The 72,089-nt window shown below is 45.3% G+C and overlaps 1 protein-coding gene across 5 annotated transcripts; it reads right to left on the bottom strand.

Annotated features, from left to right (window-relative positions):
- Positions 1-17,241: 17,241 nt before the first annotated feature.
- On the bottom strand, positions 17,242-52,951 carry Abcc5 (ATP binding cassette subfamily C member 5). Of its 5 annotated transcripts, XM_036203827.1 has the most exons (11): positions 52,810-52,942; positions 50,367-50,547; positions 30,163-30,320; positions 29,836-29,991; positions 29,079-29,226; positions 24,449-24,682; positions 24,131-24,304; positions 23,056-23,203; positions 21,375-21,523; positions 20,561-20,668; positions 17,242-17,349 (listed from the first exon to the last, which is right to left on the bottom strand). In XM_036203827.1, the coding sequence occupies exons 2-11, from the start codon at positions 50,493-50,495 to the stop codon at positions 17,332-17,334; spliced, it is 1,422 nt and encodes a 473-aa protein (XP_036059720.1). In that variant the 5' UTR covers positions 50,496-50,547; positions 52,810-52,942; the 3' UTR covers positions 17,242-17,331. The 5 variants fall into 5 exon arrangements, 4 of the variants coding, with proteins under 4 accessions (XP_036059720.1, XP_036059722.1, XP_036059721.1 ...); XM_036203829.1 differs by lacking the exons at positions 17,242-17,349; positions 20,561-20,668; positions 21,375-21,523; ... (1 more) ...; positions 24,131-24,304; positions 24,449-24,682 and adding exons at positions 24,689-25,672; positions 26,896-26,970 and having other exon boundaries at positions 52,810-52,951; XR_004946324.1 differs by lacking the exons at positions 17,242-17,349; positions 20,561-20,668; positions 21,375-21,523; ... (1 more) ...; positions 24,131-24,304; positions 24,449-24,682 and adding an exon at positions 24,689-26,970 and having other exon boundaries at positions 27,770-29,226; positions 52,810-52,935.
- Between the last annotated feature and the right edge of the window lie 19,138 nt (positions 52,952-72,089).

Genomic DNA, 72,089 nt, shown 5'->3' on the forward strand with positions numbered 1-72,089 from the left:
GGCCAGGACAACACAGAATTGCTGATATTTATGCAAATACATTCAAACACCCAGTCTTCACTTGGTATGTGTCAACCAGAGATGGTGTGGCTGCCCATTTGACAACATGAGGATATTTCAGATCGTCAAAATACGGGGGAGAGATACTACTGGCACAGAGTGGACCAAGACCTGACTGCAGAGCAACTACCCCAACCCCCACCACAGGTCACCAGTCCTAAGTGTGAACAGTCTCAAGACTGACAGCCTCTGCTTTAGTTTACTGCATGCTATACACAGGCCAGATAGTATTTGTTATGTGTTCTAGGATGGAGCTGCACAAGCTTCCCACTAAATTTCAAATCCTGGCTGAGTATGGTGGCACAGGCCTTAGTGCCAGGAGGAAGAGATGGCTGAGGCCAGCCTGGTCTACGAATGGAAAACCAGGTCAGGGGTATACCGTGAGACTGTCTCATATAAATTAACAATTAATTCAAATCCTTTCACTACATGCAGAAGTACACAGAATTTACAGGTTTTCTGAAGCAAAAAGGGAAACTGGGCCCCAGATTGAACTTGAGAACTCAGACAGCAGCAGTGTCGAGCAGATCTCTGCAATGACTGCCTTCACGGACTGACGGAGGCCAAGTGCGAGCTGTGCTTGTCACCTACTGAGCTACCACGATGCTTTCTACCAGACTAACCTGACCCAAACTCTACGACCGGATGCATGCAGAACCAGCATGTTTCAAGGACCCCTGAGTCGGACGGCCAACTGGAGTGCTGGTACATTGCTCAGAAGGCTCTTTGCTGAGGAGATGAAAACAGCTAACCCTAGGAACTGCTAATTGTCTCAGAGATATCTGGCCCAAGCCCACCTCTGTACCAAGCGTAGGATAACGGCCTAGGAGAGGATGTGCCGTACCTGTAACTGGTGTGTTACAAACAGAACCGTCTTAGACTTGAGGTGCTTCCGGATGGCACTGTTGAAGATGTGGTTGCCCACGTGGGCATCCAAGGCACTGAGAGGATCGTCCAGGATGTAGATGCTCCTGTCACTATACAAGGCTCGAGCAAGGCTGATTCTCTGGCGCTGTCCACCACTCAGGTTGGCTCCTCGCTCTCCAATCTATGAACCCAAAAGCGAAGGGAAGCCTCTATCTTGAATCCAGAACAGTGCTTAGCAGCCATTCCAGTCACCTTTCCTCTTCTCTACCCAAACTGACTCTTGAACTCCCGGCATATATAAAGTGCCAGTGTGATCCTCTAGGGACTGGGGGAGTCTCAGCCCACAACCATCTAAGTATCAATCAGACCTACATGTGGCTTTGACACTGCCCAGGTCACTCTATTCCATGGAAAGAGTTTTCTAAAACAAGAAGTTGACCATTCTTCATCCCTGCCTAAAACTCTTCAAGAACCCTGAAAGAATCTACATAGTCGCATACAACCCCCCAGACCCTGAGATTTAAAACAACATGTGCATCATGAACCTACATGACAGCATTTGTTTTTCTGTGCTGTGCCTGCTTGACTGTGGCACCATCTCTTCTGGGAAACTCCTTCAACTTCTTCTTACTCATACCCACAGAAGGGAGCTCGTTTTATTTTGTGCCAATTTACTTGGGTCTCTTGCCCCTTAACTATGAGCTTCTTCTGTATACAACTACTGTCCTATTCCTTTAGTCCCAACACCAGGCAACTGCTGAACATGTCACTGGCACACTCCTGACGGATAGGAACGCCATACTGAGAAAAGATACCAAGCCAAAGAGCTAAACACAGATAAGAATTATGGGTTATTTTTAAGAGTAAGAGTTAGCTAATAATAAGCCTGGGGTATTGGCCAATCATTTATAATTAATATAAGCCTCTGTGTGGTAACTGGGGAAGCAGCTGCCGGATCTTTGGGAGTTGCTGGCAGGACAGAAACATCTATCTACATATGGGACCCAAACATTTGACAAAAAATTACACATAAAACGTGAAGAAGCTTTTAAAAAAAGGATTCTAAACACGCAAAAGAACAGAGCCAAGCATGGCTTCTTGGTAGTAGCATTTGCTTGGGTGGGCTTGTGGGCTCTGTTTGCTGGCAGTGAAGAGAGGCATGGCTCCTTTAAGACGTGGCTTCCTGGCTTGTGCTGGTGGCATAGATGGCTCCTTTGGGAAGTCCTGCTACCAAACACTTAAATGGAGTTTATGAGCAGCGAGTGGCACACTACTCGGTGGCAGCGGGGACCCAGAAACTCCCCAGAGTTAGGGTGGCATTTGTGGCTCTTGCCAGTACCTCTGCCACGAAGCTAAGCTCTCACAGACCAAGGAGCTGGGTGGAGCCAGCCGCCAAAGCCACTGCTTTGGCCCTAGCCAACGCCACTTAGCAGTTTAAAGACTCATGTGGTCAGCAAAAGATAGAGATGTGCAGTAAAGACCGATTCAGACCAAAATATCTAAACGGTTTAGATAAACAGGCTTGGGAGAAAAAGAAACAGCATATACAGTTATAGATTAAAAACCACAGTTTTAAAATAATAAAGTCCTTCAAGGGGGAGTAAAGTGTCATTAAAGAACACAGCCACCAAAAGATGGTGTATCTAGATACTATATGTTATTGTGTTGTCTTTGATTTTTTTGTTTGTTTTTGTTTTTCGAGACAGGGTTTCTCTGTAGCTTTGGAGCCTGTCCTGGACTAGCTCTGTAGACCAGGCTGGCCTCGAACTCAGAGATCCACCTGCCTCTGCCTCCCGAGTGCTGGGATTACAGGCGTGCGCCACCACCGCCCGGCGTCTTTGAATTTTTTGACTGCTGAGGGAAGCAACAGCTGCTAAGAGACATTTGATTATAAAGGCTGCTGGATTAAACCAACCTATATATTTTGAAAATGTCTTGACTTCAAAATGGAAGTCAAAAGACATGTTAATCTGGAAAAGAGGTTCTGCTTGTATTTACATAGAAAATAAAAGGCTGTGGATTTATTATTTATTAAAAGTTAAAAAAAAATCAGAATTGATCAAGGAAGACACCCCCCCTGAAATCCTGATTACAGACATAAAAAATAAACTAAAAAGAACTACAAGACACATGATGTATATTTTACCTGTTCAAACATAAAATAAAACAAAAAAATTCATCTTTGGCTGATTTATATACAATGCACAGTTTATACTTGTATTAATGCAGATATGTATGTTACCTTTAAAAGTTTATGTATTTTCAGAGCAAGAGGACCAGACACCAAAGAGAACAGATGGCTAGGTGATCCAACATCTCAGAGTGCCTCTGTTACAGTCCCTAAGAATTCTGCATCCAGAACAGCTTCAAGGCTGCTGGCTGAGATGATCCAGCCTCACAGAATAATCCAGTCAGGACTTGATAATAATTCTACACTGTCTCAGGGTCCCCCAAAGATCACCGGTGCCCCCAATCAGCAAGAAGTAGTCTAGAGAACTTATATTCCCAAAAGATGAATTATGGATGTTTATTTTCATTTAAGGGGGGTTGGTTACAAGTTGTTGCTGGTAATAGTCAGAAAAAGATCTGAACAAAGGAGATTAGAATCAAAGAGCTCTTTCTAAAAAGTGGGGGAGAGTATGACATAGAAATGATAGGATAAAAGGGTAGATTACTGAATATACTTTTAAACCAAAATAGCAACTACTGGTCTTAAATATTTTACATTGGTATGAATTTTTGTATATTGATACAAATTTGAGGTTATTTTTGCTATACTGTATATATGTTTCTACTCTTGTTTAAGATATTTTTGTATATTGATACAAATTTAAGGTTATTTTTGTTAAAATCTACTGTATGTTTCTATTGTCTGGAGTATTGTGCTTATACAGTTCATTTAAAAATATAATTGTATAATTAATAAATACAGATTAATAGTCAAATTTATAGTCATGTTAGATTTTCTAGGTATACAAACATATATTTCAGATAGGTAATCTTCAAACACTTCAAAGACCTACAGAATATGGTATTTAAAGTGTTTTAATAACTTAGTCTTTTCATAACAGTGAGACACGTCTGCTCCTGGTATCAACAATACACTCTAGAAAGATGATGGGCATCGAAGAAACTCCATATGGAGTTTGCTTTCTTTATGGAAAAAGCTAGCCATGTGGGCAAACAAACTGCCCTTGCCTCGATTGTTACAGTTACTGTTCACACTGGACCAGTAGGACACACAAAAAAACGACTACCAAATTTTGCCAAGTTGGGGTGGGGCAATCCTTCAAAAATCCTGCTTCACAGATAAGTATGTCTGATGTTCTTGTCCTGTAGGCCAGGGATGGATGGATGCCCCAACATTGCAGAGGAACTTTGAGTGACTGTCCAGGCAGCCAGCTGTTTCTGTCATTTCTTAGTTTTGGAAGTTGTTTGCTCTGCACTTCCTGTTTACTCAGGTAATAGTATATCCTTCTCATGTCTCTGATAGAGTTGAAGATTAGATAGTTAAAGTTTTCCTTGTTGCCAAATTCAGAAAAGACACTCACAAAAGAGGTGTAAAGTATATAAGGTTGAGAGACATAAAAAGATAGTTTTGGGTTGGTAATACAATTTAGGATAGAAAGTGAATTAGGTACAACACTTTGGATTCACCAAGATAGGATAGAAAATGGAGTATTTTCTCTAATTTTGCCAAACACAAATAGACTAGATATTGTAACTATAATTCTTACTTGATAAATGTTTTTGTTGTATATAATCTTAATATGTTAAAGCCTTCTGTTTTTTATTTAGACAAAAAGAGGGAAATGTTGTGGAATATTCCTTTACACTGTGTGAATATATGTCACTATGACTGGTTTAATACACAAGCTGACTGGCCAATAGCTGGACAGGATAAGGTTAGGGGGGAAAGTCAAACTGAGAATGATGGGATGAGGAAGGGCAGAGTCAGAGGAGTTGCTGGCAAACACAGAGAAGCAAGATGAGAATGCCATACTGAGAAAAGGTGGCTAAACATAGACAAGAATTATGGGTTAATTTAAGTGTAAGAGTTAGCTAGTAATAAGCCTGAGGTATTGGCCGAGCATTTATAGTTAATAGAAGCCTCTATGTGGTAATTTGGGAAGCGGCTGCCAGGTATTTGGGAGTTGCTGGTGGGACAGAAATATCCATCTACACCTGACAAATGCTGCTATGTGAACAAATGAATAATTCAATCATCAAATAGCACTTGATTTTCTATTGCTTTTTAAATGTCATTCTTAGGGGGAAAAAAAACAAAAGTGAAATGCTATCAATCAGAGGTTCTCAAACTTGGTATATATCAGAATTATCTGCAGAGCTTATTAAAACAGATTGCTCAGGAATATAACCTAACAATGTGGACTTCTAACAAGTTCCCAAGTGATGTTGATGTCCCTGATCTGGAGACCAAGATTTGAGAACTTAGGAATTAGTTAAATCATTACCAAATCTGGTTTGAGGGTTTAACTGAAGTCAGCTCAACAAAGAGGCAGACACAGTCTGCTCAGGACACAGAGATTTATTCGAAGGCTCTCCTTATCTAGTGGAAGCAGATGGACTGTGGGAAAAGAGCTCAAGAACTGCTTGACTTGCAGCTTAAAAAAATATTTACTCAGTTCTTCCACCACCCCTGCTTCTCAAAGGGTCTCACGATACAGTCGTGGAACTTGCACTGTAGACCAGGCTGGCTTCTATCTGCCTCTGCTTCCCAAGTTCTAACATTAAAGTCATGTACCACCATGCCCTGCTAAAAAATATTTAAACAGAGTGAAAACAAAACTATTTGGAATCTGAATGGGATACGCTTAAGATTTGCATGTGTTTAGGTATATTCATTAGTATTTAGGTTTGTAAAAACCTAAAACAGGCAGTATTCATATTCTTGTGCTGTTCAACAAATGCTTTACTAACATAGGTTCATGAAAGCAAAACTTTCTGTGTGGTTCTTTCCTAGGAGATGCCCTCCTAGGAAGGGATTCTGGCATGTCCTTGCAAGTTCTCCAAAGCCCTCCCTGCTACGGTGGCCTGTCAGGGCAGAATGCTGGTACCTCGGTCAGGTCGCTGTTGGGGAGGATGGCCAAGTCAGGCCGCAGACAGCAGCTGTGCAACACCGAATTGTATCTGAAGGACACAAAGTGGCAGAGAATCAGGGACATGGTTACAAAAAAGCCCGCTGATGGGGACTGCTTTCTCTCACACACAGCCAAAGGAAAGATGACAGGAACCAAACATGTCATACTTACCTTTCTTCATCAAATTCCTTGCCAAAGAGAATGTTGTCTCTCAGAGTGGCATTGAGAATCCAAGCCTGCTGGGCCACATAAGCAAAGGTCCCATTGACTGCAATGCTGCCCTCTAGAAGTGTCATCTAGGGAGACAGACAGCATCCAGTAGTGAGTCCAAACACTGCCCTAAGCCAACGGACAGTACTTCACACTCTCAATAGTGACCAAAGGTTCTAAAGCTTCAGCCACTTCTCGGATTTCTTTTAACTTACCTCCAAGACCACACACTGTTCTAAAGAAAGCTACAGTGGAAAAATTATCCTTACTAAGTGAGATAGCAACCCATGGCTGCTTCATACTCTCTGAGTTATTCACCATGAAAGCACAACTGTGATGGCTAATCTTGGTTGTGAACTTGACCACATCTGGAATAACTAACACGCAAGCAGCTGGGCACACCTGTGAGGGATTTTCTTGATTGGAACATCTGCTATGGGAGGACCCACCCCATGCTGGGCACTCAAGCTGGGCAGCCCACATGAACAGACATGAAGAAAGCAGCTTTGACTTTTTGCCTGCATTCTTGTTGGGAAGTCCATATCTCCCATTGCTGAGACACTCCTTCACTGGTATTAGAACCTATTTCTCTGAGATTCTATTATCTTTTATTTTTGGTTGTGAGCCTAGCCTTTAACGGCTGAGCCATCTCTCCAGCCCTCTCTGAGATTCTAAAACAGACAGAAAATGAGCTGGGACATTGAGCCTTCTGGACTGAATAACCACCAGATTCTTGGCCTTCCTTTTGGGGACAATCATTGTTGAAATATTGAGACTCAGTCTGTAAGCTACTCTAATAAATCCCTTGTGTGTATGTGTGTGTACATGTCACTGGCATACACACATGATAAATGTCTCTATGTGAACAAATGAATAAGCCTATCGTTAAATGGTACCTGGTTATCTGTTGTATATATACCTGTTTATTCTCTGTTGTATATACATTTATTCTCTCCATTCTATTCTTCTAGAGAACCAAAACTGATATAGATTGTGGTACCATGAATGATTCTAGAGAAACAGAACTATAAGGATGAATGTTTAAGTACCCGGAGTAGGCTTTCCAACCACTCCAGTTACTGAAATCTCCCTTAGAGGTATAGAAAGCACTAATGATATATGGCGTGAACTACTTGAAGAGCTTATCATCTGATTATCCTGATTCACCTACTGTGAGAAGCAAGGAATCCAGTGAATCAATAATAATTTGTGGGGGAAGTTAGGAAAATAATGATGATGGTTGGTTGCTTCTAGCATCTTAGGTAAACTGACAAAGGAAGAGAATGACGTCAGTGATAGAATTAACCAACTTCTAGCATCTCAAGATGCAGTGCAAAGGAAAAGAATGAGCTCAGTCAAACAACTGACTGGCTCCAGATTCAAACAAACAGTCTAAAGGTTTCTAAGTGTACCCTAGAAGAGAATCAGAAGCCACAGAGTTGTGGAAAATCAAACCACAACCTTTATTATAAGATTGACTAAATTACAATGAAAATCCAACCTCTGACTTGGAGGCTACCCATAGTTAAAGGACACTGACTGGTAAGGACTGGGGTCCTGTAACATGGATAGAGATGTATAGAGGGACCCTACCAAGGCTGAGAACTTTGAACCCTCAGGTTCTGAAGGATGTGTCTCACCTGAGGAAGCAGTCTTTCCACCCTCAGCAGAGGATACACCTCTACCTCTGCAGTACTGTACTTCCTACCTCTGCTTGGGGAATTAATCCTTCACATGAAAATGCAGTACTGAGAAAAGGTACCAAGCTACGTGGCTAAACATAGATAAGAATTATGGGATGATTTAAGTGTAAGAGCTAGTTAGTAATAAGCCTGAGCTACTGGCCAAGCATTTATAATATAAGCCTCTGTGTGGTAATTTGGGAAGTGGCTGCTGGGTATTTGGGAGTTGCTGTCAGGACAGAAACTTCCAATTACATTCTGCCTCAGTGAAACTTCTAAGAGTACAGTGGTGTGGGGCATGCAGAGATATTCATTCCTGGGTGAAGGACAAGGTTATTACACCTGGCTCCTCCAACCACCAAGAAAAAAGCACAATGTTTAGTGGGTGTGATGTTTTGGATGAGAATGACCCCAACAGGCCCACATGTTTGAAGACTTGATTCCCAGTTAGTGAAACTGTTTGGGAAAAAATAGGAGGTGTGGACTTGATGGAGGTGGAGTCACTGGAGGCAGGCTTGTTGGAGGTGGAGTCACTGGAGGCAGGTTGTTGGAGGTGGAGAGTCACTGGAGGCAGGCTTTGGGGCTTCAAAGGCCCACGACATTCCCAGTTAGCTCTCTCTGCCTCATGTTTGTAGATCAGGACATAAGCTCTCAGCTACTGCTCCACCACCATGCCTGCCCACCTGCTACCATGCTCCCTACCATGAAGGTCATGAACTCACCCTCTGAAACTATTGTGAACCCCAATAAATTGTCTTCTGTGAGTTGTCTGGGTCATGATGTCTCTTCACAGAAACAGAAAAGTAACTAAGAGAGTGGACCTATTTGGATTTGGAGACAGCACATTCCTCACGTGGATGTTACTCTGGCCCATATACCAAATGACTCAGTAAGCTGCTAGCTTTGTGTAGGGCCTGGAACAGGAGAAGACTCTTCAGTGGGTCCAGGCTGCTGTGCAGGCTGCTCTACTGCATGGACCATATGGTCCAACAGACCAGATGGTACCTGAGGTGTCAGTGACTGACAGGGATGCTGTTTAGAGTCTTTGGGAGGTCCCTGAAGGTGAATCACAGAGGAGCCCCTTGGTATTTTGGAGTAAGGCTCTACTATCACCTGTAGGTAACTGTCTCCCTTGGAGAGGCAGTCGTTGGCCTGCTACAAGGCCTTAGTGGGAAATGAACATTTGACAATGGACTACCACATTACTATGCTCCATTATGAACAGGCTATTATCTGACCCACCAAGCTATGAAGTAGGACACGCACAGCAGCAATCCATTATCCAATGGAAGGGGAATATACATGATTGGGCCTGAATGGGTCCTAAGAGCACAACTGGGTTACATGAAGAAGTTACCCAACTACTTCTGGTTTCTATTCCTGTTACAATGCTATCTGCTCCCAAGCATGCACCTAAAGCCTCATTGGCTGTGCCTTATGACTGGCTGACATAGGAAGAGAAGATGGTTTATTGATGGGTCTGCACATTATGCAGTTACCACTCAGAAGTGGACAGCTGCAGCATTACCATCTCTTTCTCCAACAACCCCAAAAGACTCCGGTGAAGGGAAATCTTTACTGTAGACAGGACTTCAGGCAGAACACATGGTTATACATTTTGTTTGGAAGGAGAAATGGCCAGAAGTTTAATTTTCTACCTATGAGCTATATCCAATGGGCTGGCTGGCTGGTCAGGGACTTGGAAAGAGCATAATTGGAAAATGTTAAGAAAAATATCTGGGGAAGAAGTATGTGGACAGATCTCTCCAAATGAAAAAAAAGACGATACTTATGTCTTATGTAAATGCTGACCAAAACATGACATCAGCAGAGGAGGAGTTCAATAATTAAGTGATAGGATGACCTGTCCTGTTAACTGTCAGCTTTTCGCCAGCCATCTCTGTCAGTGCCTACTGGGTCCATGAACAAAGTGGTCACAGCAGCAGCAACAGAGGCTATATGTGGTGGTTTGAATGGGAATGGCCCCCATAGGCTCATATGTGTGAATACTTGGTCCCTAGTTGATGGAACTGTTTGGGAAGGATTAGGAGGTGTGACCTTCTTGGAGGAGGTGTCTCTCCTCCAATTAAATGTTTTCTTTTATAAGAGCTGTTATCTTTGTCATGGTGTCTCTTCCCAGTAACAGAACTTACTATGCATAGGCTGAACATCATGAATTTCCACCTAGCAAGGCTGACCTGCCTACAGCTGCAGGTGAATACCAGATCTGCCAGCAAGAGAGACCAACACTGAGCACCCCTAATATGGCCCCATTCCCTGGGGTGACCAGCCAGGGACCTGGTAGCTGTTTGACTACACTGGACCTCTTTCTTTGAGGAAAGGGCAACACTTTGTCATTAACAGAACAGAAACTTACCCTGGCTGTATGTGCCTTTCCTGCACATAATGCTCTGCCAAAACCACTATCCATGGATGACACAATGCCTGTCTACCATCACAGTATCCCACACAGCCTCATTTCTGATGGAGAAACTCACTCCATAGCCAGAAGTAGGGTAGTGGGCCCAGTTCATGGAATCGATTGGTGTTACCATGCTCCCTACCATCCTAAAGCAGCTGTCCCGACAGAAGGGTCAAATGGCCTTCTGAAGACACAGCACCAATTAGGTGGCAAGAGGCTGAGGACCTGGATAAGGTTCTCTAGAAGCAGGTAGAAACTTTGAATCGGCATCCAACCTATGGTACGATTTCCCTGCAACCAGGATTCATAGGACCAGGAATCACGGGGCTGAAAAGGGAGTGGTTCCACCCATCATGCCTAGTGACCCACTAAGTAAATTTCTGATTCTGTTTCCGAGGCCTTCAGTTCTGGTGGCCTGGAAATTTTGGTTCCAGATGGATGAGTGTTCCTGCCTGGAGACACAATAAACATTCTATTGGACTGGATGCTCAGACTCCCCTGCCCCCAGTCACTATGTACTTCTGGCACCCGTAAGCCAATAGGCCACCAAAGGATTAAAGGTGTTAGGAGGAATGATTGGTCCTGATTACCAGAAGGAAACTGGATTGCCTCTTCACAATGGAGGCAAAGAGGATTATGTCCAGAGTATAAAAGATCCTTTAGGGTGTCTCTTGTTACCATGTCCCATGTTTAAAATCAATGGGAAACCACAGCCCAATCCAGGCAGGATGACAAAGGGCACAGACCTTTCAGAAATGAAGGTGTGGGTCAGTCCTCCAGGAAGTCAAGACCTGTTGCAGTGCTGTCTGGGGTGCAGGAAGTAGAGAACAGGTAGTAGAGAAGGTAGTCATAACGACTATCCAAGGCCACATGACCAGCTGCTAAAACTTAGACTATAATTGACATAAGTGTTTCTATCTCATTAAGAATGTATTAGTGGCTGGGCAGTAGTGACACACGCCTATAATTCCAGCACTCAGGAGACAGAGGCAGGTGAATCTCTGTGAGTTCGAGGCCAGCCTGGTCTACAGAGCGAGTTCCAGGACAGCCTCCAAAGCTACAGAGAAACCCTGTCTCGAAAAACCAAAAAGAATGTATTAATGCATGTATACATCTACATTAAAGGATATTTGTTTTATTTCTTCATCATGTAATGTAACATTGACTGAGATAGCATCAACAGTTATCATACTATGTTATGAGATACTAAACAACCAAGCATTCCTCAAAGGATATTGCCACCTATTTTAGAATCTATACTTGGAGGTTGTCCATGGGATAGTTACAGCATGGAATCAAAATTATGACCTAGTTATTGGTTTTTCTGTGGCAAGTAAGGATGACATGAGGAGGTGTGCCTGTGTCGGGCTGATGTGGGGTGGACTTGCAGTGGGTAACATTGGTTGTAAGCTCGACTGCATTGGAATCAACCAGAACCCAAGCAGCTGGGAGGGATTCTTGACTGGATCATTTGATGTGGAGAGACTCGCTCTGTATCTGGATCACTTGAGGGCTGGAGACCCACCCTAGGTCTGCCCTCCACCTTCTGGAGGTAGCCCATGTAAAAGGACATGGAGTAAGGAAACTTTCACATTTTGCCTGCTGGCCCTCACTGTTAGCAAGCTCATTGATCCTGCTGCTGAGGCATTACTTTGCTGGATTAAAACCCACTTCAGGATTCTAATGTACATGAAGACCACTGAGACATCCAGCCTGGTGAAATGAACAACTCCTGGATTCTTGACATTTCACTGGGAGACAGCCAAAAGGAACACAGCCTGTAAGCCATTCCAACAAATCTCGTTTATATTCATAAATACATAATACATATGTATATATATTCTGAATATATATACATACATATTCATTCTATCAGTTCTGTTCCTCTAGAGAACCCTGACTAACATAAGCAAGAAGGCCCTTTTTCAAAGTTTCCTGGGCAGGGTGTCATAAAAATTTACAACTAGAGCCCACCTCAAGGTGAAGGTGGCCAACTTATCTATATGATTCATCCAAGTTGTTGACTAGACCAGCTCCTTCTGTGAAGTGAGGGCCAGAGAGGAAAGAGAATTCCAGGTTAGATATCAACTGATGTGAACAGCGTCCAAATAATGATTATGAATCTTCCTTCCAACATGAAGAGGCTACATGATGAGTCATGGCTTTGATGTGTTTTCTATCACAGCTTGATATGAATGGATTCAGCAGTTTTAACATGGTTCCTTTTGATACCAACAGTAGACTTCTGTTTTGAGTTAAGGATGCTGAAGCTGTGAAGCTGTCTCAATAATCAGTGCATGGAGTATCTGACAAATAAGCTTGTCCTGGTGAACACCATCACATGTAGTGTGCGCATGCAGGCATACCTGTCTACAAACTGACAAGCAATTTGCTATGCACAAAAATGTTAGGAAATCATCTCCTCCTGGCTGCTCGCAGCAACTGTCAGCTAAGAGACACTTATCCACTTAAGCTTATCCACTGCCAGCACCCCGAAAACACAGCATCTTGCGAGTGTTAGGTAGCACTTTGAAAATGACCTTTCCTTCTCCCATGAGCCCCAGCCTTATCACAGGTCCTCAAATCTGGCTGATTATGAGAAACCACCTATCACGCTTTTTCCTTTTTACTAAGACCCATAGCTGGGCCCAAGGACCAGAGTATATAATAAAACAGGACACAGTCCCGTGCTCTAGGAGGACCACAGCTCACTATGATGGTTGGTACCACATAAGACAAGGAATTGTCCCCAATATAGAGGTCTCACTGTCTTCCACATAGATGACTGTTTCAGAAGACCTCACCTGTCAGGAGGCAGCAGTAACAACCGCATGCCTATCCTCATCTGCGTCGAAGTAAGCTGGTTAAATCTTTAAAGGCACGCAGGTACCTGGTTTTCTCTGAATATTGGATTCCACACACTCAGAGAACCTAGCCTCCCTTTTTCCCCCACCCTCAGTGCTCAGGGCACCTGCATGGCCTCTCTACATTTTTCACTAGCTGTCTCATGATGTACTTGTGTGCCTAGATGACTGAGCCTCTCTCTGGGCATGAACTCCCCGAAGGAGGAACAATCGCAGAGTTCAGACAGAGGGTCAAGGGGGAGCGGGCTTCTGAATCGAATCCTGGCGGCTCACATAAACACTCTGCTGCAGCGGGCGGAGCTTGGCCATCTCTCCTCTCTGCTGCTTCTGATCCCAGCACACCCACAGCACCCTACAGCTGCTTCCACAATAAGAAAAGGCACAGGGAACAAAGGATGCCAGGTGCCACATCTCTTAGCCACTCATCAGGTATTAATTGGACCCTCGTGTTCCCATCACGAGGCTGACAAATGTGGCAAAATAGGGACACAGCATAGACCACTGTCTCCTTGTCTCCACTGCTACTGACTCTTCAGCAGTTGAGTTTGTTTTTCCTGAGATGTCTGCTAAGCAGAGCCCAAGAAAGAAGTAGGAAATAAAACTCTTACCTGGCCTAAGATGGCTGAAACGAGAGAGGTCTTTCCGCTTCCCACACTGCCACAGATTCCAACCAGTTTGCCCTGGACAGAGCACAGAGAGGGACATCAAGGGACGGCCAGCCACTCGCCCCACTCGTCCAGCCAGCCATCAATCCCGGGGCAGCGAAGCCCTTGGGAAGATTAACTGCCACACACATCATGGTACACCAGTCACCTTTAGAAAGTCTTAGCCTTTCACCAAAAGTCTAAGTAACTGAAGTTTTTTGTTTTTTAATTGTTGTTTTCCCAAGGCAGGACTCTTTAAAATTATTCTATTGTAATTATTCTCCATAATTTATGTTCAGTAAGAACTACATGTATTATATCCCATTAAAATATAATTTTGATTCATTGCTTTATTCATTCATTTGTTTGTTTTACTTTGTTTTTCCAAGGCAGGGTTTCTCTGTAGCTCTGGCTGTCCTAGAACTTAATCTGTAGACCAGGCTGGCCTCAAACTCAAAGCTTCACCTGCCTCTGCCTCCTGAGCGCTGGGACTAAAGGTGTGCGCCACCACACCTGGCTCAAAATACGGTATTTTTATATATCAAGCTCTTCTGTAATACATTTTTTAAAAACACGAGGAATATGTATGCTATCAATTCCCTGGAAAAGTGGAGAAGAAAGCCTGTGAGCTTCTAGGTAGTTTCCTCAGACAACCAGTGCTAAGACCCCCAAGGGATCCCACAGTCTGTAGATGCCCAAGGTCTGCATGCCTAGATACCCCATGTGTGCCTATATGCATATGGCTTGCACACACCCTTCTTGCACCTTTAAATCATCTCCAGATTACATATGATACATATAACACAATGGAAACAACTGCTATATATTGTTTAAGAAACAATAACAATGGGTTGGGGATTTAGCTATGGTTGCTGGGCATTGAACCCAGGTCCTCTGAAAGGGTAGCTGGTGCTCTTGACCACTGAGCCCATCTCTATAGACCTTGCCATTCTGGTCTATAGACCAGGCTAGCTTCAAACTCACAGAGATCTGCCTGCCTCTGCCTCTGGAGTGTGGGATTAAAGCATGCACCACCACCGCCCAGTAATAGTTGACTTTTAAAGAGAGCTCCTTGTTTGGCAGTCCTGTGTGACGGTGATCAAGTCCCTAAGAGAAGGAGAGAGGACCGGGCAGTATATGACTAGAATGTCAACTCTACCCACACTGCTAATGTGTGCCCCAATGTTCCAAAGCAACACTGTGTCTCTGTGGCCCTCACTGGGCTCTAAGCACTGGAGGAAGGTTAGTGACTTGCTTATTCGAGTATTACATTACAAAACAGAAGAGTAAATTTCAGATGAGTATGGGAAGTCATAATCTAAAAGAGCTGACTGGTGATCCAGGGGAACTGCCCCAGCAATCAGTCAGTTATCAAATAAGAAGCTTGCTGCTAAGAGTGAAACAGACAATGACCTGTAAGTGATAAACTACACTGATAGTTTCAGGTGATCACCAAGGACTGTCTTGCTCAGGCCTGCTGAAAGCAGGAAGTGTTCTGGCGACTCCTTAGTCCGCCTCTGGCTCTGCCCGAGGCACCTCTAGTCTGGCTGATGATGTTATCTTTCCACTCCGGGGCCTCCTTCCAGCCTCGCAGACATGCCCTCCTCACCACCTCAGCTAGAGGCTCTCACCTGTCTCCTGCACTCCGGGAGCAGCCCCTTAGGGCTCTCTGTTCCCTTCCTTGTAGTCTCTTTGCACGCTCTTCTGGACCCACCCAGCAGGGCATGCCTAAGTCACAGCCACTGTGGCTAATCCTCCACCACCTTCCTGTCTCACTCTGAGGGAGGTGTCAGAGTGTCATGGGAGGCTCCAGCCCCACTGCTCTCCATCCTCAGGCCTGCTATCATCTCCCAGACTCCTCCTGCTCCAGCAACCAGCACACTCCAGATGGGGGCCTCCATGCTTCCGCTATGCCCACTCCCATCACCTTTTTAGACAGGGTATCATCATGTGTCAGGCTGGTCTCAAACTCATAGTGATTTTACCTCAGCGTCCAAAGCTGGGACTACTGGCATGTACTACCATACCCAGCTAAAGCATTCTTCAGAGTCTCTCCTAAGGAAACCTGTTGGAAATGCAAAGCACAACAGTCCCTGTGCCTGCTCCTCTACCATCCTTTGCACGGTCCTTATCACAGCCTCCTCTGTTGCTGGCTTGAGTCTGTCCACTAGGATGTAAACTCCAGAGGGAGCTGTGCAGCTTTTCCTGTTGTATTCCCAATCCTTCAGCAATACTTGGTGTAAAATTGGCACTTAAAAGAAAAAGGCTATTGAATGAATGGACGAATGTCCATCTGGGGCCCCCAGGTGATACAGCCCTCTAAACTTGGGGCTAGTTTGCAGTCACAGTCCTGATGAATCTTAATTAAGCCCTCAACCAGAAATCAATGTTCCGGTCATACTCTGAGAGTCCAGGTCTGTACTAGCTGAGCTTGATTATATGCTTCATCCTTCACTTATATTAAAAAAAAAAAATCACAATAGAGTTGTCAAGAGCAACAGTGAGGAGGCTGGAGATGTGGCTGAGTGGTGAAGAGCATCTGCAGCTTTTCCAGAGGACCCACCCGAGTTCTGTGCTCAGCACCCACTTCAGGTGGCTCACAACTACTGTGCTCACGTGTACACACCTACAAACATGCAAACCTTAAAAACAAACAAGGCCACACTGAGAACACCCCTATTTGCCAAATTCTCTGTGATGCACAACCTGGTGGCCACAGGAACCCACAGTACAGCAAAGGCCGTCATGGGAACAGCTCACATACAGCAGCCAGCAGCCAGCACAGAGCAGGGTCTTGGAAAATCCACCTGAGCGCACAGCTCCTTGTTAGGAAAATGAGCATCTCATGAGACCATCAGTTATTCTGTTGCTCACTATCTGCTCTTGATGCAAAACCATTCACAGTCAGAGTACTCTGCTTAGCAGAGGGGGTTGATGCAGGAGATGGGGTACAGAGGGGGGGGGGGCGGGGGCACAGAGGCAGGGAGGGCCCTGCAGACTCGGGGTGAGTACAGACATGTAGCTCACCTCTTCGATCTCCAAGTCAATGCTGTACAGTGTCCTCTGCAGGCGCGGGCTCCCTGTGTGGATTTGCTTGCCTTCTTCCTCTTCCGGACTGGGCCGCTCGTCACTGTCTAGAAGGAGGTGTCCTTTCTGCTCGGCCAGCACCGCCTGGTGCTCAGTGTGCTGCAGCTGCCTCGACTTCTCTTTCTTGCCCCTGGCAGCCCTCTTGTCTTTTTTCATTTTGGGGGTCAGCTCGGGCGAGTTCTGTATGCTGGAGTGGGAGGAGTCCCATGCCAAGGTGGCATTTCTCATCTCTATCTTGATGTGAGGACTGGCCGGTTTGTTCTTTATCATGTGCACCTCTTCCATTAGAAACAAGCTCTGACAGAAGTTGTGAGAGGGGTGCAAAGATGAGACACTGGATCAAGACCAGGGAGACAAGCTTATGGCGTACACTCACGTAGCAAAACACATCAGCTATACAGTGGAAGAAAGCTGAAGAGCAAAAGGTAGCTCATTAGTGTGGCCTGACCTCAGGACTGACAAGGGGTCTCAGGGCCTCGTCCGCTGACCCACCCCTCTAAGCTACGTGACACACTGAGGTACCCCTGCTTTTTCTGCTAGCCTCATGTGGACCAAAGGACACTGAATAACTAATGGGGATATGGAGTCCCTCATACAATCACTGTAGGTTCCTGAATAATGGCTAGGAAACCAAGGGGTCTGCTGACCCTTTAAACACCACTGTCCTTCCAGACAACTTCTGTAGAGCTCAGGCCTGCATCCTGCCCTCACCATGGCCTGGCACTGAGATTGCACCAGCTTAACTGCTGGGCTTGGACGAGAAGGTCTAAGCTAGGGGTCTGCGCAGAAGAGAAGGTGCCTCCCTGAGAACCGCTCTGTGGGAGGAGAAGAAGACTCTTCTTGCTGTTCCTACTAAGTTATCTCACAGGGAAGGAAATGGAACATTGACAAGGAAGCATGTCTGAAGTTAGATCTCAAGTTCTGACTTTAGTTATACCTAGACCCCTCCCTCTCTCGTATATATCCTTTGTTACAAATCAGGAATTGTTACAGAACGCCATCACAGAGGGATTTTCAAAATGGTTTGTAAAAATTAATTTAAAACATTAGAAGATCTTTAGAGAGAAGATGGCCTGCAGGATGAGGACTCTGCTAAATCACTAAATACCCCAACTTAAAGTCTGCAAGCACTATGAAATGGAATAGGTAATCTTCCCCTTTCTCCTGGATCCCAGTATCTGCTTTTAAGGAGAAGGGTGAAGCAAGGGTCTCACTGAACTGAACAAGGACAGCAGTAGACAGGCTAACACGGATGAGGGTCGGGGAGCCCATGAGGCCCCAACCCTACACAAAGAACCATAGGCAACTAAGGATTCTAAGAGCCGAGTAATAGTCCTCCCCAGGAAAGAGCATCCCAACTGGCTATCCAGTACCAAATGGTCAGCAAAAACACACATAAGTAACATTATACAGACTGAGCAGGTTGTATTCATGTATGTAGCATACACATACATACAGATATACATATATGTATATGACAACAATTAATGAAGAGAATAGGTCATAAATTTGAAAGCGAGCAACAAAGGATATATGTGAGAGTTTGGAAGAAGGGAAGGAATGGGGGAAATTATGTAATTATAATTTCAAAAATAAAATAATTAAAAGTAAATAAATCTTAAAAAAAAAAAAAAAAAAAGGAAGAGTCTCATGTAGCCCAAGCTGGCCTCAAGCACCTGAGGATGACCCTGAGCCTGACCCTCCTGCCACCACCTTTGAGAGCTGGGATCACAGTCTTCCTGTAAACCTCCATGTGTCCTAACCATCCCAACTGCCAACTTTCCACATTTCCCAGAGAACCTTCACTGTGGCCAGAGCTTAGGGGACACCCCCTGTCTGTGAACAGCTGTGGAATTCGCATATCCAGAGCCCTCCCAGAAACTGGGCTGAGATTGACATCAACTATTCTGACATCTTCACAGAGCAAAACCACATGTGGATAGAATGCCCACCATTTCCTTCCCTGAAGAGCCAGGGATGAAGACAGGCCTCTATAAAGGTTAAGAGAGATGCTGGTGCCTGTACACAGCCTTCCCTGCCCTTCCATCCCGCTTCCCACAGCCCTGACAAGGGCCTCAACACCTGAAAGCTGAGGTGTACACAGCAGTTTCACAGCACAGAAACTACCAACCTCACTCTCCACGAGGGTGCTAACCACTGACGCCATTTTCTAGCCCATCAGTCACCTCAACACCTGGGAGGCTGAGGCAGGAGTACTGTGAGTGAGCTCTCTACAAACCAAGGAGGAAAACCCGTTCCCTTTGCTCATCAGAAGATTCCAGTCATAAGGTGGTGGTGCTCACAGAACTGCCGGCTACTGGACCACACAGTGACACAAAAACACCCTTCTCCAGTATAAATATGCCTACGCCACCTGATAAGACATGCTCTCACTTAAGAGGAGAAACTTCAAAAACAAAAGGGTCATGAAACTACTTTTTGTCCTTATTTTTTATTCAAAATTCAACAAAATCCATCCACTACCAAGGATATAGAAACAAACAGTCAGAATATTCAGTCTCTTCCCTGACTGGATATCGTGGCCTCAGTGAATCAAAGCCTGACTGTCATGAGATCAATGTTCCGTGACTCTGGCTCTTGCATGGAGCTGCCGGGGGGGGGGGGGTGGGGGGGGGGGGGGGGGGGGGGGGGGGGGGGGGGGGGGGGGGTGTTGCGGCCGCACAGAGGAAGGGAGACACTTGGGAGGAACCTGACCCAACACAAGTCACCTGATGATCTATGAAAGGAAGCAACTGCAACAAATTCCAACAAACTACTCTCTATCCTTTAGAGGGACACCCACTGTTTTCCCTGAGCCTCTTAAGGTAGTGACAGTAGTGACAGTCAGCCTTCAAGCCCTGGAGCTTCAACGCTCCTGATTCACCTCACTAGTCAAGGAAGACCATCAGGAGTGAGGTTCTGTTAGTGAGTTCCAGGTGCACAGTGCTTCTCTGTTTTTAGTAATTAAGTGTGAACCACTTTCAAATCGATACCGACTTCCCTCCACCCTCCCAGGTAGCTCCCTCTTGTGTTACACGGTTGCATTATTCCCTGGTGTTACCCGGTTGCATTATTTGGAAGGTACAAAGAACACAAAAAGGTCCGATCAACTAACCACACAAGGAAAAGAGCTGATACTTACTTAACTGTACTTCTCAACATGATCTAGCTTTATGACTATCTCCATGTCACTGCATTCCCTGCCTCATGTAGTGGCAATCACTGGGTAGGAAAAAGAAATATCAAAAGGACTCAACATGGCAACCAATCGAAGTGGCAGCAGGAATGAGGAGGGACGGGGACCCGACAGCCACCTGGCTGTGCTGGTCGACGCTTAAGCCACTTAAAGGCTGAGGAAATGACAATATATATCCATGTTGGACCTGGCAGGAGGGTTCCCTCTGGAAAGGAGCACTGCCCAGAACCAGGCCAATCAGGAGAGAGAAAAACTCACGTTAATTTTAAAGGGCATACTCTTGTCCCTTAATTCAGTTGTGTCTACTGGCTCCTAAGGCAAACCAGGGTCAAGTGCAGCTGGCCTATGTGGACTCCTGGGATACAGGACGCAGTGAACCGCGCCGAGGACAGCTCCTGGGATGGGAGAGGGACAGGAACCACTTACCTTAAATCTGTCGACAGCAACCGATGCTTCAGAGAGGGACTTCACAGAGAATGGTGTCACTTTTAAAGCAAAAGTCATGGAATTGAAGACAGTCACCACTGTGAAGGCCTTAAAATACAAAAAGAGGTGAGAGCGAGCCTCGTAAGTTATACATTAGACAAGGCAGGAGGCAGGAAGGCTGGAACTTCGGTTACACTAAAATAACTTGTTTTCTGGGTAGATGCGTTCATGTGTGGAGTGTGTGTGGAGGTCAGAGGACAGCTTACAGGAGTCAGTTCTCCCCTTCCCCCATGGGGTTCCAGTGACCAGACTCAGGTCATTAGGCTTGGTGGCAAGTGCCTATACCCACTGAGCCATTACACAGCCTCAATTGCATATTTTAAAGTTCTCTTTTTTAATTATGTGTATGAGTATGTGCACATGAATTGGGTGTCAGAGCTCCTGGAACTGGAGTTACACATGGTTGTAAACAGCCATTGTGGGTGCTGGGAACTGAACTCCAGTCCTCTGCTAGAGCAGTACACACTCTTAACCTCTAAGCCATTTCTCACGCCCACATCTTTATATTAAGGGTAGGGTTTCTGTTCTGTTTTCAATGAGACTTTCATCTAACATTCCTAATAAACATGAAATTCCAAAACTGAACCCAAACCAAGCTGACTGAGAATAAGCCAAATTATTTCTGTGTAAGGGGTAGCTCCTTATCCTCCCACTCCTCAACTTAAAGACATGAATGAAGAACTGCGGAATTCTTGGTAGCAGTCCCAACTGAAGCAGCAGCAGGAGCAGAAGGCCTGTCCACGTGTCCCCTCACCTGCGCAGCGGTCAGGTGGAAGCCCAGGCTCATGTGGACAGAGAACGTCACGACGCTGGCAATCACCACCACAATGGGAGCCACTCCGACAGTGATGCTCTGAAAGTAGCCCGCCTTTTCCAATATCCGGCGCTCCTCCTCTCGGACCCCTGTGGAAAAACAAGTCAGAACACACTCGGGGGACTGCTGGTCCACCAGCAAACAAGTGTCAGGTTTCAACTGCAACTTTTTTCAAAGATAGCCTACGCTATCCTGAAATGAAGGCTTTCTTCCCCAGCCTCCCAAGGACCATGATGCTAGGATACACGCAGCTTTGAAAGTGACCCTCCAATACCTATGATGCAAAAATAATGATGCTTTTTTCCTGTCAGCTCTGCAGGTTCACCCAGGACCATGTGTGTGAGGCAAGCACGACACAGCCTCAACCCTGAGTTATCCATTCCATCATTACAGCTGAGGTGTGAATGGACTGAGTCACAGGGGTCTAAGAAAGCAGCTCCATTAGTGCACTGGTCCACTGCCCTCTGGTCGGCTCGGCCTACTGGGTCTCCATGAAGCAAACACTTGACTTGATCTACACCAGCAGCTTTCTTGGCTTACCTGGATACTACTTACTATTTGCTCTGGGATGCTTAACAACTTTACAAAATCAGAGACCAGAAAAGCTCCTGGAGGCTTTATCAATGAAACCAAACCAGCTGCCTTGGTGTCAATAGGCTATTTTTTATTCTACTTAAAATGCTATTAACTGGAGCTGGGTGGTGGTAACACATGCCTTTAATCCCAGCACTTGGGAGGCAGAGGCAGGCGGATCTCTATGAGTTCGAGGCCAGCCTGGTCTACAGAGAGAGATCCAGGACAGGCACCAAAGCTACACAGAGAAACCCTGTCTCAAACAAACAAACAAACAAACAAAAAAGCTACTAACTGGTTACAGTGTTTATAGTCAGTTACTATGTCATTAAGACCATTAATAGCCCATATTTTTTTTTTTTTTTACTGAAATTAAAGTTATATATATATATTCTTTTTTTAAGTCTGAGGTGACTTTAAACTGCTTCATGCCACTCTTTCTAAGGCCCAGCCTTCCCACTCATGTTCAGACATGCTTGAACGCCAGTGTCACACTAACCATCTCAACAGGCTTGTACTGCGCACATCCTTCACATGCTATGCCTGTACTGGACTCCGACATATGAGTGGAGCTGGCCTCAAGAACCCTGTACCAATCCTTTTAAAAGATAACAAAACAAGCCCCTAGTAAGTAACAGAGGTACGCACAGAGTCCAGGCATCCTGAAGCCCAGGTCACCCCTCGGGGTCACACAGCTCTGGCCCCTATGCACCACAGAACAGAGAAGCCTTAAGAGCTCTTGGCAATCGACATGACCTTGGCTTCTGCAAAAGCTTCTCAGCCAGGCCAAAAATCAGTCCTGGGTAAGAGAAGGAGTATTATAGCTACATTTGTACCTAGTATCCTAGCTGGCCATGACATCTTGGGGAAAAATCAGTTTCCCAGGCTCAAATCCCTAAGATCTCTTAAAACTTAGAAGATTCTATATGGAGATACTAGACATCAGAAGTCTAGTTTCTAATGTGCTCAGGAAGCAAAGTACATGGATGAGCAGACCCACAGAATCTGAAATCCCTCTATTTATGCACAGGGAGATCTTTACACTCACTTTGAACACTCTGAGAAAATGCTTTGACCCAGGCATACATTTTAATAAATTTAATGTAGGTGAGGACTTCATTCATCTTCTGGACACGGTCGTCTGTGGCAGCTACACACTTTCTCCTGAAATACGCGGTGAGCCGTGACACAAACATCTGGAAGGAAAAGCAGTACCTGTCAAACCAGGGCACGCGCCCCGCCTGAAGCAGAGGCTGGCTCTGCCTCACAGCAGCCTAAGCTGACGGGCAGACAATCCTGCTCCTGGGAGAGACCAGATTTCACACAGTTGTGCTGTTTTTTAATTAAAGGGACTTCCTGGGTTACAAAATATTTCTCATCTCCTTGTAGGGCGATGAAGGCAATTAACAATCTGATCTCACAGATACTGAGCGCCACCGCAGTGGAATCAGGACAGTCACGTCAACATGGGCTGGACCGGAGTAAATCAATTGGATCACTCCTGTGTTACCTAGAACCAGTGTGGTGATATGTTGTCTACCCTAATAAACTTGCCTGAGGCTCAGAGACGGAGCCAGCCACTAGATTAGACATAGTGGTCAGGCAGTGGTGGCACACACCCTTAATCCCAGCACTTGAGATCTCATGTCTTTGCTTGGGAAACACACACGCCTTTAATCCCAGGAAGTAATATGGCAGGGCAGAGAAAGGAATATAAGGCGTGAGGAAACAGGAACTCCTTCTCTTTAGGCTGAGGATGTCGTAGAGGTGAGAACTAGTGGCTGGCTGCTCTGCTTCTCTGATCTTTCAGCTTTCCTCATGATATCTGGCTCTGAGTTTCTTATTAAAAGACCATCTAAGATTTGAAGAACAGGCCAGGTTCACCTGGAACCTTCTGCTTCACCTGAACTCATTCTGCTTTCACACAACGCCTGCCTTTTATGTAAATGACACTGATTTCCTCTCCAGCCAAAACCCTGCCTAGAGGAACTGAGCACTATCAAGCCCCAGACCTTCCCCACGAGGTGCCTTCTTCGAGGCAAGTCCCGGAGGATGCGCTTTCTGTGACTCAGTCCCAGTACTTTGTCCCCCGTGAAGAAGCGACCCAGTGACAGCTGACTCACCATTGCCGGGTAAAAGAGGATAAAAACAGCCGAGCCCAGGAAGGCTGTTGGTCCTAGAATGATTACATTATAAATCATGCCCAAGATGGCAACAACAGGTCCTCCAGCCAGCAAGCTGCCCACGGCAGCTGCCTCAAACATCCTCTGCCCGTCATTGGAGCAGATATTGATGAGCTGCAAGAGACGACAAACAGTGTGGGACCCTGTAGGACACAGGTCACTGTATCCAGGAGAAAGGTCAAGGACAGAGCAGGGACTGAGGAAAAGATCTCCAGCTGAGAGCATGCTCTGGGCCCAAGGCGCGGGTTCTGAACTCACCTCACCCAGAGACTTCTCCTTAATGTTCTTTAACTTCAGAATCTTCTTGAATGCCATGGTCAGGATGGCCCCCCGCAATCGGACGCCAGTTCGGTAGTTCAATGCCCAAGTCAGCGCAAGTGACCAGGAACGTACAACTTCTGTCAGAAAGAGGCCTAGGACTAACAGCAAGCTGTACTGTAGGTTAGACTCTGTTGCCTGGGTGTACTCCAAGAGTTGTTTCACCATGAAGGCCTACAGGGAGAAACATACGCCATTGTCAACGCCCCCACCGCGACCTCACACAATGCCACAGTGTTATGTTAGGTTAGAAAGAGCAGGCTGCTCCATGGCACAGTGATCAGCATGTCAGCCAAGAAAGAACTGTGTTGTTGGACCGAATATTACCAGCAACCTGGCCACAGGTGCAGGACAGAGGGGCCGTTTGCTTTCCTCCTGAAGGCGCCATCATGACCGTTGCTCTTTCTAATGTAACATAAACCTGTTCATGAGCTGAAATTAATTCTAGACAATGGTCATCCAAAGGTAGATAATGACCTTACTCCAGAATCTTCACACATGGCTACAGTTCTTTAAAGGAAATCAAGACCTTTCTCTGTATCCTTGCACACGTGCTTATTTGATAAGAAGGAACAGTGTACCTACAGTTGTACGGGGAAGAGTGAGAGGTGCAAAACATCCCTGAAAACAAACACGGGCAGTTTAATCGGACAGAAGAGAGCAAAGAAAGCAAACTCCAGGGACCCTCCCTCCAGCCCTCCCCACGCCCACACCCTCTCAAAAACAAAAACATGTTACCTCAGGTAGCATATGTCTAACACCACCTGCAGGGAGGGAAGACAGCCAGCCCCCAAGAACCACGAGTGCCACCTCCAGCTCTGAGGTCCTGCAACGCCGGAGCACACACTCACACAGGCACATTCATCAACAGCATTAAATACCAGAAGTGGGAAGCAATGTACTTTTATTGAAAATGAAATATATATATATATATATATAAAGATTACCATCTTTAAAGAACATCTCACAAACACTGTACAGTAGTTGGGCATTAGGAACATACAGCGGGAACATACAGAGTCATACAGGGGTAGCCATCACACGGGCCGTCTGGCCTCCAACTTGTAACTATACACAGTAGAAATACACAACAGAGCCACACGTGCTTCCAGGGTCTGAAGGAGTACATCAGGCTGGCAGCATTCATCAGGTGGGATCCTGAGGCTGCAAGCAAGGAGATTCTCTAGCAATAAAGACCTTGCTGCTAAAGAAAGAAGATTAAGAAAAAAACAAAAACTAAAAATTCCCTAGCGAGGTACCCTGCATAAAACCGCAGGTGCTGTTGGCATGCTAGGCTGAGAGGCAACACACTGCTCCAGACAGAGTACAAAATTCTAGGTTGGCTGGGGCAGGGGTGTTGGCATCCTTTGGAGTCTTTTTAAGTCCTGCTAGCTAAAACTGATGTTGGCAAAAATCAAACCAAACTATAACAAAAGAAAGCCAAACCAATGCCCACCCTACAGGAAAAAAAAGAAAGAAAGAAATTAAACCCATGCACCCCTCTACCCTAGTTCCTACAGCAAGGAGTCCTGGCTGGGGCTATAAGCTACTAAATGACACAGGACAGAAGCCAGACGTAGCATCCTCAAGTACCTAAAACTGAACCCCAGAACCCAGGTTCTGGGGGAGTTCGTCCTCTCAGGTTTCCTGAAAGTAACTTAACATCAAATTGTCTACTAGGTCCTAGGAGATGCCCACAGTTAGGTTCATGTCAAGCCCCAGGAAATAAACCACCTGATCGAAAAGGGGGGGTTCAGATTCTAAGAACTGCTGTAATCCACCTCTACCTCCCTCAGAACTGTGAGATTCAATGTTTGGTCCTCACTGCACAGATTTAATAGCAGGAAGATTGGCTTCTTTTCCAGTATGCATCCAAAATGTGGAACTGGGTCACAAGGCCAAAGCCCTCCTCCTCTGGTGAAGCAACTCAGCAGGATGGCCTGCGATGAAGCAATTTCCCACACACAGCGGCAGTGTGGAGCCGTCTCCAAGGAAGGCCAGCAGGTGCTGTCTGGAAGGACTCGTTCCTTCCTACACCTTTAGGTGCCCCTTTTCAGCACTGGATAAGCAGTCAGCCCCTCCCAAAAGGGAGGGGAAGGGAAGGTGGAAAGACATAGGCATATTTACACTATGCAAAACTTTCAAAGGGGAAGAGAGAGAAGGGTAAAGAAACGTCCAACACAGGGTTTAAAAAGCAATGGCATTTCAAATGAGCTTGTTTGGGAGAAAGAAAAGCAGGTTCTAATGAGAAATCCAAACAAACTCAGTGTTTTTAAAACAGTTGTAAGTTTATCATTTAAGTCTAAGTTTACTGGAAGGAAACTGGAAATTATCAGCATAGTTGTCTTGCTGTGGAAAGCATTCCCAGTGAATAAACATTACCTTACCTGAGCTCTTGGCGAGAGATTCTGCCCAGCTTGACTCTCTCATTCTGACCGCAGAATACAGCCATCCTGAAAATTCTAAAGAACAGCTTCTGTCACTGGTCCCACTACAGAGACACTCCCCCCAAGTCCAGATCCTGACAGCATCGAGCGAGCGAGCTGAGGCTGGAGAGGCTGGAGGGTGGGAACTTACCTCTCCCACAGGCCTGGAGCAGAGTTGGCACTAAGAGATGGCACTGCACAGGGCGGCCTTCTCTTGGAGGTCTACAGCAGGTGCTAACTCTTTAGACACAAAGCCTAGGTCAGGCCTGGCCTTTTAAAACTATCTTAGTCTAAGAAGGCCCCTGAAAGATCTCTGTAAATGTAGTGATTTGGTTCTTCATTTCTAGTGAAGCCTGTACCCTTAGAAAGTGTGGTAACATCATCACCATCCTGAGGCACCCTACACAGGGCTATTTTGAGGTCAGCATCAACTGACCAAGTTTAAAAACACACACACACAAACACAACTTGATTGTGTATATGACTACCAAGGTTCGATGAGACCTAAGAGGGTGTTCCATGTTTAGAGCCTATAATTTAGGGTAAGATTTTGGTAAGAATGGAACAAGCCAATCTGAAAATCATGATCAATCAGAAAATGTGCAAAAATCTAACATGGGCTATTCCTCAAAAGGACCCATGTCCACTTACAGGAGGTTTGCTCACCACTACTGCTAATTCCAATTTTCAAAACCAGCCTGATCCTCCAATTTCCAGTCATAAAAGAACTTCTCAAAAGTGGGGTTCCAAAAACTGAAGTCTCTGTTGTTACTTTTTCGCCATTTTCACAAAAAGAGACAAGGGACAAGCCCGCAGCTTTCTCAGGCCCACTGACCTTCAAAGGCTCTTCCCAAAGGGCAGAGTGAGGTGTCCATGTGTTCCTATTATGAAAGGCATTCAGCTGTCCATGGCCTTCTAGAAGAGTTCTCTAGGTCAGCACCCCAGTGTGCTGCATCAGAAGTGAGAAATGACATTAACAGACGCTCCGGGGAGTGACCAGGACACCAAAGTGAGCATGCGTCCTGTAAATACTTCTTGTGGAGTAAAAATTTAATCCCTGAAATCCATGGCATTTGTTCAAGAGAGGGGAAATTAGGAAAGCCCATTGCGATTTTTATTGAGCAACGCTACATACTCTTCTACCTGGATGAGAGAACTCTGTGACGGGTCAGAGCAGCCACCAGCCCTGTAGTGAGACAATGACAGAAGCTCTTCTTGGGGGACGCTAGCTCTATGAGACATTCGCCATTCTGACTAAAACGTGACATTTCAGTTACATGGTCTCTTTGGTTTAAAACTTACATAGAAGTGTTAGTTGGTCAATTAAGAAACCTAATACCAAAACTTTTATTTTTTAAAGGATCATACATTAAAAAAGAACCACAACAACAAAAGTAACAAAATACCTCAGAAGTGTACATTAGTTTTACCTAGTCACCATGCATCTTAGACACATACTTACCCCACCATGCACCTCCAGCTTACCCACACCCGGAAAACACACAGTCAACCAGTACCACTGCTCCGATGCCTCAAGGCAAGTGTGCAGAGAATGAATTCAATCAGAACCTCAAGTGTCAGGCAGCACAACAGTTGAGAAAAGGTGCCCTGAGAACTCCTGTCCAAGCCCCTTAGCCACTACACTGCCTCCACATCGGCCAGGGAAACACAGCTGCCACCCAGTGCTTGCCAACTTAAAAACCCCCATAGGTTCCTAGCTTCCTCAGGATCATTCATTAGCCATTAAACACAGGCGTCTGGAATGTCACCACACATGCCACACAACACTCCGATCACTCACTCACCCACAGCACTGACAAGACAACTCTGTCCTATCCCAGACTGTTGCTTCATGTCAGCTCAGAACCAACAAGCAGGTCCTGTGCAGGACCAGACCAGCTCAGATTCACCCAGCCCCAGGAAAACAAGCAATGGTTTCTTCTCCTGCAGCACTGTGCCCTCATCCTTCTAGCTGACAAGCCACCATTCACTCCCAAATCCACTGACCCTCTTTAGTAGCCTTAGAAGTGTCTCTAAGGCTGCTAACTAGCCCAAAGACAATCATAACCTCTGCAACAGAATAGGGTTAGTGCTGGCCATGGCTGGGCCCCTGGAGATGTTCAGAAAGGATAGTTAGAACTTACTGGTCCACTGAAGCCAGCCAACTGCGTGATCATCAGGCACATGATGGACAGGATGAGCCTGGTGCGACAGAAGATCCACACAACCCTGGGCAGGGAGGCGGCTTCCGGCCCAACTTCATTCAGCTCTTCTTGCCACAGTCTCTCTAGTCTTAACAAGGGCACAGTCCTGTGTTACATGTCTCCCCGGGAGAAAGAACACACCCTATACCCCCTCCTGCCGTCACAGGCTAGGTTGGTGCATACACAAATCTCTTCTTTACAGTTATGCATATAGCCTCCATCTTGTAGAGAAAAACTCCTTCCTGGCCTGTGTATATTCACTCCCAAAAGGGAGTATCTGAAGTATAGAAACAAGGAGAGCAGGAGCCTTTCCCGCCACTCCGCAAAGGTCTCTCCCTGAATAAAGTGTATGGATAAAAACTTGCTTTTTCAAGGGATCCCAACCCTTTCTGAAGGATCCTGTGATAAAATGCAATGCTACAAACTACGTTTTAATCAGACTACCACCAAAAATGTCACAAGGCAGCAACAAAATCTCCCTGCAGGCTCAGGAGGAGAAGCGGGGCTGAGAGAGAGAGAAAGCCCTTGGTTAAAACACATTAGAGGGAAATAGAGATACGGCAAAGGGAAAAGAGTCCACAGGCTACCCACCCTCAGCTCAGTGCCTTAAAGGGCATGGAGCTTGACTCCACATGCTGGCCCACCCACCTAGCTCAGTTCTAGCATCCAGCAGACAGGGTGGACCAGAGACGCCTACCTTCTGCAGTTCACATCAGAAGACTCATACTTGGACAAAGACCACACATCCTCCATTAACAGCTCCCCCTTCTTGTGAACCACACGGGCCAGAGGAGAGAGCCAGGAAAAAGTCATGTAGGAGAAAAGTCCAGCATTGTCCACTGGGTGCTGGTGCCTAAGGAGAGAAAAATCCGACCACACGATGTCAGCACAGACTGAGAGGCTGAGTGTGTGTGAACTACACTCTTTGGTAAACAGCTCCTGACAAATATTAGGCCTCCCCAGCTGTCCTCACTCTAGCCCAAGATTTCAAAACTGCTTTTAGTGCTCTGTCACCAAGCCTTACTTGGAAGTGGTCCGGAAGGGCTTCAGGGCACTCAAGCCATGGTGGTATTTTCCCTTGGCATGCTCCTCGTCCAGAATTTGGAGATGAGAATGCACAGAGACATCCAGAGAAAGGCCCTCGACCCGGGCTGCTGTTTCCAGGGCATCTTGGCATTCCAACTGTTGGTGGGAAGAATGAACGGTTAATGAAAATTTAGTATATACAGAAGAGACACAAATCCAGTGATCAGCACTGGACATGGGTTAGAAACTAACTCTGCATGCTAAGAACCCATTAAAGAGCATTCGATCACACACGTGCACATACACACATGCGCACGCGCACAGTTTTTGAGTATTTTTAGGTGTGTAGACCTGAGCAGAAAGTGTAGACTGCATGTGTCTCCCATCACCTCCATCCCCTCCTGTATCAACATCTTCCATTAGATGGTGCAATTGTTACAATGACAAGCAGATGCTGGCACATTAACTGAAATCCTCATTACATTTGGTTTATTTTTTGTTTTATACATTCAAGATTTTCTATTTTCATCATTCATATCTTTTTTTTGGGGGGGAGGAGCTGAGGACCGAACCCAGGACCTTGTGCTTGCTAGGCAAGCGCTCTACCACTGAGCTAAATCCCCAGCCCCATCATTCATATCTTTTATCATGGGCTAGGGATGTAGTTCACGGTAGAATGCTTCCCTAGAATACACATGACCCTGGCTTTGATCCCGAGCATTGAGTGGGGGTAGGAGGCTAGAACACAAAAGGTCCAAATAATTCCCTAATACCACACACAAAATAAAATTTTAAAAATCAAATCTTTGATCTGTTTACCAATATACACTGAGAGTCAATCTTTTCATCAATAACTGCAAATTGTATTGCAAATTTTCTACTCCAAAATTTCAAAGTCAGTCCCAATTAAGCCTAAGAGCCAGGACGTCCTGTTTCCCTCTCATCACAACAGGAGAGCAGAGCATAGGTGTGCAGCTGGCCGCTCAGCCAAGAAACTCCAGTATTCTCATCCTAAATATACAGTCACTGTGACGGCTAATGCACTCGGGAGGATGTGACTGTCAACCTGACTATATTTGAAATGAACCCAATTATCTGGGCACATCATAAAGGATTTTCTTGATTGGATCATTTAAAATGGGCAGGCCCACCCTAAATCTGGGCCACCCTTTCTGGTGACAGCCCACATAAAAGGACTGCTGTTTGCCTGCTTGCTCTCACTTCCATGTTAAATTCAGCATCCTGTTGCTAAGGCCTTCCTTCTCTGATATCAGAACCTACTTCTTCAGCATCCTAAGGTAGACTGAAGATCAGCTAAGTCATCCAGTCTGGTGGCCTGAACTACTGGATCCTTGGCCTTTCCATTGAGAGACAGACATTGTTGGGCCAGGGCGACCACAGGCTATAAAGCTACTCTCAATAAATCCCCTTTAACACACATACTTTCTCTCTCAGTTCTGCGCCTTTACAGAAACCCAACTGATATAGCTACATGTACCAACTACACAGCTTCTGTGTGCTAGCTAATTATACTAACAAAAGCCTGCTTCATTCAAGGTGGGACTTTGACAGGGAAGGAGAATGGACAAAAAGGCTCATGTTGTGGGATATTTTGATTGCACTGACACTCCCGAGGCTGCCCAATAATGTTATACTTTGAATGTGGGGGCAGAGCCAGTGACTAGCTGACCAGAGCTGGCCATAGAGAAGCCAGCAATTTGGATAGAGAAGACACACAGGAAGGAAAGGGTGGGGACTAGAGTTTGAGCTCTCTTGGTTCTGGTGTCTTCTGGCCAAAAAGCAAGGTCAGCTGATTGCTCCTCAGCCTCTCTGAGCTGGCAAGTTTTGACCCCAGCCTTTGACTTCTGAGTCTTATTGATAAACAGAACAATCAAGACTTAATTTAAACCTACATATTGTGGCTGGGGCAGAGCTGGGGCAGAGCTGGGGCCGTGGGACTGGGGGGCCCCGCCAGGCCATGGTCTGAGAGGCCAGCAGGGCACTGACTGAGGGGCTGTGGGGCAGCAGACAATAACTGAAATATCCGTAGATTCACGCACAGCTGCTAAACCGGCAAACATCAGCCAACACATCTGTTCTCCTTCCTCCACTGGGCAGAGTTTACGCTTTCCTTGTAGAAGCTTGTTTTCTTTTTCTCTCTGACAGTGAAACTTACACTGTCACAAGTATTTCCAGCAATTATGATAAGACAGCAACAAACAACAGATCCCCAATCAGGACAAAGTGGTATAGAACCGAGCACACCATGCCTCATACAAAGCAGTCTCTAACTGTATGTCACCTCTTTAAAAAAAAAACAAAACAAAACAAAACAAAACAAAACAAAACACAGAGGCAGCTCAAATGTTAGAATTGAAAACGTTTTGTGCATAGGAGTAACTTGGAAGCCTGGGCTGATCAAATCTAATAGCTTTAATTCATAGACTAATTATCTACTTCAGATAGTTAAATGTCCAGCATCAGGAAACTACACAGTTCTGGGAAGGTAGACTAGATTTCAAGAAAATAATAGCACACAACAGCAAAAGAGTCAACAGTTCAATCTTACATGAAATTTTCATAAACAATTTAGTGGTTAGAGTCTAGAAACATGGAGCAATGGAAAGAGGAGTGTGAGAGGCAGGTGTGATGAAGGTTCCTTCAAGCTGCATATAACCACAGGGGGAAAACCACAAAAGGCTAATGGGTCGAGAACACAGAAAGCTACTCTAGGACTCCCAGCACAGGCGGGATACAAAGTCACAGGCAGAGACACTGCAGGAGACAAAGGACATTAGAACAGCACTTCACAGGCACACTGAGTACCTGTCATGTGGTCTGTATGTTGCCATAAAACAAACCTTAACATCATTAAAGTCTGGCATCATACAGTGTGTGCAGTCTTTTATTTAATTGAGTAATTAACTAATTAATTTTGCCAGCCCAATCACAGTTTCCCTTCCTCTCTCCTCTCCTCCCAGTCCTCCTCCTCATCCACTCTTCCTCCTTTCTCTTCAGAAAAGGGCAGGCCTCCCATGTGCATCAGCCAGCCATATGGACTTGCAGTAAGGCCAGGCATCTCCTTTCCCATCAGTCTTTATCACATTGTAATTTAGAGTCTTGAACACAGACTACAAGAAAATCCCTACACACTCAGAAGTTACACATCTGCAAACAATGAGTTAAGGAAGACATCATCAACTGGAAACTGAAAACATTTTGAGCTGAACGATAGGATTTGCAATACATCAAAATGCATGTGCTATAACTAAAGAAGGGCACACTAGGCTTGGGACTGCTGTAAGACTTTGTTCTAAGGTAGGTGTTGATTTTCTGCAAAGGACCAGAGACTTTGTGGAACCAAGAGAGAAAAGTCAAGGACATTTATGTAGGTATCTCTATTATGAAAGAAAACTCATTTCTACAAATGTTGACTGGTAAAATCTGGGTTATAACACAGCACTCTTTCCTTCTGCTGTTTTGTGCATTTTTTTTCTTTCCTTTTGAAATGAGGTCTTGTGTATTCCAAGTTGGCCTTGAAGCCTCTACATAGCTGAGCATGACGTCAACTTTTGATCCTCCTGTCTCCACCTCCCCAGTGCTGGGATTACAGGAGTGATCCACTGTGCCTGTTTAACGAGGTGCTAGGGACTGAGCCCAACGCTCAAGCATGCCAGGCACTTGTTCTTTGCAACACACATCTACTCATGAGAAAAACTGGTTCATTTTACAGCAAAGTCACCTATCTGGAGTTTTTAAAGGTTTTCTCTTTTCTAGCAATCAATTGCAAATCACTATTACTGCTAGAGACTTTACAACTTTATTCTCAAGTACCTTTCCATTTATGAGTATGTAATTTTAATTTTTCACATTCCTATCTCAGAAGATGCTGGAGAATTGCTGCATTTTTCTCTTGACATTTGCCCTGTATCATCCAAGTCACACTTCCATTTGGAAACTGTTAAGTGGATATTTTAGAGATTGAGGCTGTAGTTCAGTTGGTAAAATGCTGGCCATGAAAGCAGGCACATTTGAGTCTGAACCCCAGCATCTACATAAACATTCAGGTTTGGTGACGCATGTGCTTGTGTTCTCAGGCTGGGGAGGCAAAGATGGGCAGATCCTTGGAAGCTTGCTGGGCAGTCAACCAGCAAATCAGCAAGCCCCAGGTCCCAGTGAGAGGCCGTCTCAAGACATAAAGTGAAAAGTAACTAAGGAAGACAGTCAGTTTTGATCCCTGGCTTCCACACGCACATGTATATGGTGATATTTTGCGTATACTCTAACAAATAAAGAGTGTCTGAAGATCACAGGGCAGAGGCAGGCACAAGAGTTAGCCATACAGGCCAGGTAGTGGTGGCACACACCTGTAATCCCAGCACTTGGGTGGCAGAGGCAGACAGATCTCTGTGAGTTCAAGGCCACCCTGGACTATATGAGATTAATCCAGTCTGAAAGAGAAACTTGGGAGTCACATGCCTTTAGTCCCAGCACTAGGAAGGTTGAGACAGAAGTGGTATGGCTGGGCAGAGAAAGGAATATAAGGCGGGAGGAGACAGGAGTTTGGCCCCCTTTCAGCTGAAGACTCAGGGGCATTCAGTCTGAGGATTCACGGAGACAGGATCTTCCCCGTTTGGTTGAGTCATTGTCGAGGTGAGAAGTGGCTGTGGTTTATTTCCTCTGATCTTTCAGCCTTTACCCGGATATCTGGCTCCGGGTTTTTATTACAAGACCAATTAGGATTCGTGCTACACATGTACACATGAGCACCCAGCACCGCAAGTACAGACACATATAAGCATGTACACACACGGTTTGGATAATGCAACATCTCTCACTTTTTCAGAATAGTTTTAACTATTCTAGTTTTTGCCTTTGCTGGGAAACGCAGTGCCAGAGTCAGTACGTTTTATAAACATCTTTTGACAATAGAGCATCAGACAGGGAGACTTTGTATGTCTTAGTCAGGGTTTCTGATGCTGTGACAAAACACTGCCCAAAAGTAAACTGAGGAGAAAAGGGTTTATTTCAGCTTACAGCTTGTAGATCATCATCCAGGGAAGTCAGGACAGGAACTGAAGCAGAGGCCATGGAGGGTGCTGATCAATGGCTTGCTCCCCATAGTTTGCTCAGTCTGTGTTCTTATAGAATCCAGGACCACCAACCCAGGCATGGCACCACCCACAGTGATATGGGTGCTCCCACATCAACCATTAATCAAGAAAATGCCCCACAGGGTGGCCCATAAGCTTGTCCACAATCCTGTCCACAAGCGAATTTACTCAGCTGAGGTTCGCTCTTCCCAAATGACTCTGGTTTATGTCAAGTTTACATGAAACTAGCCAGCACAACTGACCCTGTCAACCTGGCATGCACATCACTGTCAAACCATAACTGCTCTTTTCTTGTTGACCAAGATGTCATATAAATATCAATATCACAATATAAAACATATTTCAAACTTTAAAGGTCCCACAACCTTTACAAATTCAAACACTCCAAAAATTCAGTCTCTTTAAAATATCTAAAGTCTTACAACTGTGAGATGCTTTAAAATCAAAAGTAGGTTACATACTTTCTTATTCCAAGAGGGAAGAGCCAGGAACAGTCACAATCACAGCAAAGCAGAACCCAAGTCCAACACCATGAAGCTCGGGGTCAGACTTCTGGGTCTCGCGATCTTCTGGGCTCCACTCCACAGCTGCTGCTGTCCTTGGGTGGTCATCCCACAGTCCTGGCATCTCCAAACTGCTGGGGTCTCCTGATGTGACTGGGCAACACCTTCACCAATGACCTCTCTGGGCTGTTCTCTGGGACTCTGACTCTGTCACATGGTACCAAGTCTCAACTGAGGCTATACCTTCACCAATTGCCTCTCCCAAACTCTCTTTAGGGCCACAAAGTGCCAAGCATCAGCTGCTCTCCATGACTCCTCCATGCCTTCAAAACCAGTACCACCCAGGTGACTCTATATATTACCAAATTCTGCTTCCAGCATAAGATGCAGCCTTGGCCCCTCTGAACCACACCTTCTGTGTACTGACCTGGAGGAAAGAATCCCAGATCTCACCTCAATGATGCTGGGCTCTTCTATTCACCACTAATTTCTCAGCTCCAGCTGACCAGAACTTACTATCCCAGCAAAGCAAGAATTTCATTTTCATGGTTTTGGTCTCATTAATCACAGCAGATTCTTTAGCCCCAGCTGACCAGAACCACAGACTCTGAAAACTCAAAGTATACTATGGCTTCAACAGAGTACCTAAGGGATTCTCAAATGTTCCCCTAAAGCTTCACAAGTTAGGCCTCCATTGCCTGCATTGCTCTCAACATTATCTTCCAAACTCCCACACAACAACTCACTGAGCTCTGAGCACTCAATAGCTTTCCCAGCTCGAAGTTCCAAAGTTCTTCCATAATCCTTCCCAAAAACAACATGGTCAGTGCGTCACAGTAATAGTCCATTTTTGGTACCAAATTCTGTCTTACTTAGGGTTTCTATTGTTGCATTATAATACTGATCAAAAGAAGGCCAGAGAGAAACAGGTTTATTTCAGGTTACAGCCTGTCTCAGTCAGTGTTCTACTGCTGTGAAGAGACACCGTGACCAAGGCAGCTCATGAAAGAAACCATTTGATTGGGGGCTGGCTTAGAGATTCAAAGAATGAGTCCATGACCATCATGACAAAGAACATGGCAGCAGGCAGGCAGACACAGCGCTGGGGTAGTAGCTGAGAACTCACACCCTGATCCGCAGACAGGAGGCAGAGAGAGAGTGTGAAAACTGGCTGCAGAGACTTTTGAAACCTCAAAGCCCATCCACAGTGACACATCTTGTCTTAGTAAGGATTTCTATTGCTGTAAAGAGATACCATGACCACAGTGGCACCTCTTAAAAGGGAATATATTTAACTGGGGTTGGCTTACAGTTCAGAAGATTAGTCCATTATCATCATAGCGTGAAGCATGGTAGCACACAGGCAGACAGGCATGGTACTAGAGAAGGAGCTGAGAGTTCTATATCCAGATCCGCAGGCAGCAGGAAGAGAGAGCCCCAGGGCCTGGCTTGAACATATGAAACCTCAAAGCCCACCCCCACTGACACACTTCCTCCAACAAAACCACACCTACTCAAATAAAGCCATTTTCTTTCAAACCACCACACACCTCTTCAAATAAGGCCATATTTTCTAATCTTTCCTAACGAGTCCACCAACTGGGAGCCAAACATTCAAATGTATGAGCCTATGGGGCCATCCTCATTCAAACTACCACAAAGCTCGTGGTCTGTCATCTAGGGAAGTCATGACAGGAACTCAAGACAGGAACCTGAAGGCAAAAACTGATGCAGAGGCCATAGAGGACTGCTGCTTACGGCCTTGCTCCTCATGATTTGCTCAGCCCGCTTTCATATAGCACCTAGAACCAACCAGCACAGTCAGGGCACTGCCCTCTGTGAGCTGGGCACTCCCACATTCATCATTAATCAAGAAAATGGTCCATAGGCTTGCCCAAAGAACAATCTGGTGGAGGCATTTTCTCAGTTCAGGCTCCCTCTTCCTAAATGACTCTAGCTTGTTGACAGAAAGCTAATAGCACAGTGTATCATCCAGTAGTACTAAGAAAAAACTGAAGCCATCTCATCTTTTACCTCCTTCTTGTAACTACAAGTTCCTGAGCATCTCTGATTTTGAGACTGTTTCAGATGATGGGAAGAAAACATGACAATTCTGATATGTACAACCCATTAATTTCATTTTCTCCATCTCAAAAAAAAAAAACAACTTATTAGCCTTTTGGCTAAGATTAAGTATAAATGCCTAAAAAAAATTTTAAACCTATTAATAGAAAATCAAAGGACCCAACAACTGATTGCATGGGCCTTGTTTCTTGGAATACATTTAATGATGATGTTCCATTTCTTCCAGAGATACGTAATTTCCGGTATAGGCAGATACTAAACTCAAAGGAACTTAGAAAAATTCAAATGAGAGTTGGCAGACAGGGCTGTTCCCTGCAGATTTTCTAAGTGTCACAATGGCATATGGCATGAGTCCCAAGAAGATGGCTAGGATTTTAGTATGTACACACCACACAACCCTGTCCTAACAAAAGCATGACACCACACACTGGTTGAGATGATATTAATCCTCAATATTTGATGTAATAACAAAACATGAAGAGGGAGTCCCATAGTAAAGGAATACAAAAGTTTTTTTTTTTTTTATCTAAAAATCAAAATTTGCCACAGTTACCCCATTTGTTACTCTTTCATAAATATGTTTCCAAAGGGCCATCCCTGTTGTGTTATTATGCACTGCCTGTGTTGGGGATTGAGAACGTGGTACAAGATCCACTCTTTTGAAAGACACACGGTCCTAATGTATGAGACACCTGAAATTTCAGAGGTAGATTTCCAAACAAGAAGCACCAGATGTTTCGATTCTAGCAAGAACTTTGGAATGCTAACCTGAAAGGAAGAAAAGAAGGAAGGAAGGAAGGAAGAAGGAAGGAAGAAGGAAGGAAGAAGGAAGGAAGAAGGAAGGAAGGAAGGAAGGAAGGAAGGAAGGAAGGGAGGAAGGAAGAAGGAAGGAAGGAAGGAAGAAAAGAAAAATAACAAAACATTCAGAGAACAGAGTTTCCTTACTATAATAAAATCATTTATTTCTTGTGGATTTAAAGGACTTTTCCATAACTGGAGGCCTGGGTAAAGTGTGGTGATGTATTGTGTATTCCAATGAAGCTTACCTGGGGATCAGAGGACAGAGCCAGCTACTAAATTAGACATAGAGGTCAGGCAGTGGTGGCACACACCTTTAATCTTATCTCTCAGGCAGCAGAGATCTCTAGATATCTGTGAGTTCAAGGCCACACTGGGCTACATGAGAGAAACAGAACCAGGCAGTGGTGATACACACCTTTAATCCAGGAAGTAATATGGCAGGACACAGAAAGGTATATAAGGCGTGAGGAAACAGGAACTTGCTCTCTTGAAGCTGAGGATTTTGTAGAGGTAAGTTAATGCCTGGCTGTTCTGCTTCTCTGATCTTTCAGCTTTCAGCCCAATATCTGGCTCTGGGTTTTTTATTAAGACCTTTTAAGATTCATGTTACAGTACAGTGCAGAAACTTTGAACACATTTTAGAAAACGGATATTGACTGAATGCTGACTATGCCACCAGCCCTCAACATATTATTAGCCACAGTGTGAACTGCAGTACTCATGTTTACTTGTGTGTGAACAATGTTTAAAGCAACTAAGGTTATGAAAATACTTAGCAAACCATTACCTTTCTGATAAGGACACACCTCAACTATTTCCTCCTTCCTTTAGCTTATCATCTTTAGCCCCTCACTCACCCAGAGTACCCTTAGCATCTACACTACTGTATGTGTAACATGGGGTGCTTTTAGTAACAGCGCCTGGAAGGCTACCTGGACATGTGAGTTGGCACACAAAATCTGGTACCAGTTACTGAAATGTCAAAAGGGCCTCACAAACAGCATGGTCAGCATCCAACACTACATGGCAATGCTTTTATGTCAATCAATCAGGGGTAGTGAAAGATAAGATCCAACAACTCCAAATGGATCTTCAGACTCAGAAAGAGCTTGATGCCCCCAGACAGTGGAGCACTATAATCAGATATGGAAATGGATGCTACCTTTCTTATCCCCTCTTTCCTTCCTTTTCCTAGCCCTACTAATTGCACCCTGCCTCATAAACTTCTTGGTTAGATTTCTTCAACAGCACATCCAAAATATTTCTAACCAAACTCTGAACCAGTTAATATTACAAGATTACCAGCCCCTATCAACAAAGGCAGAGATCTGCAGAACCTGGTTACATCCTGAGGAAGAAGAACAAGATTGTCCCTGGCTGGGCGGGCATGCCTTTAATCCCAGCACTCGGGAGGCAGAGGCAGGAGGATCTTTGTGAGTTCGAGGCCAGCCTGGTCTATAGAGTGAGATCCAGGAAAGGCACAAAGCTACAAAAGAGAAACCTTGTCTGGAGAAAAAAAAAAAAAAAAAAGATTGTCCCAAGAACCTTGATGCCCTAATTCAGCAGGAAGCAGTCTAATGATAACTTCATCCACTTTCCAACCCCCAGCTGCTTATACTTTTCAAACTTCAACTGCTTATTACCCTTTCCAACCTCCAGTTGCTTATTACTAAACAAAAAAGGGGGGATGTAGGAAAAGTAGCTGGCTAAAGAAACCCACCCTAACCCTAGAGCCCAGAACTAGGGAAAGATGGCTCAGATCAGGGCAGAAAGAAACAGTTTGGCTCAGTCAGATCAGAGCCATCTCTGCCCCTGGCCAACTGACTTGTGAAACCAACCAATCACAGAGCAGGATAGTAGAACCCTGGGCCCGGGGTTGACTCCACCCCAAGACTTCCTGTGTAAACCACCCTGCCTAGTCAGTTAGAAAAAAAGGGCAGTAGAGGCAGCTACTCTTCTGGACTCCTCCTTCCCAAATAAATTTCTTTCTCAAAAGAGTTTTTTGGGTGTGAAGATCTTCATTCACTGGTTTAGAGAAGATCCTTGCTGAGATGTCCCTCTGTGGACAAAATAAGGGAGAGCTGAAACATCAGAGCAAGGAGGAGCTGAACAGAAGATCTTTGTTGAGATCTTCTCAGTGGGGGGGGAGAGAGAGAGAGAGAGAGAGAGAGAGAGAGAGAGAGCGAGCTAATAAGGTGTGTTCGAGACACCTGCAGGGCTTCTTTGCAGTTCAGCCTGCAGAGCTGTCCTAAGCAGCTCAAGGTGTTGCCTGACTCCCCAGGTAGTCGGGGACACCTTTCCCCAGAGTTGTTGCAACTCACGTTTTACAACCAATTTACTTACATTTTTGGTGCCGAAACCCAAGACACCAAACCCACAGAGTTGCAAAATGTGCAATTTACCTACATTTTTGGTGCCAAAACCTGGGACACCAAATCCACAGAGTTGCAAAACCAGTTTACTAACAAGACCTGCTTAGAGCTTCAAATGCTCAAAGGCCACAAGTGGCTAGTGGCTACTAATTGGGCAATACAAACAGTTCTCAAGCGAGGGTGTTTCTGTTGTGAGGGTTTGGTTTTTATTGTTGTTGTTGTCTGGGGTTTTTTGTTGTTTTTTGTTTTGTTTTGCCAGAGGGTATTTGGAGACATATGGAGCTGTCACCAGTAAAGGGTGCTGCTAGCTGTACCTGACAGAGGCCCTGGAAGTTGATGGGCGTCCTATACTGCACAGGGCAGCCCCACAGTAAAAGCTCCTCAGGCCACACTGTTAGCAGCACTAGGTGACTGTGGATTGCCACTCAACTAGCAAAGTACACACTACACACTAATCTAAGGGAAGGTATTACGATGCTTTCGATCCTTCTCGGAAGTAATTATTTTGTTCGTCTTGTTTTGTTTGTTTTTCAGGACAGGGTTTCATTGCATAGCCCTGCCTGTCCTGGATCTCACTCTGTAGACCAGGCTGGCCTCAAACTCACAGAGATCCTCCTGCCTCTGCCTCCCAAGTGCTGGGATTAAAGGCGTGTGCCACCACCACCCAGCACAATTTTTTTAAATGGGTCTCAGGTCTCCAAGGCTGGCCTTGACTATATGTGGCCAGGTATGACCTTGAACTTCTGATCCTCCTGTGTCTGCCTCCTGTGCTAGGATTGAAAGCATGACTGCCACACCTGGGTTTACGCAGTGCTGAGAACAGAATCCAGGACTTCATACGTACATAAGCAGTCTAGCAACTGAACACATCTTCAGCTTCTAAAGTAACTTTTTAAAGTGTTTCCTGGGATGAGATGAGGAACACAGTGGTGTCAAGGGTTCTCAGTGGTCAGATGCCCAACCACACGGACAGGCAATGTAGCATGACTTCTCCAAAGGGGACAAGGTGCTGCTCTATTGGGGAGGTACCAAAGACTGGACCAGGAGTTGCTGCTGCTGCTTGTCTCTGCTCTACAACTACGTGATTTGCACACACTGAACATCCTCCTACTAAGGTGACGATGGTGAGAGAGTGGAGACACTGTACAGCTAAACAGGGACAAGAGTTAAAGTCCGGATTCTGCCAAAATACCAGCAAAGGTCAGAGAGCTGCACTCATGTGCCTAACTGGAAAAGAACAAGAAGCAGTCCATCCACAGCACACAGAGCTGCGTCTCCCCGTTGTGGGCATTAATACCGTCTCATCCATGCGCCTATCACATGCAATCACATGCACAGCCACAGCTTATCTGGGCTGCCCATCTCACTTTAGGCTGCTGATTTTCAGACAGAGAAAAATGAACCACAGGAAGAGGAACTACTTGGAGCTCAATGCTTAAGGCAGTGGTTCTCAACCTTCCTGATGCCGCAGCCCTTTAACACAGTTCCTCATGTGTGGTGACCCCCAACCAACCACAAAATTATTTCCGTTGCTACTTCCCAACTATAATTTTGCTCCTGTTATGAACTGTAATGTAAATATCTGATATGCCACCCTTGTGAAAGGGGTCGGGACCCACAGGTTGAGAACTGCTGACATAAGGGTTGAGGACTACCTTTATTTACTCCATGAGTTTGGGGGTTCCCAGTACAGCAGCTATACCTGGAAGCTTTAAAACTCCACCAGCACCCGCATGCTGCAGAGACTGGTTGCTGTATCTAGAATAGGGCCCTATTTAACACGCAAGTGACTTTAATATGCAGTGTGACTTGAAAACTACTGACTGAGATACTAAAACTTGTAAATGTTTGTCTTGATGAAAACTCCTTCAAGATTTTCAGTTTTGAGCTTTGGAAAACAGCAACAACACTAAAATAGAACTTCCTTCAATGTAGAAGCCAGGGTGTCAATCCCAGGTACCTCAGGACCCATTATTTTATTTTTTGAGATAGGGTCTCTTACTGGAATCTGGGATTTAACAATCAGCTCCAGGGATTCCCCAATCTGTCTTCCTTGCTGTTGATGTACCTGACTTTTCACATGGGTTCTGAGACACTTCCAAGGCAAGCACTTTATTTACCCAATGAACTATTGCCCCAGCCACCAGTTCGTGGACTTCTTTATGGTCACATGACTTCAGCTTTTATTGGCATCCATATTGTCTACCTACTTATCAAAACTAAATATAAGTATTTCTCTGACACAGAACAGCATACAAATCCTTTTGTAATATTTGCTCCAGAAACAAACACATCTTAAGGCCAAGGTTACATACCATGGTCAATACTGTTGACTTTGGCTGACTGTTCCAGGCTCCTTCAGAGGACCCACACACTAGGCCAAAACAGTAGGCAGGTGAAACTAGTGTCAGAGAAGCTGTCAGCTCTGGTCTGAATCAACCAAATCCAGAAATACAACATGGAGAAGACCACACTACCCTCCTTGGGTCTGCTGATAAATCCTGGTGAGCCACGCCCACAGGAAGGAGTCTGGCCATTACACTGTGTACCTTGTAAAGCACACACATCTGTAAATCAGTCTTGCTTTAGGCAGCCGTGTTTTTCTATCATTTCTGCCAAGATCAAGCTGATTCTTTGAATGACAAATGCAGAAAATTATTGGTGTTTGAAGTATGTTTTCACTACACAGTGAAGGCTGGCCTCAAATTTGGGATTAACCTTCTTCCTCAACCTTCCAAGTGTGAGGATTAGAGGCCCATGCCCAACCAAAAAAGAGTCTTGAATAATGAAAGCCTGGTAACATCTAAGCAGCTAACTCTATCTTTCAAAAGGGAGGAAGGAAGGGTCAGACAAGGTGAATTCTAATGTCAGTGGCCTTCAGTGTACCAAAGGAACCCCCAGCATCAGCCACTGCAAAGACTTCTGGGCACCATTTATCTTACAACTGACCTGTTCATTTGTGATCAAACGCAAGGCCACATTAGCAGAAGCTCCCTAACCCAGAACCAAGACTTCATTGAAAAAGTTCACTGGCCATTTGTAATTTCCAAGTTTCCTTAATAGACACTGGTGCTTAAAACTACTTTCAAACAGGAAGCCATGCCAGTGTGGTGGCCGACACCTTTCATCCCAGCACCCCAGAGGCACAGGCCACCTCTCTGAGTTTGAGGCCAGTCTGGTCTACAGAGTAAGTTCCAGACCATCCAGGCTTACATAGTGAGACTTTATTTTTTAAAAAAGGAAAAGAAACAAAATGAACAAAAACTACAGCAAGCTCCTTCCCACAGTTTTCTTTTCCTGTGGGAATCAGTGAGCTGTGGCTGTAGACACACCAACTCACCAGCAGCCCTCACCAGCAGCCCTCAGCAGCAGCCCTCAGCAGCCCTCAGCAGCAGCCCTCACCAGCAGCCCTCACCAGCCCTCAGCAGCAGCCCTCAGCAGCAGCCCTCAGCAGCCCTCAGCAGCAGCCCTCAGCAGCAGCCCTCAGCAGCCCTCAGCAGCAGCCCTCAGCAGCCCTCAGCAGCAGCCCTCAGCAGCAGCCCTCACCAGCCCCAGCAGCCCTCACCAGCCCTCACCAGCAGCCCTCACCAGCAGCCCTCACCAGCAGCCCTCAGCAGCAGCCCTCAGCAGCCCTCACCAGCAGCCCTCACCAGCCCTCAGCAGCCCCAGCAGCAGCCCTCAGCAGCCCTCACCAGCAGCCCTTACCAGCCCTCACCAGCCCTCAGCAGCAGCCCTTACCAGCCCTCACCATCAGCCCTCAGCAGCAGCCCTCAGCAGCCCTCAGCAGCAGCCCTCAGCAGCCCTCACCAGCAGCCCTCACCAGCCCTCAGCAGCAGCCCTCAGCAGCCCTCACCAGCCCTCACCAGCAGCCCTCAGCAGCCCTCAGCAGCAGCCCTCAGCAGCAGCCCTCACCAGCCCTCAGCAGCAGCCCTCAGCAGCAGCCCTCACCAGCAGCCCTCAGCAGCAGCCCTCAGCAGCCCTCAGCAGCAGCCCTCACCAGCCCTCACCAGCCCTCACCAGCAGCCCTCAGCACCAGCCCTCACCAGCAGTCATTCATTCCCAGCAAGCCCTGAGCCTTACAGAGCTTACTGGGAGGAAAGAGGGTGGGGGTGGGTTCTTACACTCTAGAAAGTGCACTAAGTTCCTGAGGACCAACCCAGAGAAAAAGAACGCAGAGACATATATCCTGCTGTCCTTCCTAAACTGCGCTGACTCACAGGCAATATCTTCCACTCTGAGGACACAAAAGCAGAAACAACATCACGTGCCTTTCATCTGTAAAAGCTTTCAGGGTCAAATTCTCTACAACTGTAATATCATATGAACTTTTTCTATTGTCTCTGAGTAGAGAGACTATATATATATAAAATCTTACATACTTCACACATGTCTCCAATGAGCCCCTACTTCTTTCCTAATAATGTCTCAGAATAGTTTCTGTAAGAGATTAATTTATATCCGCAGTCCCTAAAATACAACTGGAGCTCACCAAAATTACCCTGAAGAGCTCACTATGAAAACTACAGCCAGAGCAAAGAGTCCGCCTCAGTGCTAAGTGAAGAGCCCTGGGTTCTCAGAACCCTGACTCTGCTGCCTTCCCAGATAATGCAGACTACTCTAGCCTGGCAGGCAGTTCCACCAATGTGAAAAGACAGAGCAATCATAATGGCATATAGATACTAGCTGACTTGTGGTTATTTTCCATTTTTATCTTTCCTCAGTCCAACAAGCTTATGAAAAACAAGTCAACAGAACTTTAATCTGTGACAAGAAAAGCCACCACACAACCAAAGTTCAGCAAAGCTTTATCTTGCTCAGGTCGAATGTGCAATGATATCCAGGACCTGGGTACGGCTTCTTAGAACTAACTCTTCTGTCGCCATGGCAGCAGACAGCATGGTGCTGGAGCAGTTGCTGAGAGCTTACATTTTGAGAGAACAACCACAGGCAGAATGAGAAAGCGCTAACTGGCCCACCCCCAGGGACCCACCTCCTCCAACAAGGCCACACCTTCTAATCCTTCCCAAATAGTTCTGCCAACTGGAGACCACATGTGCCTATGGGGGCCGTTCTCATTCAAATCATCAAGCTTGCTAAATAAAACATCACATGATAAAATAAAAAAAAAACTTTAAAGTCAGGAAGAAGGAGGTTAAGAGTGGTTGCCTAATGTGTTCAGTACCATAGGCCAAACACCAACACACCAAAACCAAAACTCCTGGACTTACTCATACTCTCTACATACATATATGAACACACACACATACACAAAAAGGTTGCGCTGGGAGAACCGAGCTTCAGCCTAGTGTCAACGTTCAGCATTGATCCAGAGAGAAGTCTCCAGCTAAGCTCAAACGATGCCAACAACGCTCATTCTAGACTCAAGGAGCAACAGTCACAGAAGACACTGCTGATACTTGAGAGTAAAGGATGTCTGTTATACCCCAGGTTGTGGGTGGCAAACAGGACTACCTCTGTAGTTCTAAAGGGTACAATGTGGTATTTTTACCCTAATTATCTCCAAGCGTTTGTAATAAACTATAGATATTTAAATGTAACTAATTAACATCATTTTCCCAGACTATTTTTTTAAAAAAAATTTGGGGTTGGGGATTTAGCTCAGTGGTAGAGCGCTTGCCCTGGATTCAATCCTCAGCTCAAAAAAAAAAAAAAATCTGATCACACACAATACCAAGAACTGTGCAAAAGTATATTAGAAAGGACGTTTCCGGTCCTTTGGCTTCTGACACATGTTTAGTACTGTGGGATGGTTACATGTTAACTGGAGATGGAAAGTCAGTGGTGGCCAATAATTGCTTCTTTGCAAATTAAGAAAACAAATTCATCTGTCTTTTGCTCTGCAGAGAGACTGCTTCTCATTTCTGATGAGTGCAAGCAGACCAGCGCCTAAGAGCTCTGACCCAGAACTGCTCTCTAAAGACCAAAGCAGACATGATGCACATGACGTCGTCATAGCAAGAAAATGCACACTGCCCAAATCTCTTTTCAGCTGGGTGTGTTGGCCATGTGCCTGAAATCCTAGCCTAAGGAAATAGAAGCAGGAGAATCAGTTTAAAGACCAGCATCAGCTATAGTGTGAATTCAAGGCTGGCCCTGGCTACATGAGACCCTCTTTCAAAAAACAAAAAGGAAAACAAAAGTGAATTGTCAGAGCAAGGTGGTGTCACACACCTCTAATTCCATTATTTGGGAAGCTAAAGCAGGAAGATCAAAAGTTGGATTCAGTCAGGTGGACAGGTAGCAAGGCTTGGTATTAGCCAGATACCTGGGAGGTAAGTTCAAAGTCTGCCTGAACTACAGAGCAAGGGGAGACTGAAGAAACAGCCTAGCATACAAGAAAACTAGGGTCAATCCTCAGTGCTAGAGTCAAAAGAAAATGAGACTTTTAAATCTCTGTTTTAGTTCAAGGCCAGTAGCCATTAGGGAAATGTAAATGAAAACCACAATGAGTTATCAGAAGCATCTATCAGATTGGCTGACAAGAAAACAACCACCCCCCCCAACACGGGTAAGAACACAAGGAAAGGCCAGGCAGTGGTAGCGCACACCTTTGAACCCAGCACTCGGGAGGCAGAGCCAGGTGGATCTCTGTGAGTTCAAGGCCAGCCTGGGCTACAGAGTGAGTTCCAGGAAAGGTGCAAAGCTACAGAGAAATCCTGTCTCAGAAAAAAAAAAAAAAAAGAACATTAGGAAAAAGCAGGATGACTGCTTGTATACAGTGATACACCATGCCGGGAGAGAGCACAGCAACTTGTGTGTGTGTGTGCACACTGTTGAGCTTATTTGTGTGTGTGCACACTGTTGAACTTATCTGTACCTGAGGGTATAAAAGCCCGAGGTCAACTTTGGGTCTTGTCCTCTGTTCTCTCTACTTTATTCATTTATTTAAATGTAATTACAGAAAAATAACACCGTAAAATCCTTGACATGCTCTTTCAGGCTCCCCAGGTATTAACATATTGCATAACTATAGTCCAGTATCACAACAGGATTGACATCTCATCTCTCCAACCCAAACTGCTGCTGAACTTTTCATAAAATCAGTGGATGGGGTCATTACCCAGCCTGTAGTGGTTTTCATTATTACTTTTTATAATTGTACATAAATTCAGTTATCTCAAAATTAGTGATTTTTTTAAATCTCACTAATTTACAATGGTCTCCTTATGCCCATAAGAAAAGACTTCTTAGTATGGCATGCAGAAATTCCCCCACCACACTCCTTTACACATCCCATACTATAGACAACTAATCTAAGGGCAGACTCTGTCTTGAGCACTGACCATACCAGGGACCACTCTTAGGTATTATGTGTATTATCTCACTTAACCCTACTATAGCTACTATACAATGACACAGACAGGTCACTCAAGGTCCGTCCAACGTGCCAGGCCCTTTTCCTACACCTCCAGACCTTTCTCTCTATTGCCTAACCCCTCCCCCCTCATCCCTCAAAGCTCTGCTCCAATGTACCCTTAAAACTTTTCCAGATTTAACTCCTAGACTATTAATGTCCTGACAAGTACTAGACATACACTCCATAAATGTTTTGTTACACAAGATCTGGATCAATTCTCAATGTGGACCTGGAGCCCTAGGGCAAACCTCTACCTCCAAAAGTATAATTTTATGGTTGGGGTCATGACCACATGAGAAACTGTATTAAAGGGTCACAGCATTAGGAAGGTTGAAAACCACTGCTGTAGATAATAAGGACACAGTTATAAAACTGGTATCAAGAGCCGGGCAGTGGTGGCACACGCCTTTAATCCCAGCACTTTCAAGGCAGAGCCAGGCGGAGTGAGTTCGAGGCCAGCCTTGTCTACAGAGCAAGTTCCAGGACAGGCACTAAAACTACACAGAGAAACCCTGTCTCAAAAAACAAAAAACAAACAACCAAACAAAACTGGTATCAAGCAACACTAAGCCAGGCGGTGGTGGCACATGCTTTTGATCCCAGCACTCGGGAGGCAGAGGCAGGCGGATCTCTGTGAGTTCGAGGCCAGCCTGGTCTACAAAGTGAGTTCCAGGAAAGGCACAAAGGTACACAGAGAAACCCTGTCAAAAAAAAAAAAAAAAAAAAGAAACACCAGGTACTGAATGATAAGGCATTCTATATCACAGTGGGGACAGAGAAGACCTATCAGCAAGAAAACACTGATGAGTAAGAAATGGTCTTCATCCATAGAAGAGCCAAACCACTTCAGGCTAATGAGACACCAGTGTCAGCTCCAAAGGCCACAGCTTCAAGTGTTCACACAGCATGAACAGGTGTTCACCCTGCAAAGACCTAAACAGAAACCTAATCTTCCTAAACCTAGACATCTTCCGCTCTACTGGCTTCTTCTGCAACTCCAGAAAACACACAGTTTCCTCCCTAACTAGCTTTGGTCACGGTGTTTCATCACAGCAAGACTAGGACACAGGATCTCTCTCTGTAGCCCCAGCTGGCCTGAAACTTGTCATGTAGATCAGGCTGGTCTCAAACTTATAAGAGCCTCATGCTTCTGCCTCCGAGTGCTGGGACTGAAGGCATTTGACACCATGCCTGGCAAAATAATCCTATTTTAAGCACAAAACACAGAAACAAAAGGAGAAACAAACCGAAGCCCACGAAAGCAACGGGATGGCTCATATTCCCACTGTCCTCGGCTTTACCCTCCCTACACCAACCTATGTGTCTCTTTCTTCTTTCAGTACTGGGGGCTGAACCCAGCCAGGGCTTTCTACTCACAGGCAAGAGCTCCGCCACTTACCTACATCCCCAGGCCTCTTTTTAATCAAGGGATTTTCAACAGGTATGAAAATGGAGTCAATGAAAAAGAGAGGAGGCAGGCATGTAGTACAGGCAACAATGGCAGATCTCTACAGAGGGTCTACACAGAGAGTTCCCGGCTAGCCAGGCTGCAGACTGCAGAGTGTGACTCTGTCTCTCTCTCTCTGTCTCTCTCTGTCTCTCTCTGTCTCTCTCTCTCTCTCTCTCACACACACACACACACACACACACACACACACAGAGTAACACTAGGGAAGAAACAGGTGAGTGGCACAAGACAACTTCTCATTCCATTAACTGAACCAGCTCTTTCTTATGGTGCTGGGGACCGAACCCAGGGCCTCAGGTATGCTAAGCACACCCTCTACTACTGAGCTACACTCCAGGTCTAAGAAATCATACATTCTGAACATTGGCCTAAAGCTAAGACAGAAAAATAAAATTATAAAATATGTATCAGAGGAAAAAAGGAAACACGGTATAGCCCAACAAGCAGGTAAGAAACAGACTGTGGGGAGGGAGGCACTAACCGGTCTTGATCTCTGGAACCTGGAGTCCTCACGGTCTCTGAGTGGCCCAGGCACACTGCTTCTCTCCCTGACACTTCTGTACCCAGGACTGGGGATGATGTACTCCTTTCCCATGTCAATATCTTTCATCTTCACCAAGTGGGGTACCAGAGCTCAGCCTCTTCCGTTCACTTCAGAATTTCTGAAATTAAAAATTTACAAAAGCAGACATGATTTCCTAATCATGCTTAAGCAGATGCCAAAGTCCTTTACAACAGGAAAAAGGGACAAAGTATTGACACTTTCTTACCACTACAGCCATAAGTGACTCTAATATCACTTTGCTTTTTAAAGGAAAAAGGATAGTATTCTAGCATCAAGAAAAATTACCTAGCCAAGCATAGTGGTGCACACCTGTAATCCCAGCACTTGGGAGGCAGAGGCAGATGATCTCTGTGAGTTAGAGGTCAGCCCAGTCTATAGCTTGAGTTTAGGACATCCAGGGCTACATAGAGAAACCCTTTCCGGGGGTGGAGGGGGACAGCACCTAATCCAATGACTACATATACTATAAACAAAACCAGTTTACTAAGCAAAAAACAGTGGCGGTGTCCCAGAGGCCTCATGAAGGCTAAGCTATAAACAGACCTGGCATGTGCCACTGGTCCCCCTGTCATCTGCAAAAGGAAGATTAGTGACATCTTAAAAATAGGCAAGAGGGGCCTGGGGAGCTTGAGAGGGAGGAGGCCAAGGGAGCCCATTCACTACACCAAACACATGGAGAACAGGCAAAGCGTCTCTCACATCTAAGAACCTATATGAGGCAGATATCTCCGTCATGGTTTATAAAGCAGAACCTGTAGAGTGTATACAAGACTGTGGTAGCAATGACCCTGTTATGACAAAAATGGCTGTTTTCCAAGTGGTTGGTGAGATAAAATAGGGACTGTAGTGACCTATCCTGACTCCCCTATCCTTCCAGACAAAGTCAGTTTCTACAACGAAGGGTATGGGGAACAATGCCCCATTATCTTGAACACTCCCATTGCTTTACTTAATTAAAAAAAAAAAAAAAAAAAAGCACGGCTCTGAGAGTATGCAAACACCTGAGTAGCTATAAAGTTACTGTTTCTTCACAACAAACACAAGGAGGACACCATCTTCCATGTGTCTGGGATCTGACAAACACGAGGCACCGGAGCCGGTGGAGCAGTAGCAAGGTGATTTGACAGGCCTGGACAGGAAGCAAGCAACTAAGAAAGGGTGACTCCACCAGGCTCCCTGTCCGGCCTAGCACACTTTTCACTTCCTCATTTTCTGACTTTTCCCTTGCAGTTGACCGGAAGTCTTTTTTTTTTTTTAAATTAATGCTAACTCAGGCTCAGTGATAAAGCATATAAGCCAGAGGTTCTGTTCAGTCTCCAGCAACGTCAAAACCAAAGCTACGGCCCCAAGTATCAGAGGACTAGGAAAACACAGGGTCGGGGTCACCTAATCAGCCTTTTAAAAATTCTCTTCCAGTGGTAAAAGGGTAGCCTTTTGCCCTGCATAAGGATGCGACGATTCTGCAGGGGGGAGGGGCGTTGCGTAGGACTAGAGAACTGGAACCAGCACGGCTGGTTATCACAACATCCATCAGTAGGTTTCCAGCGCCTCGGGAAGCTCCTTCAGTCCCTGTAGCTACACTTACCACGCCCCCCAGAACCCACCTGTGCCTCTCAGCTCCATCACCTTTCACTCACTCCAGAGACCTCAGTAAAACCTATCCAATTTCTCCCTCCGGAACTCAAAACTTCCCCGATCGTCCCTGCGCCCCTCTGCATCGAGACTTCCACGTCTGTACGAAAACACATGACCCAGATGGGATCAACACAAACCCACTAAAAGCTCTGCGTGCCAGCAGCGTAAAGGGCACCGATGACAGGAGACCGGGGCTCCCATCCCGGCTCTGCCACGGATTCGCGGTGCGTGCTGATGTCACGAACATCCACATACCAGTTCGCAAAAAAAAAAAAAAAAAAAAGAAAAGAAAAGAAAAGAAACGAAGATAATGACTTACATCGTAGGTGGCTGGCAGTCGGGCCTCCAGTCCTGGGGGATGTTTGGGCTTCTCTCTGGCCAGGTCCACCACCCCGGCCCTAGGGCGTTCCCACGCCAGCCCGGGCCTGGCGAGCACAGGCGCCACGACCCACCCAGAGCGAACGCAGCTCCCCCTGGTGGCCGCGCTGAGAGCAGAGCCGGCCGCGACCGCCCCTCAAACCTCCCCTCCCGCCTCCTAACCCCGGGGCCCCGGCACAGCCCGCGAGGTCGCCACCCAAGCCGGGGACCGCGCGACACCGGGGCGACGCAGGCCCCGCTTCTCCGGCCCGTGGCTTCTCACCGCGCACCACGCCCTGGGAAACCCAAGGGAGTGAGGCCGTGACAGCACGGACACTGCGTGGGGAAGGCGAGAGCCATCACCTACCTGCACCCCAGCCTCCCCAAGGGAGAGCAGACCGCCCGAGCACGCTCGCCAACATCGGACCCAGAGCAAAACAAGCCTCTATAGCGGCATCGTCCCCCACATCGCGCAAGCGCGCTGCGCAAAGCTTGCGCAAGACCGAAGGGAATCGTAGTCCCTTATCCAACAGCCCCCCGGCGCCGCATACCGCAAAGGACTACGTTTCCCAGAAGCACCACTGGTGCCCGGGATGGGGTGCAGGCTAGCACGGTCCCCGTGCGCATCCCGTGCTGCCCCCATCCCTCCCCCGCTTCGGATACCCGGTCTGAAATCTTCTCTGAAGTCCTGAGTACCCGGGGCTGCGCGGGCAGTTCAGGAAGGCCGGTGGCGATGTCTTCCCGAGCAGCTGGAAATTCAAAGTAAGGCACTTTCAAATATCCGCGGCCGTTCCACGTGCCAGAAAACATCGTGAAGGTCATTGTAGCCTGCTTGTGTCCAGCCCCAACTATTAGCTGTGGTGTCACTCATCATTTCACATTTGCTGGTGCATGAGTCCACCGCATTCTACATGGATGGTATCTTTCGATATTTTCTCTCACCCGTCCATCACAGCTGCTGGCTTCTAAGTAATTAAATGCCAGGATCACAATTTCCAAAGTGACAAGGGATGTAAAAATGATAAGCTAACTAATCGATTTGTTCTTATAAATGAAATTGAGGTTCCCAAGGCATTTGTCACTTTATTTCAGTATCCTAATGTAAGGACTGCTCTGTTGAGTCCCTCTCTGACTTTAAAATACCTAGGGCTTGTTTATGGTAATCTGTTTAAGAAAGTTAGCCGGGCAGTGGTGGTGCATGCATTTTAATCCCAGCACTTGGGAGGCAGAGGCAGGCGGATCTCAGTGAGTTCGAGGCCAGCCTAGTCTACAGAGTGAGTTTCAGGAAAGAGCAAAGCTACACAGAGAAACCCTGTCTCGAAAAACCAAATAGATAAATGAATGAATGAATAAAATAAGAAACTTAAAAAGAAGACTTAGCCAGGCAGTGGTGGCACATGCCTTTAATCTCAGCCCTTGGGAGGCAGAGGCAGGCAGATCTCAGTGAGTTCGAGACCAGCCTAGTCTACAAAGTAAATTCCAGGACAGTCAAGACTTAAACCCTATCTTGAAAAACCAAAAAGAGGAGGGGGGAAAAAAGGCTAATGAGATTGTCCATCTTCATACAACTAGCTACTTATCTAGTGTGAATGAACCCTAACGTCATAAAGCTGGAGTAATTGCCAGTGTATTCTTGACACACAGAAGGAATAATAGAGAATTAATAGCCTAGAGCTGGGGAGATGGCTCAGTGGTAAGAGTGCTTGCAGATGTCAGTTCAAATCCTCCTCAGCCATGGAAAAAGCCAAGTATGGCTGGGCATTCACTGTAACCCCAGGACTGTGTGGAGCAGAGACAGGAGGACTGTTGGACTTGCTAGCTATCAGGCCAGTGACACATTCAGTGAGAGAGCCTGGCTTAAGAGAACCAGACAGTGAACCAAAGCTGCCCTCTGACTTCCGGTGTGAATGGGCACTCACATTTCCACATAGACACCACACATACAAATATATAAATACGTACACAAATAAAATTGTAGCGTAGGAAGAGCATGGTATGGTGGCAAACTTCTGCCATCCCAGCACTGAGGAGGTGAACACTGGGGCAACTGATTAACCACAGTGAAGAAAAATTCTGCTCAGTACCAGGTTTCAGGCAGATCAAATCCCTAAGTGCGAAGAAAACCTTAAATTAGTTCTAAATTTCAAAACTTTTGGAGAAAACATGAGATACCTTTATGAATTTGTGAAGAGGGAGAACCTCTTAGAATAAACAAAAGGGAGAGATGGAGATGGACATTGTGTTTGGATGCTAAGTACCCCCAAAGGCTCATGATGCTAGGCGGTGTTCAGAGGTGGGGCTTTGAGGAAGTGGGATCATGAGGACTCTGACTCTATTGATGGATCCACAGTTTCATGGCATTGTTGGGAGCTGGTAAGATGTTAGGGCTTGGAGCCTTGTTAGAGGGAGCAGATCACTGTAGGCATACCTTTGAGGGATATATATTATCCTTGACCACTTCCTGTCTCAAATGACCCCTCCAAGATGATCAGTCTTGTGCCAGCCCCCAGTAATGAAACCAGCCCACCATGGACTAAAACCTGAGCCAAAATAAATATTTCCTCCCTTCAGATGATGTTTGCTCAGGTACTTATCACAGTAACAAAAAGCTGGTCAGTTTTCACTATGTTAAAATGGAAGTATATACAAGATGTCATTAAGTGAAAAGATAAGCTACAGTTTTAACTGGTTTTTGTTTGTTGTTTGTTTGTTTTATTGAGGCAGGGTCTGGGGATCTCAGAGGCTGAACTTGCTATGTAGGTAAGGGAACCAGGACCTTTTGGTCCCCTGTCTCTATCTGCCTCTTGCTGAAATTACAGATGATGGCCACATCTCGTGGTTTATGACTGTACCATTATGACTCATTTTACACAGTGCTGGGGACTGAGCCCAGGGCTTAGTGCGTAATAGGCAAGCACTCTACCATCTGCTCTCTGTCCTTGTGAGTGAAATTGCAGGTTAAAATAACAGTGACGGCTCATCTCACTAAAGCATGCCAGTAGTTCCACAGGTGCCTTCAGCACTGTAGAACGCAAAAGCTGCAAATCCCATACCTGCACAGGAAGTGCAAAGCCCCTAAAATTTCCCTGAAATACTTCAAATATATCGGTTATCCTTTCTCTTACAAATTGTGTGTGAGGACAGACCTGGTGGTGCTCTCCTTTCGTCCGGAGCTCTTGGAAGGCAGAGGTGGATGATCTCTGTGAGTTCAAGACCAGTCTTGTCTACATAGAGATAAGCAAGTTCCAGGCTGTCCAAGGCTACCTAGTGAAACCCTTTCTAAAAAATAAAATCAAGGGGTTGGGGATTTAGCTCAGTTGTAGAGCACTTGCCTAGCAAGTGCAAGGCCCTGGGTTCGGTCCTCTCCTCCAAAAAATAAAATAAAACAAAATAAAATTTAAAAACCGTGGGGACTGCCGGGCGGTGGTGGCGCACACCTGTAATCCTAGCACTCGGGTGGCAGAGCCAGGCGGATCTCCGTGAGTTCAAGGCCAGCCTGGGCTACCAAGTGAGTTCCAGGAAAGGTGCAAAGCTACACAGAGAAACCCTGTCTCGAAAAACCAAAAAACAAAACAAAACAAACAACAACAACAACAACAAAAACAACCATGGGGACTATTGTTCAGTCCATAAAACAATGCTGGAAGAACCTGAGCTCAGATCCTTAGTACCTACATAGAAATCTGGGCCTGTTTGAGCTGGAGAGATGGCTCAGCCATTAAGAGCACAGACTGTTCTTCCAGAGGAAAAAGGACCCACGTGGCATCTGCATTTTCCAGGGGATCTGATGCCCTCTTCTGGCATTCTTAAGCACTGCATGCATGTATGGTGCGCAGACATACATGCAAGCAAAACATCTAAACATAACATAAAAATAAATAATTAAAAAAACACCTCCTCCTGTGAGTCCCACAAAGCCCACTGCTGCCGACCACCGGGCTGGCGGCTCAGGCTCATTCCCATCAATTCCTCGCAGTCTTCAACCAGCTGTGAGCAAAGTTGCTGATTCTGCCATCTGGAGTTTGTGGACCCACGAGCAGCTTCAACTTGTGGTCCAAACCCCCTTGTCGACTCCTGGCTTCACAGAACTCATCAAAATGCCGGAGGCTTTCCAGAGACTGGGTGAGGTGGGGTGGTGTTCCATCCCTCAACACTTGGGTGTCAAGACAGATGGCGCTGGATGAGAATGGCGTGGCAGATGTCAAGCCAAGCAGAGTTTCTGAGGCTCTACCTGGGGCCCCCATTAGACCTTGCAGGGCCACACCCCACAGTGTCCCATCTCAATGATTTCTGCTTCTCCTGGACTAGGGGTTGTGGTTCCAATTCTTTTAACACCTGCCCCAAGGTTGCCTACACCTCAGGCTAGCTATCAATTAATATGTAACAGGACCTTGATCTTGCCTCTAATTCCCAGGTCCAGGTCTATACATGAGTATGAGTATTTTCTAGTTTTATTTGATTACAGGGTTTCTCTGTGTAGCTTTTGGAGTTATTTGATTTTTTTCCCTTGCCTACTAGTGCTTCTCAAGTTGCTTCTTAGCAATTTGACCTGTTTGGGGGTTTTAGATGGGGAGTGGCAGATTGATGAAATTAATTGATAAATAAAATTACTTAAAAAAAAAAAGGAAGAAGAAGAAACAAAGTTATCTGCTCCCTCCAAGACACCATGAGAGCTAGCAAGGCGGGGACTTTGGAGACAGGCAGAGAACTAACAAAGCCGGAGTGGTATGTTAGACCACACTACAACTCTGTGTAGTGACCAAAGACAACCATTTAAAAGGTGGCCGGTGGAGCATGCAAGATGGCTCAACAGATAAAGCCACTTGCCATGCAAGCCTGAGGGCCGGAATTAACTATCTCAAGTCTATGTAAAGGTGAGAACCAACTCAGTAAAGTTGACTTCTGCTGATCTGGTATTGCCTGTGCACACCCATACACGGTAAAATGATAATAAAGTATGGGCGGGAGATGGCTCCTCAGTTAAGAGCTCTGCCGTCTCTTCAAGAGGAACCAAATTTGAGTCTCAGAACCAACACGGCCCCTCACAGCTGTCTGGAACTCTAGTTCTGGGAATCTGACACCCTCCTCTGGCCACCAAGGGCACTGCATCCACATGGCATACAACCGTGCAGGCAAAACACCCCTACACATAAAAAGAACTCTTGAAAACTTTCTTAAAGTTATCAAAATAAAACTTGATTAGTGTTTAGGACTGAAAAATTAAAGTTTAGGAAACTTCTCTGTGTCTGGAAGACTGGAGGAGTAGCTAGAATAAGAGAAGAATCCAGCGGGAGGACTGGGATCAGGGAAAAGGTGGTAGAGACAACTGGAGCTCAAAGCATCGGAACTTGTTGATGGGTTAGAAAGAGGAGGCTGACTGGTGGTTGCACCCTAATTCATGGATGTGAAACCTCGTGACAATGACCTTCTTGTCGACAGGCACACTATCCTTCGAAGCCCTGGAATTCCTCATCTACAGTCACCCATCCTCTGCTCTGCACTCCTGTTGAATGCTCCTCCCAGCTACAAGAACTAAAGTTATGCAGCTAAATCTTGTAACGAAAGGCCTTTTCCTGGAATGAGGTTGATTTTTAGGTGGGTATTTTTAGCTGGTATAGACTCCTGTAGTTCGAGCAGAGGCAAGAGGATCACTCAAGTTTGAGGCGAGTTGGTTTACTAAGTGAGTTCCTGGCCAGCCAGGGCTACACAATAAGACTGTGTCTCAAAACGCCAAACAAGATGAACAAACAAAACCTCTTTTTTAAGAGTCAGTTGATTACCACCATCGTTCCCCTGTCAGTGGAAACAGCTGACTATTGCCATTGTTTATCTGACAGTGGAAACAGTATAGTATGGGATCTGGGGATCAGTTTCACCCTTGTGCATGTGCATATCCGGTTTTTCCTATACCATTTGAAGAGTCTGTTTTCACCAATCTGTATTTTTGGCCTCTGTCAAAAATCAAGTAGCTATAGTTGCTAGATTATATGTAGGTCCTCTATTCCGTTTGATTGGTCTATGTGTTTTTGTGCCGATACTATTGCATTCCTGTTACTGGGGCCCTCTTGTAGAAGTTGAAACCAGGTATAGTGATACCTCCAGCAATGATTCCTTTTGCTCAGAATTGCTTTGGCTAGTTTAGGTCTTCCTAAACTTCCACGTGAATTTTTAGGGTTTTTTCCTGTTTGCTTTGTTTGTTTGTTTGGTTGTTGTTGTTGTTTTCTTTTCTTTTTTTCTTTTTTTCTTTTTGAGACAGGGTTTCTCTGTGTAGTTCTGGCTGTCCTGGAACTCACTATGTAGACCAGGCTGGCCTCGAACTCAGAGATCTGCTGCCTCTGCCTCCCCAGTGCAAGTGTCACCATGCCTGGCTTTTTTTTTCCTATGATGAATGGCATTGGAATTTTTATGAAGATTGTATGGAAGCTGCAAGTTGCTTTTAGTAAGATAGCCCTTTTCACAAAATTAATTCTTCTGATTCATGAGCATGGGAATTTTTTCATCTTCTAGTGTCTTCTTTAATTCTTTCTTTAGTATTTTGAAATTTTCACTGTGGAGGTCTTTCACTTCTGGCCTCCACACACACATGGTTGAGTATACACACTCAGAAACACACACACAGGTCAAGAATAGTGACTACAGTTGGGTGGTGGTGGCTCACACCTTTAATCCCAGCACTTGGGAGGCAGAGGCAGGTGGATCTCTGTGAGTTCAAGGCCAGCCTGGTCTACAGAGTGAGATCCAGGACAGCCAGGGCTGTTTTACAGAGAAACCCTGTCTCAAACAACAACAACAATCCCTCATGTCCTACAAGACAGCTCAGGGGATAAAGGCACTTGCTATCAAACCTGACAACCTGAATTCCATTCCCAGCACCTACACGTAGGGAGGGACCAACACTCCTCCAAGTTGTCCTCTGTTCTTCCCACATACGATGAGGTACACACCCCCACCCATCACACACACTAATAAATAAGTAACTAAATGAGAGAATAGATTCCCCCCACTTTATTTTCAAAAGTGAGAAGGGGTTAAAGTAGCTGCCACTTGAAAGCATGGCAGCCACTCCATGCCTTTTAGACACCTACCAGTTCTGCCTGCTCTCCAGATTGATTTGTCCGTTACTTTTGGAGATGACATCATCACCCAGTAAGATCATTCCACCGGGACAGTCTCCAGCTGCCAAGCATGCTTGCTGGGAAGTTAGCTAATGCTGCCTGACATCTGTATCGGAGCTCAGTGTGTTGCATGCAGCCTTTTAAGGCTGATGTGTTGGTTAGTTCTGTCAACTTGGCACAATTTAGAGTCATCTGGGAAGAAAGCGCCACTTGAGGAATTGTCTAGATCAGGATTGTGCTGGCCTAAGGGCGGATCTGTGGAGAACTGTCTTCACTGGTAATTGATACAGAAGGACCCATCACGCATGTGGACAGAACCATTTCCTGGGCTGGGCCCTGAGCCGAGTGTGATAAAGGAAGCTGATTGAGAAGGTAGGCAGCGGCAGTGTCTCCCTCTGCTCTTGACTGTGGACCTGGTACTTTGGGTTCCCGTCTCCTGCCTCAGTTAGCCAGAAATAATGGACTGTATCCTGGAATTGTGAGCCACATAAACCCTCTAGTCTCCTAGGCTGCTTCCGGGAAGGGTGTTTATGTTTATCACGCAACAGAAGTGAAGCTGTGCTAAGCATCCTCAAGAGTCCCCAGAGAAGGGGAGCTAAAGGGAGGAGATGGGAAAAGGCTGGCACCATGGGGGCTCATTCTGCTCTCTACTTCATCCTGAACCCACTGCTTCAAGAGGGGACCCTCTTCCTAGAACCCTAACAATTACTTAGGGGTCCTTCTAGGTACTTCTTCAATCCCCATGACTCGGCGACTTCCTCTCCTTCCCCGTGTTCTTAGGTTTCCAGAAAATAATACACCCCTGTTATTCTGAGCATAGACTGACGTTAAGGAAAAGGAAATTCTTCATTGTGTGCTCTCAAAATGTACCACACAAGATGCTAAGGGAGAAGAGCCAGGGCAGGGGTGGGATGGGGGGTTCCTGTCACAGAAGAGGGAACCTTCCCAGGCAGTCCAGAGTATTTTTCTTTTACATCATAGAAAAGGCAATGAAGGATACTACAAGCTAACAGGAGACTCTGACTCAGCTCATGCCATCTACTGTTTTTTCTATCCGCCTCAGCCTCACCCCCATCCACAGCCCAGGTCCCTTGTCCTTGACCCAGGAATGTAAAACTGCTGTGTTTTTCCCTCTACATCCCCTCCGTGGCTCTCTCTCTGTGCAGTAACACCCCCAGAGTCCCAGATCTGGCGCCCTTTGTAAGTCCCTCTCTCTCTGAACAGGGAGGGTACCACTTTCACTGCTAGTTTTCAGACTGAGGCCCCGTGGAGTGGTTACCAGTATGCTTGACAGGACAGCCACGCAGAGTTTAGAGAAACACCTTCCCCACAAGTAGCAACTACACCATTCACACTAACATCTCCCTCATTCCGTCTGTACCCTGGAAGTGGGGCGCCCTGAACCAGCACTGCAGTGGTGAGGAACACCGCTTAGTAAGGAAATGCAGATCAAAACCACAATACCCATCAAGATTGTCAGGAGCCTGCCCTCACTCCTGCACATGCTCAGTTCCGGGTCTGTCATCTTGCGTCATCAGTGTGGGCTGGCGACTATGTATGCACCTTTAAAAGCCAGACGCAGACCCCATCCTCTCTGCTCTGCTCTGCTCTGCTCTGCTCCCGCCACCATCTTCACCATCTTTCTCCTCGCCAGGTCTGCCTCTCCCCACCCCCCACCCCTGCCTTTCCCTCCTAATAAAGCTCTGAAAACAAACACTGGGTTCTGTCATGACCGTGACCTTTCCAAGTAGTAACCAACGCCACAACCAGTGCTGCCGTGACTCAGATAGGAAATTCTGCTCACTCAGCATCCAGGGCTGAGCGTTGCTGGAAACCTATGTCAAGGACCTTCGACTGCCGGATCTGCCTTTTCATTTGCCGGGCCACTGGACCCACACAACACAGCTGCCAACCAGATTGGTGAGTTTTTTCCCTTTCAGACCCCTGCCGGTTCCCAAAGCTGCAGCCTGAGCTATATACCTCATCACACACACACACACACACACAGACACACACACACACACACACACACACACACACACCAGCTGTGTACCATGACACATTCAATTTTGATGAAGTATTGGATGCTGTCTGGGCCCCAGGGAGTCCTCCAGTACTTAATCCTGAGGTACCCACGCTCCAGCCCTTACCCTTATCATGATGACAATTCGGGTACTTTGTGCTGTTAATGCTGGTCCACAGACTGCCTATTCTCAAGGACACTTGAAAGAGGAGCCTGGGATCCCACTTATTGTTTTGTTTTATTTTATTTTATTTTTTTAAAAGATTTATTTATTATGTAAACATTGCAGAACACCAGAAGAGAGCACCAGATCTCATTACAGGTGGTTGTGAGACACCATGTAGTTGCTGGGAATTGAACTCAGGACCCCTGGAAGAGCAGCCAGTGCTCTTAACCTCTGAGCAATCTTTCCAGCCCCCCCCCCCTTGTTATTTTAATTTTTTACTTTTCTCTCTCAGCGCTGCAGCCATGGGACACAGGGGTGGATACCAGTAAATTTGGCTGTTTCAAACCCGATATTTCACGGGAATTATCTAACTTCTACCAGCAAATGGTTAAAAGAGTTCCCTTACCCCTACGCTTTTACCCAAGCTCTAAAGCGCTAAAGCCCCACACTTTCGGACTCTCTCTCTCTTCCTCCTGACCACGTGCATTCCTAAACCTAGGGAATCTCTGGCTCGAAAGAACCTTACCTTTTTTGCTCTCCACTCTGTGCTCTGCTCCGCCTCTCCAGTATCAGGCTCTCACCTGAACTCCTCCCACTGGTTCTCAAGCTGCCCTGAGAAGCACAGGCCGGTCTAAAAGCAGGCTAAGATCCATGCAAATAAGTTTACAGTAATCAGGATGGCTCTTTAGCCAGAGATCAGTTTATAGCCTGCGTCCTGGCAGGTCTTTCTAAAGCTGTCCCCAAGCCAGCAGACATTAAAAAATATATATATAAAAAAATAAAAAATTCAAGACACAGAGTAAAATCCATCTCTTGTCCCCCAGAGCTCCCTGACATAGGGCTAAAACATAAGCATCTGGAGAGCAAGGCTCCTGACCCCACAGGTGGAAGTTTCAGCTGTGGCATTTAAGGTGTGCCAGGGGAGAGAGAAAAAAAAGCCAGAGAACAGAATTGCCAAGTGCTGGCACATGCTGGCTCCCGAAAGCCGTAGGGTCCCTGTTTTAAATGTGTGTGTGTGGGGGGGGGGGGTCACTCGGGCTAGTGCGTGCCCTGACAGGCCATCAACTGAGTCTTGTTCAAAGTGCCACCTAGAAAGACAACACCCAGGCACCAAGGGGCAGGGGGACAGACAAAGACCTCCAGCAGACCTAGGCTTGGCCACAGGCTCGTTCGCAGGGAACCAAGAGCGCAGCGTGGAAGTGATCCATTTCTTTCCTTCTGGACACCAGAGCCACTGACCCAGTCCTGGGAGTTTTGAGGTCTCAACTCTCCTCGTTTCCCCAGTGTTGGGGTAGGGAGGACAGCCTTTCCTCCCCTCCCCTCCCAGATTTAATTATATTTTCAGGGTTACTGAATGGGAAAGGATTTTCCAGCTGAGGTAGGAGCTTTCATGTCATTGCTCCCTCCGTGTGCCTCACTCCAGCCTGTCAGCAGTGCTTCTCCTCCTCATGCGCACAGACAGGCCCTGACCTCTGCCTTGTCCCTAATTCCAAAGAAATAAGTTCTCATGCACCACAAGCTTTTCTCTTTCCAGTTCCCTCTTCTAATTAACTGCTCAGCTAATGGTACAGGACCACCACAGAACTGGAGTCCAGGGATCATCAAGTAAGAAATCCTTGAACTCACAGAGATCCACCTACCTCTGACTCCCAAGTGCTGGGATTATAGGCATGTGCCTGGCAAGATGAGTGTTCTTAATGCTACTGAATTGTAGGCTAAAAATGGTTAGAATATCAAGTTTTATATTGGAAAATTTATTTTTCAAGTTTTTTTTTTTAAGTTGGAGCTTAATTTCCCAGGGGGAGGAGACATGACTAAACAGTGCAATGAAATCAGAGCAGGTCAAGCCCATCCCTTCTGAGACACTACACGAGGAACTTTCCCAATGGGCCTTCCAACTGGAACTGGAATTCATCTAGATTATCTTATCTGCATATTCCAATTCATCTAGATTATCTTATCTGCATATTCCAGTGGCTTATGATTCCAAAGGTAACTGCTTAGTGGAATATTCTTGAGTGTGAGTTTGGAGAAATTGTGGCATTGTGTAGAGGAAAAATTAATAGAGTCATTCTTTCTAGGGTAAACATTAGAATGAAATAGTTGTTTTTTAGAAGTACTTAGACCTTGAAGAAATAATTGTGGAAAACAGTGATTGTTTTCTGTTGCATGATTCCTAATTGGTCTTATAATAAAAACCCAGAGCCAGATATTGGGGTAAATGCCGAAAGATCAGAGGAAACAAGCCACAGGCACTTCTCACCTCACCAGCTCCTCAGCCGAAAGGGAAGATCCTGTCTCCATGAATCCTCAGACTGAATAACTCTGAGTCCTCAGCTGGAAAGGGGGCTGAGTTCCTGTCTCTCCCCTCTTACATGCCTTTCTCTGCCCAGCCACATCACTTCCTGTCTCAAACTTCTAGTGCTGGGATTAATGGCGTGTGTGGTTCCCAAATACTGGGAGCAAAGCCATGAGATTTCAAGTGCTGTGATTAAAGGTGTGTGCCACCACTGCCTGGCTCTGATTCTCTTTTAAACTGGATTAATCTCATCTAGTCCAGGGTGCCTTTGGACTTGAGAGATCCAGACATATCTCTGCCTCCCAAGTGCTAGGATTAAAGATATGTGCTACCACTGCCTGGCCTTTATATTTAATCTAGTGACTGACTCTGTCCTCTGATCTTCAGACAAATTTTATTTGTTAGAATACAAAGAAAATATCACCACATTTTCTCTTTTTTATCTAAAATAATAAATGAAGGTTATAACTAATGTCAAGAATTACATTAATGATGTCTAGTCTATTTGCATTTGAAAAATTCTGAGAAAATACTCCATTATCTATTCTATCTTGGTGAGTCCAAAATGTTGTACCTAATTCACCTTCTTTCCTAATTTGCATTACCAAAACTATCTCTTTGGTTTGTTTGTTTGTTTTTTGAGACAAGGTTTCTCTGTGTAATAGTCCTGGCTATCCTGGAACTCACTTTGTAGACCAGGCTGGCCTCCAACTGACAGAGATCCACCTGCCTCTGCCTCCCAAGTGCTGGGATTAAAGGTGTGTGCCACTGCTGCCTGGCACCAGAATTATCCTTTAATGTCTCTCAACCTTATACACTCTACACCTCTTTATTGAGTTTCTTTTCAGAATTTGTTAACAAAGAAAACTATAACTATCTAGTCTTCAACTCCATCAGAGACCTAAGAGGGAAATAATATTAACTGAGTAAGCAGGAAGTGCAAACAAGCAACTTCCAAAAAATGTGAGAAATGACAGAAATAGCTGGCTGCCTCGATAGTCACCCAAGATTCCTCTGTAACTTTGGGGAATCCATCTTCAGCCTACAGGTCTAGCATCCCTGACAGACTTTCTATGAAGCAGGATTTTCTGAAGGGCTGTCTTAACTTGTCTTGGCAAAGTTCAGCAGTCCTTTCTTTTGTGTCCTGCTTGTCCCATTTGGACAGCATACTGTCAGCAGTCAATGCAAGGGCACTTTCTTCATAGTGGCTAACTTTTACAACTAAGAAAGTAGACTCCATATGAAGTATCTGCAATGCCCACCATCTTCTCTGAAGTAGATTGGTGCTGCCAGGAGCAGACATGTTTCATTGTCATTAAAAAAAAAAAAAAAAAAAACCCTATGTTATTAAAACATCTTAAATGCCATATTCTGTAGATCTCTGAAGTGTTTAAAGATGACCTGTCTATCTAAAATATATTTCTGTTTGACCTTGAAAATATACCTAATATGACGACAGGTTCGATTGTAATAGGTGACTAATTACTAACCTGCATTTTCTTATCCTAAATAGTTTCTAATAATAACTTTCAAGGACTAGCAATTTGTATTACATTGTTAAGTGAGTTGTATAGGTACAATACCTTGAACAAGATTAGAAACATATGTACAATATGTTCTAACAAAAAGAATCTTAACTTTATGTCAATATATAAAATTTTGTATACAATACACAAAAGTCCAATACAATGTAAAATATTTAAAACTAGTAGTTGCTTTTTAAAAGTAGATTCAATAATCTACCTTTTTATCCTATCATTTCAATATCTTTTTTTTTTAAGATTTACTTTTATTTTTTTAAATTTGTGTATGTGTATGTTATCTGTGCAGGAATATGCATACATGAGCATATGTATGTGGGAGTACACTCATGCATGAGCACAGTACCCTAGGAAGCCAGAAGCCTAGGAACTCCTGGAACTTGAATTACAGGGTTGAGCTTCCATGTGGTTGCTGGGAATTGAACTCAGGTCCTCTGGAAGAGCAGCCCGTGCTCTTAACCACTGAGCCAGCTCTCTAGCCTCAATAGCTTTTTTCCCAAAGTAGACGCAATAATCTACCACTTCCCCCTGTCATATCTGCATCTCTTCTTTTTTTCAGACAAGAATCCTGAATCTAATCTTCTTTGTTTAGCTTTTTTCCAGATTATATACCAATAACAACTTTTAGCCAACTTCCCTAAACAATGACAAATATCTGTAACCTATTGAATGACTAAAAACCACCAACTGCACCTCTTGGGAATATGGGCATTGTGTTCTTTTTTAAATTTTTTTTTTCTTGTTTTTTTGAGACTGGGTTTCTCTCTGTAGCTTTGCGCCTTTCCTGGAACTCACTCTGTAGACCAGACTGGCCTCGAACTCACAGAGATCCACCTGCCACTGCCACCTGAGTGCTGGGATTAAAGGTGTGTGCCACTACTGCCCAGCTGGACATTGTGTTCTTAAATTTACTTCCTGCTGTCAGGGGGTGAAGGCATCTTTTGGGGATCCTGAAAAGAAATTTTTGGGTTAATTGTCAAGTCCTGGGAGAATTAGCTGTATTATTTGTTGTCTAGTTTCTGCATACCAAAGTGCAGGGCTTGTCTCAAGTCCTGGCTAGAGTAGTCTATAAGACTGGGATCATCTTAGTGAGCCACCTCAAAATTGTCCTGAGCAGTTTGTAGTCCAAAGCTGATCTTTTGGTGGTGTTTGTCTTATCATATAGTCCATGTGGAATCATCATTTTGGGATCCCATCATCTTTTGGGAGACTTTGGAGATCCCATTAAGTCAGATTATTTCTTTTCTTGGTCATTTTTTCTAGATAGTTCTCCCTTCTTTTTTGGATTTTTATTTGTCCAAAGGTCTTTAAATTCCTCAGGATGGCTGTTTTTATTATCCTGGAAAGGCAAAACAAAACCCTTCCTCTACCCTAACTTTGAGGAGGTTCCAAATGTAATCTTTATCAATTTTGACTTACGGTTTCTCCTGAATTTTTATTTTATTTTCTATAGCTGTTCTATCATCCAGAGGAGTGTGGTTTCTTACGATAGGCATTAGGTTCTTTAATTGCTTTTGGAAGGAGTTTCCTCCATGATGACAGGAAAGGACTGAACCGAATTCGTCATGGGGGCCTGCAAGAGACCCCTTAGGGAATTTCCTGATGACAAAAGGCAAAGGATGACCTTGTTTGTCCCTTGCTGATCCATATTCATTAGTCTAATGTCTACCTTTGCTACACCTTCTGCATAATCCATAAGTGTGGGGGGGGCATTCTGTTTGGGATTATTCTTAGAAAAAAATCATTGTTTCTAGGTATGCCCTGTCTACAATCCCTTTTAGGTGACCTTATTTACTGAAATTGAGATGTTTGACGTTTTGATTTTTCAAGCCTCTGGAAATCACCTCTCCTATCCAAGCATCATCATGGTCATGAGATTCAATATCAATTGTATCCTGAATCCATTCCTCCAAGGGTGCTGATCTTGTCTTTGACAGCCTAATTACCCCTTTGCATTGTGCACTAGCATTTTCAAAAGCCAGAGATTCAATTATTATTTTCTAGCTTCTGCATTTGGTATCATTCTATTTCTTCTGAAGTCAATCTTTGTAAGAAATCAGTGAAGGTTTCTTTGGGGCCCTGTATAACTTTTGTAAATGACTCAATTTTCTTTCCTACTTCTTCAATTCTGTCCCAAGCATTCAAGGCTGCTGTGCAGCATAAAGCCAGGGTGTGGTCATCATATAGAGATTGTCTTTGTACATCAGCATAATTACCTTCTCCAAGAAGTTGATCTTGGCAAATTTCAATACCTCCAACCCTACTTCATTGTTCAATGGACTTAGCCTCATCCATCTACCAGGTCCTCCACTGTAATTGGAGACCAGCCTCCAAGACTGCTATAACAAAGTCTCTCCAGTTTTGAGGGATAATTCTATGACAAGTTGACCACAAGTTTAACATCTGCTTCACAAAAGGTGAGTGCATGCCATATGAGAATATCTCTTTCTTGAATCTTCCCAAATTTAACATTTGCACAAGAGTCCATTCAGGTCATACACAGTCTGGGGGGATATGTATCACTGAGTAGTTCCTGTAAGGTTACTGGATAGATTGAGGTTGGCTGTTTGAAAGCCTTATGCTGTTTTTTCTGAAACCTTATAATGCATTATAATAAATTCCTCTGTCTGGGTCTGAATATCTCTATGATCTGTTTTAACAAATTTTTTAAAATTTTTATCTTGGCACTCATATTGACCAACTTTTTTAAATGATAAAACAGAAATGATCAAACAAATATATTTATAATTGACATTACATAAATCCCATCTACATTATCATCTCATTAATTGTTCAATTTTCAAGCCATCTAGTTTATTATCAAATAGAGACCTAATTCCCTCCATTGTAAGAATGTTTCCCATTTTTTTAATGTGGGAAAAAAACTCTCTCTCAGTCTTTTTATTTGTCACTAATTCCTTCCTTTAAGAAATCCCAATTGACTCACCAAATCTGCTGACAATAATGATTCAGATGATGATGGGGCAGCTTCCTAGTGTGGCAGCACCCTGAGGAGGGGAATCCAGAGAAAGCCACAACCCACCGGGAAAGGGAAGAAGCCAAAAAGCCAGTTGTGTGTGCAGGGCACACATGTGAAAACAGCTAAATCCTGTGGCTTTTGGAGCCCGAAAGCCTGTGGAGTTTGCTGCAGAGAGGCTGCAACAGAAACTTAAGGGGAAATGTGGTGATTTTTTTTTGTACTCTAATAAAATTTGCCTGAGGGTCAGAGGACAGAGCCAGCCACTAGATTAAACATAGAGGCCAGGCAGTGGTGGCACATTCCTTTAATCTTAGCACTCAGGAGGCAGAGAGCTCTTTGAGTTCAAGGCCACCCTGGACTATATGAGATTGACTCAGTTAAGGAGAGAAACAGAGCCAGGCAGTGGTGGCACACACCTTTAATCCCAGCACTTGAGATCTCGTGCCTTTGCTACCAGTATTTGGGAAGCACACACGCCATTAATCCCAGGACTAGGAAGGAAGTGAAATGGCTGGGCAGAGAAAGGCATATAAGGTGTGAGGAGACAGGAACTAGAGGCCTTTCGGCTGAAGACTCAAAGGCATGCAGTCTGAGGATTCTCAGAGACAGGATCTCACCTCCTTTTCAGCCTGAGGATTTGGTAGTGGTGAGAAATTTCTCTAGTTGCTTGTTTCTTTGTCTCTCTGATCTTTCATTTACCCCAATATCTGGCTCAGGGTTTTTATTCTAAGACTAATTAGGATTCATGCAACAGCTGTCATCTGACTTTTGGGGCTCAAATTCATGAAAAAGCCACTTGCCTATGACTGTAGCCACAGGCCAGAGCGACATGTGGCCAGAGTCTCCACCCAGCCTGGGCCAGAGTCCCTACTTCTGCTGAAAGGGGAAGATCCTGTCTTCACGAATCCTCAGCCTGAATGTCCCTGAGTCCTCAACCAAAAGGCATCGAACTCCTGTCTCCTCCTGCTGTATATTTCTTTCTCTGCCCAGCTATATCACTTCCTGTGTCAACCTTCCTAGTTCTGGGATTAAAGGAGTGTGACTCCCAAGTACTGGAATTAAAGGTGTGTGTCACCACTACCTAGCTCTGTTTCTCTTTTAGATTGGATTAATCTCATGTGTCCCAGGATGGCTTTGATCTCTGCCTCCTAAGTGCTAGGATTAAAGGTGTGTGCTACTACTTCTGTGAAGGTCCCTGAACCTGAGTCCCTGTTCAGGGCACCATCTGTGGGAGGTCAGCTCCCACCTTTTAAAGGTTCCTATGAGGAGGGAGGAATAAGAAAGTTTTAGATAGAAAGACAGTGGAGAGGAGACAGACAGAAACACAGGACAGCTTTGGCGGACCCAGATCAAAATCCACCCTCTGTCTCTTCAAAGGGGCTTTTCATAACAATGCCAAGTGGTAGGGCAAAAGACACCCCACCCCCTTGCTAGATCAAAGCATACCACACAGCTAAATGCAGACCCTTCCAAACACCTGGTAACCATGCCTGTGGTCCAGTCATTCCCCTATGCAGCCCAGCTGGGTAAAGCAAGCTCCGATCTCACTAGGGGTCCTTCTGTGGGCCTTCACAGCTCCCCCTTCTTAATACATTAAAGGGCCCCTCAGGCCCTTCAGATAGACTGTGTCTGCCTTAGGTCATCTTCTTCAGCTGGACAAGCCTTACCCATATTTGAGATACACTTTCTGTCAAGTGTACTCTGTCTTAGGTTGGCAGCTAGCAAGAACATTGCCCATCCCTGACTACCAGCCTCTGGCAGGTGGAAGTACAGAGCTTAACTCAACTCTGACTCAGGTCCCTACTAAGAGCTTGCAAGTAGTTGGAACAACCACAGCAATCCCTAGGGCTGCCACACCCCCAGTAAAGAAGTAGAGGATGATAAAGATGGAATATCTTTTTTGAATGGATCTAAGATGTCTATAACAGCCTTAGTTGTGCCAAGATCTTTTTTAAATCAATGAACTCTTGATGCAAATGCATCAAGTAAATCAATAAACTCTTGATGTAACTGCATCAAACTTAAAGACTCCCTTAGCTTCAACAAACCATAATTCATTAGTATCAACAGATTAACATAATTATACTATGAATATTACTATACATATTTACAACTAGTATGAATAGTACTACACATATTTACAATTCTTACATTCAAAAGCAAACTCTCTATAGGACTACTTTACAAATTTTAGCAAATATCTAAAATAGATCTCTCAACAGAACTGTTTACATTTTCTTCCAACAAGACAGACAGTACATGAATCATGAGTCACCATACTTAAAATTGTAGGTGAACTCAGAATTGTTTCACTTCTGAAGTTTGCAAAAACTCAGAAAAAATAGTTCTAATAATAGTCTTAAAATTCTCCTGAAAGTTTGAAACCAGAGCCTCATTTGTCAGCAGCTCTAGAGTCTTTGTATCCACCTCCCTCATTCCAGGATTTGGTGAGTGCTGCTGTTAGAGGGCTGGAAACCTCGGGACAATGCTGCTCCCCCTGAGCCACCTTCCCCACCAGGCCCTCCCAGCCATTCCGAAATGGCAGAAGTGTGCCCAGAGATGGTCACTGGACGGGGGTGGTCCCTTTACTCAAATTCATTGCAATTCCCCTGAATGTAACAGTTCAAACGTTGCTGAAACTCCACTCCCTGCTACAGCAGCACTTCCAGTTAGCTTTCCCTAGAGTGAAGGTGGAATTACTGTACTAAGCTTCCTTTTTGCTCAGCTAATAAGACTCAGGAAGTGCCTCTTAAAGGGGCCATTGGTTTGCCGATAAGCAATCAGATTCAGTGTGGCTCTGGGCTCCGTTTCATTCCAGCTTTTACCAAATAATGACGAAAACCTTTGTCCTAAACTCCTTTTCAGCAGTCTGAGGGATTCCCTTAGTTTCCTGCTTTCCCCAGACTGCAGGACGGAATGTCAGTGTCAGGAACATTGGTTCATCAGCAGCTACGGTGTCATCAGAGCTGACATTCCTCTGTTCCACACACTGCACTATATGCTCAGGCAGCCATCAAGCTTCATTTAGTGACTGAGGGTACAATTCCCCCTTCTTAATTTTTTGAAGCTGCATGTTAAGACTGCCATGAGCTCTCTCAATGGTGCCTTGTCCTTGGTAGAATTTTATTAGCCCAATGTTTTCCTCACTTGCATCTCAGGCACAACTCAAGTTCCTTATTTGCCCTTAAGCTTTTTCCATACCCAAAGTAATTTCCCCATGTACCAACAGCTTTCCCTTCCTGGGAACCAATCATTCCCCTACACAGTCCTGCTGGGTAAAGCAAGCTCAGATCTCACTAGGAAACCTCTGTAGGTCTCCATACACTGCCTGACCTCTATGTTTAATTTGGTGGCTGGCTCTGTCCTCTGATCTTCAGGCAAATTTTTTTTGTTAGAGCATAAATAAAATATCACCACAGTTTTCTGTTATCTATAGATTTGCTGAAGGAGCTTTACAGCCATTTCATGGCTTCAGTCACAAGAGTATCCTGGCACACCTAGATAGCTTGGATTATAATGTTCT

This window comes from Onychomys torridus, chromosome 12 (assembly GCF_903995425.1).
Source record: "Onychomys torridus chromosome 12, mOncTor1.1, whole genome shotgun sequence".
In the NCBI taxonomy this organism is placed as follows: Eukaryota; Metazoa; Chordata; class Mammalia; order Rodentia; family Cricetidae; genus Onychomys; species Onychomys torridus.

Coding starts and splice junctions, on each gene's coding strand:
- Abcc5 (XM_036203827.1), bottom strand. CDS start 50,495: ATGAAAGATATTGACATGGGAAAGGAGTACATCATCCCCAGTCCTGGG. Junction 29,992..30,162: donor CCCTTCCGGACCACTTCCAA/GTAAGGCTTGGT, acceptor TTCTCTCCTTAG/GCACCAGCACCCAGTGGACA. Junction 23,204..24,130: donor TCCTCTTTTACCCGGCAATG/GTGAGTCAGCTG, acceptor TTTTCCTTCCAG/ATGTTTGTGTCACGGCTCAC.